At 40.0% G+C, this 71,519-nt stretch overlaps 4 protein-coding genes across 4 annotated transcripts; 2 read left to right on the top strand and 2 right to left on the bottom strand.

Annotated features, from left to right (window-relative positions):
• Positions 1-586: 586 nt before the first annotated feature.
• Positions 587-4,015, bottom strand: LOC124882487. Its single transcript, XM_047388910.1, has 4 exons — positions 3,991-4,015; positions 2,488-2,719; positions 2,212-2,345; positions 587-2,142 (listed from the first exon to the last, which is right to left on the bottom strand). The coding sequence occupies exons 1-4, from the start codon at positions 4,013-4,015 to the stop codon at positions 1,712-1,714; spliced, it is 822 nt and encodes a 273-aa protein (XP_047244866.1). The 3' UTR covers positions 587-1,711.
• A 7,553-nt stretch (positions 4,016-11,568) lies between these two features.
• On the top strand, positions 11,569-33,675 carry tmem63a (transmembrane protein 63A). The gene is made up of 23 exons (XM_047388206.1): positions 11,569-11,778; positions 15,438-15,603; positions 15,842-15,921; positions 16,065-16,143; positions 16,250-16,287; positions 16,411-16,553; positions 17,318-17,369; positions 17,474-17,582; positions 17,665-17,735; positions 17,824-17,904; positions 18,491-18,608; positions 20,427-20,560; positions 23,611-23,754; positions 24,046-24,199; positions 24,280-24,386; positions 24,490-24,576; positions 25,895-25,960; positions 26,233-26,395; positions 26,644-26,749; positions 26,846-27,013; positions 28,851-28,966; positions 29,056-29,106; positions 31,342-33,675. Exons 2-23 carry the CDS (start codon positions 15,463-15,465, stop codon positions 31,480-31,482), a joined length of 2,349 nt encoding a protein of 782 aa, XP_047244162.1. The 5' UTR covers positions 11,569-11,778; positions 15,438-15,462; the 3' UTR covers positions 31,483-33,675.
• An 8,685-nt stretch (positions 33,676-42,360) lies between these two features.
• Positions 42,361-46,545, top strand: rsph9 (radial spoke head component 9). Its single transcript, XM_047388951.1, has 5 exons — positions 42,361-42,901; positions 42,984-43,143; positions 43,757-43,886; positions 44,120-44,266; positions 46,290-46,545. The coding sequence occupies exons 1-5, from the start codon at positions 42,675-42,677 to the stop codon at positions 46,448-46,450; spliced, it is 825 nt and encodes a 274-aa protein (XP_047244907.1). The 5' UTR covers positions 42,361-42,674; the 3' UTR covers positions 46,451-46,545.
• A 41-nt stretch (positions 46,546-46,586) lies between these two features.
• Positions 46,587-56,582, bottom strand: mrps18a (mitochondrial ribosomal protein S18A). Its single transcript, XM_047388952.1, has 6 exons — positions 56,394-56,582; positions 54,851-54,882; positions 53,956-54,060; positions 53,728-53,851; positions 47,149-47,221; positions 46,587-47,038 (listed from the first exon to the last, which is right to left on the bottom strand). The coding sequence occupies exons 1-6, from the start codon at positions 56,539-56,541 to the stop codon at positions 46,894-46,896; spliced, it is 627 nt and encodes a 208-aa protein (XP_047244908.1). The 5' UTR covers positions 56,542-56,582; the 3' UTR covers positions 46,587-46,893.
• Between the last annotated feature and the right edge of the window lie 14,937 nt (positions 56,583-71,519).

Raw genomic sequence — 71,519 nt, 5'->3', positions numbered from 1 at the left:
TCTGGTGAAATTTTGTGAAGGTGTTATGAATAATAATTTATTTTCCTGTAGTAGAAATATGTCCAGTCACCATGAGCTTGTTGGAATTTTAAACTCAAAATGCTCAAATGTTGTTTATAAATAAATAAATATATATTTTATAAATCCATATTAATTATGTGGAAAATAGGGTGTAATCCAAAGTTGGTATGAAATAAAATGTAAATAAGGTTTGAGCATTTCATAACCTTTTATCACCTTTATCCATGAAAATAATTAGCAACAAAGAAAACTTTAAAAAAAAAAAAGAAAAGGGACAAAATGGTTTGTTTACAGGTACAACATGGAAACAAAAAGCATATAAAAGTCAACATGTTGGTACAAAAATGGGGGTAGTGAAGGGCACATAAATGTTAGCTGCTTAACGAAACAATTTTAGTGGTGGTGTGGGGTCTGATGGGTGATGACTCTAACTAGAGACAGATTTGAACCCCAGGCAACCTTGGCCATGTCCAATTTAAGTGACAAGGTGGCCAAGCCACAAAGTTTATAAGGAGACAAAAATGTTGGGTGAAGCCAGGGACACACCTATAAATGACAAACAAAACAAAATTAAGTATACATTAAACTTTATAAAGCATTGTTGGCCATTTCAAAGAAAATGAATGTCATAGTTAAATAATAATGTAATTTTCTAATAAAATTTAGTCACTTGAGACCACTGGCTTTATCTGGGAAACATGGAATGTGGGATGGATACAAAGACTTGCAGGAAGGCGAACAGCAGATGGACTAATTCCCGACTCAATCTCATAGGGACCAATGAAACGAGGCAAAAGTTTCCTAGACATGGATTTAAGGGGCACATCACGTGCCGACAACCAAACCTTTTGTCCAGGTCGATACTGCGGTGCAGGTCTGCGTTTGCGGTCAGCAAAACATTTGTTTTGATCTGCAGTGCGATTGAGGCTCAGGACCGTTGAGTTCCAAATGGTCTTACAGCGGCGAACATGTTGGTGGACAGATGACACAGTGATCTCTCTTTTATCAGCAGCAAACGAGGGTGGCTGATAGCCCAGTGAGGCCTCAAAAGGCGAACGTCCAGTGGCAGAGGAGATGTGAGAATTTAAAGCACACTCTAACCAAGGTAGATATGCACACCAGTCAGAAGGGTTAGTGGACATGAGACATTGTAGGGTTAATTCTAGCTGCTGATTTAATCTTTCAGTCTGACCATTAGACTGTGGGTGGTAACCTGACGTTAATGAAATCTTGGCTCCGATAGCTAAACAAAACTGTTTCCAAACCTGAAATGAACTGTGGACCCCGATCAGGCAAATGTCCTGTGGAATTCCATGGAGACAAAAGATGTGTTTAGTGAGGAGTTTGGCGGTTTGAAGGGCTGAAGGAAGTTTTCTGAGAGGGATGAGATGGCAGGCTTTAGAAAAACAGTCTACAATGAGAATAGTTGTCATACCAGAAGAGAGGGGAAGACCAGTAACAAAATCCAAAGCTATGTGAACCAGAGACGACTTGGGATGCTAAGAGGTTGGAGAAGACCTGCAGGGGGCTGGTTGCAAGACTTATTCCTAGCACAAGTAGCACAAGACTGAACAAATTCCTTCACATCTTTATGTAAAGTTGGCCACCAAAACCTCCTTTGAACCAATGCATTAGTTCTACTAACACCTGGATGAGCCGAAAACCTTGCTGTGTGCAGCCAGTTAATTAATCAAGCTCGCACTGTAGATGGGACGTAGATACGGTTAGGTGACCCATTGCCAGGATCGGGCTCCTGTTGTTGAGCCTTTAACTCCGTGTCCTCAATCTCCCATCTAAGTGCCCCGACCGACCAACTGGGTGGTATGATGGGTGCAGGTTCCCTCACCGAATCGTCTGTGGCGAATTGTCTGGAGAAGGCATCAGGCTTAGGTCCAGGCCTGAAAGAAATACATAAGTCGAAACGAGAGAAAAATAAGGACCAGCGAGACTGACGTGGGTTTAGCTTTTTGGCTGACTGTAGGTAGGCCAAATTATTGTGATCAGTCCAGACTTGGATGGCATGTTTGGTCCCCTCAAGCCAGTGGCGCCACTCCTTAAGGGCCAACTTTATCCCCGGGAGTTCTGTCACCCACGTCGTAGTTCCTCTCTGTATTGCTGAACCTGCAAGAAAAGAAAGCACAAGGATGAAGTCTTCCATCTTCAGAGTTTTGCGACAGCACTGCTCCGAACCTGATGTCCGATGTGTCGGCTTCCAGGATGAATTGTCTTGCAGAATCCGGGTGGACCAAGATGGGGGCACAAGCGAACTTCTCCTTGAGGGTACAAAAAGCCGCGTCGGCTTCAGATGACCAGGAAAAAGAGATCTTAGAAGAAGTTAGAGCTGTTAGAGGTGCAGCAATGAGACTATAGTCCTTGATGAAACATCTGTAAACGCTGCAATGATTTGCTTGAGTCTGGCACCGGCCATTCTAGTACAGCTCTTATTTTCTCTGGATCAGAACGTACCTGTCCACCCTCAAGGATGTAGCCCTGGAAAGTGACAGATGACTGGTGAAACTCACTTCTTGGCTTTTATGAACAGTTGGTTCTCCAGGAGACGTTGAAGAACTTGGCAAACGTGTTTGCGATGCTCCTGCATATTCTTTGAGTAAATCAGAATATCTAAATATACAAAGACGAAAATGTTCAAAAAATCCCTGAGAACTACGTTGACCAAAGCTTGAAAAACTGCAGGAGCCTTACACAGTCCAAAAGGCATGACCAAATACTTGAAATGACCCAACAGTGTTTCCACTCATCCCCCTGGCAGATCCTGACCAAGTGGTAAGCGTTACAAAGATCTAATTTAGAAAAAACCGTTGCACCATAAATGGGTTCAAAAGCAGAAGTGATGAGGGGAAGTGGGTACTTATTCTGAATGGTGACCTATAGTCTATACAGGGATGCAATGAACCATCCTTCTTCCCTACAAAAAAGAAACCCACCCCTAGTGGTGATGAGGAAGGACGAATAACACCTGCTGATAAGGAATCATTGATATAGTCTTCCGTAGATTTCTGCTCAGGACGTGAAATGTTGTAGAGTATGCTAGAGGGCAAAGGTGCACCGGGGAGAAGGTTAATTGCACAATCATAGGGTCTGTGAGGAGGTAATGATAGAGCCTTATTCTTGCTAAACACTCCCTTCAGGTCATGGTATGCTTGAGGTACATGAGTCAAATCGATTCCTTCGTTCTCACTGCTAGCCTGTGGGGGTAGATTTGGTGTGAACGCTGATCTTAGACAAGATGAATGGCAATTAGCAGACCAGGACTCTATATGACACCTTGACCAGTCTAGATGTGGATTATGCTGTTGTAACCAAGAGAATCCTAAAACCAGAGAACCTTGAGATACTAGAAATACAAAAAAAATTATATTTTTTCCCTTATGATTGCCAGATAACAGTAGTTCCACTGGCTTGGTTCTTTGTGTTATCTCTTGTAGTCTCTTTCTGTCTAAAGGTAAAACAGAGTGGTGATTCAAGGGACTCCGCTTCCATTCCTGCCTGGTTTACCAAAAATCCAGATCTATGAGATTCTGTTTGCAGCCGGAGTGTATAAGTGCACATACAATCAATGTACGCTGACCCACTAATAATAATAATAAGCTGAATCTGGGGGTTTTACTATTCCGAGCTTGGTCCACCAACCCCCCCCCCCCCCCCCCCCCCGTCAAAGCCAATGGACCCTGTCTTTTAACGGCCCAGGGCAGGCAGGACAGGTTGCTACGAAATGATCTGTGGAACCACAGTGAAAACACTGCCAAGAAACTCTTAGTCTTTGTCCTTCTTCAAAAGATAAGCGGGTTCCTCCTAACAGCATGGGCTCTGTAGCTGATTGTTTTGAGGAGGCCTCGATAACGGATGGAGAATTACTCCTTAACTGGGGGTGAAAATATGACCTTTCTGCTCTGGCACTTCTTCCTCTTATTCTGTTATCTATCCTGGTTGCTAATGAAATAACCTCACCTAAAGTAGGAGGCTCCTCTACCATGGTTACTTCATCCTTTAGAGGATCATCTAAGGCGTGCAAAAAGGTTTTTAGAGCCTCATTATTCCAGCCAGATGTAGCTGCCAGTGTACGGAATTCAATAGAAAACTCAGTAATGGGTCTGTGACGTTGTTTTAAGGCCCTTAAACATCAGCCAGCACTGGATTTGTCCAATACAGGTGAAAAAGCTTTTCTAAGTTCTTTAACGAAGTCATCAAAAGTACAACTAAACTCCCTGCAATCAGGGAAACAGGCTTCAGCCCACTGCAAAGCTTTGCCTGTCAGTAATCCAATTATATATTATATTTTTACATTATCATGAGGAAAAGACTGGGGGGACCGGTTAAACACCAATGAACATTGAAGCAAAAAAAAAAACCCCACAATTTCCCACCTCACCAGAGAATTTCTCCAGACTAGGGGATGTGACGTCACAAAAATGGGGTGACTGAAAGGATTCCAGAAACACAGAAGCGCCATCTGGAGGAGTGGTGGATGAAGTACCTAGCGTTTGTTGTAACATGGTTGTGATCTGTTCTATCTGTAGGTTGGTTTGACGTTGCTGTTCTGTAAGGGAACGAAAAGAGGAATCATGAACCTGGATCTGGTTAGCCTGTTGAGAGAGAGCCCTCCTGAGTTCTTCTGCTGGGTCTTGTTGGCGAGTGTTCTGTCATTATGTTCGAAATAGCTCAGACCCACATACAGAGAACACTCAGGAGGAGGAAGTAAAATAAATGTTTATTGAAGATATAGTCAGGAACGGAACGGACGAAATATCTTACTGTAAGGAGATAAGTGAAGAGAATGGATGAGTACGGGTAACGGAGGGAAAAACAAAACTAAGAGCAAATAGTTATTTTGATAATGAGATTGGCTTACTGAGTTATGATGGTCAGGTCGCCAGGGGGAATGAGATTCAGGATCCAGGTCTTAAGCAGGTATATCCGTAGAGAGTTCACTTGGTGCTGTTCTGTGGAGCTCAGGTTACAGTACACGAAGTTTGATGTGCGGTGGCTGACGTTGGAGGGTGGACAGGGTACGCTTGTGGCTTGGCTCAGGAGACGAAGAGGACAGGAAGCTGCCAGCTTGATGCAAATCCAACCGAAGGTAGATCCCAGGATAGGAATCCTCAGAACAAAGACAGGCTTGATCATCCAGAGTAACCTTCAGAAACGTAGTCCAGAAAACTCAGCGACATAAATCCAAAGCTTAGGCTTTCAAAATCTGCAGAGGAGCAAAAAACAAAGTTAAACCAGGTCAAAGTACGAAGCATAACTTGGAGTGTGGCTAGAATTTGTACCACTGTGGCAAAATACTCTCACATTGAAGTGCTGGCAGCCTCCTGCTGAAGTACTCCTCCTGGCAATCAGTGGAATAAGTCGCACCTGTCACCCAGCACACCTGAGAGCTCCAGCACCACTTGAGAATAAGCACATGTAGCAAGCACAAAAACACAAACACACACCCAGATCCTAACACATTCACCTTAGTGATTTAAGAATACCAATATCATTTGGTGTTGTGCAGATATTTTATACCTCCTTTGATTAATAGAATAGAAATGGACAAATATTGCCTTTTCTGTATAAAGTTTGAGTCAACATATTCTTCACGTGTTAGTATCAGACAGAATTCTATCATGTATTTCTTGTATTTTATTTCTATTTTGTATCATTTCTGACCTCCACTATTTTTTAAAGAAAAGTATATTATTCATGGCCCTGTTGATGACAGTACTCAGCCTTCTTATCTCTTACAAGTGATGTTTAAAAATTTTTATATAAAGACTTTTAACTGTAGGTTGAGTACTGTATGCTATTTTTTCTGTTCCTTCAACAGAGTGGCTCTACTTCCCTTAAACTTTTACCAAAAAACCCTGTAAGAGTCACTGATGGTTATAGGGGATCAGCCAATACCAGGCTGACATTTAAGAAAGTCTCAAGGATTAAAAAAACATTATTTTGGCTTTGTTTTAGCTGTTTAGTTGCTTAACGCATATGCATCAAAGGACCAGATGAGAAACTGCTGTCAGATTTAAACTTGCTTGCACTATAGTAGAAAATACTTTCAGACTGCTTAGGCTGTTTAAGTGGGCTGGAATACAGTACTAAGGATGTAAAAACTTATATTTGTAGTTTGTTATTTCCTTTCTATTGATAAAAGGCTTTATTTGATAAGAGACTTTCCATTAATAGAACTCCAAAAATGACACTTACAGGTACTGCATCTATGCAAAAGCAGAACAGTAAAAGAGAAGGATTGCTACGTGCTTCTGCTAATTACAGTACAAGGAAATATGCTTCCCATCAAAACCAATACTTTTTACTGACAGGACTGTCTGCATTCCACAAACACAAGGATGATCTGTCAAACAAATGTGTCTGCGCAATAAAATCAAGTTATTTAAGCAGCTGTGGTCTTAATTGTTACTTGTTGAACACATTCTTGCTCACCATAAACTTTTAAGATATCCTCCCTTGATAATTTAATCCAGTTATATTGTTTAGAAGCTGCCATAGAAAGCACTGAAGTGACTTTATGCTCAATTGGGTTTAGTTATCATTTCAGCTGTTTAGAGCTTTAAAACATTTCTATGGAGCCTTCAGCAAAATAAAATTTTGGTGAGCAGCACCATGTGTTTTCTGTTGTCTACTGGATGCCCATTTTTACAGTCTGCATAAACACAACTTGTTTGTTCGGTAAAGTAGTGAACGAATAAAATATTAAATATCTATATGACATTTTGCATTATCTAAAATAAAAAAATAAAAAAAGCATTTACAGAACTAGTGAAGCACCATCTCAAGACATCAGTCAGGAGGTTCATGCTTGAGCACAAACCATTCTTCTAAATGGAGAATAGCCTTAAGTATACAGCCAAATTAGCTACAAAGTAGTTCAAGGACAACGTCAATGTTTTAGAGTGGCCATCACAAAGCCCTGATCTCAGTCTCATAGAAAATATGTGGGCAGAATGAAAAGATATGTGTGCCAGCAAAGTGGCCTAACAACCTGAATCATTCGGACCAGTTCTGACAGGAGGAATGGGCCAAAATTAAAGAAGACAAGTGTGAGAGGCTTGTGAAAGATACCCATGTTCAAAATATTTGACCCAACTCATGCATATTCCATGCAATGCTAACAAGGAAATAAATGCAAAATTCAAAATTTAAAGAAAGCAACAAAACAAATTCTCATGGTATTTAGCAAACAGAAAAAAAAAACACCTTGTCATTTCCGCTGGCCTAAAACAGGAAACGGAAAATATATAGTAAAAAACAGGAGATTAATTCAATGAGTTTTATGCTTTTCATTTCCTTGATTAAAATATCTGGAATTATGCTTTCATCAACAGATTTCTGTAAATAAGTCACTCATAGAACGAGCAAGTCATAGGTCTATTAACTTGTGCAAACACATCTTATTATTGCAGTGACAGCAAGATATTGTCCGTGAATTAGATTTTTTGTGGGGGTTTATAACATGACGTAAATGGACAATGTCATGTTTATTTACTGTAAAGAATATCCACATTGGGACAATGAAGTGCCTATTAAACTTTTCACAAGTAATTGCCTAAAATATGTATGCCAGGAAAACAATGATTACTTGTCATTGCAAAGAACAAGGAAATATTGTTTTTTTTTTTGCTTTTATATACTGTATTTAGACTTGACAGTTGCTAAACACTATGTGTTAATCATCATCTGTAAAAATTTACTGAATTAAACCATCTTATCCTTTGGACTTTTTGCTCTTATTAGCAGTTTGATCAAGTAATTTCACATACTTCTAGAAATTAAGCTAAATACAGAATTTACCTATTTAGATTACCTGCCATAATTTACTGACTAATAATATTTTGTCATTTTTTGGTCATGAGAGTTTAGCATATTTTGTAATCTGGCAATTCTAAAGAAAAAAATACATGTTTTGATTCAAATGTCCATCATTTTTTAAAGATCTTTTTCAATAATTTCTGTACCCACAGTGGCAAACTTCTATATCACTGTAACAGTTTTAATTACGGTTCATCCTGCAGCAGGGCCAGCTGTATGTCTGAGCCTGGAAGAATGGTTTCACAAAGAAGTTTATGGACCCCCGCCGCTCAATCACAGGGTGTAATGGCTCTGGGCTTGACAGCAACTCCATTGATAGAGCTGATTTTTGGATTCCACTAGGCCATTCTTTGTCCAGATCCCGGTCCGTTCCCATTGAGAAGTTCCTAACATCCCTACCAAACACAGTCTCTGTGTTTTCTTCCCGTTTGAACAGGATGATGTAGCATTTTGTGAGATACTGGCAAAACAGGATGCCACAAGCAGAGATGAGGATAACGACCATTTCGGTGGCAGAATTGAACTTGCCTGAGACATTTATATAAACTGGACCAAAAATGATCCAGGCAGTAAGATAAATCAGCATAGAAAAGGTGATGAATTTGGCATCATTATAACACAGAGGCAACTTTCTGCCCAAAAGCAAGAATGAAGCAGATGTTTGCTAAAAGGCCAACTTAGGATAACATGGCTCCAAACGCTGGAAATAAATTCTCATCACATTTCAACAGAAGTAGCTTGTTTGAAAATTCAGAATCCCTCTTTAGTTTTAAAGGCATATGGACAAACCACACAGAACAGTTCAGAACTTGACCTAGCCAAGGTACGGCTTGCAGAGCTTCTCCAGGATGTCTTGTGTTAGAAGGTCAAATTCAAAGGCCATAATTATCTTAATGACTTTACCAAGATGCAGGAGACAGACAATGTAAAACTCAAACCAAACAGCATCTGTCATGCTTCGCACTGCCAGTCTTTGACTTCACCACCAAATATCACCACACCTCCAAATGTACTCAAAAGTGAGAAGAGGAAGAGGACGGAGATGGGGCCAACAGATGATCTTACGAAAGGCGTATTCCAGAAAGCTGGGAAGATGATGCTAACCAAAAGGGTGAGTAGAACTCCGAGTGCAGAAGGACAATATAATATTTACTGTCCCACAAGTATTTTCTTGGTTAAGCTTTTACTCCCCACGGCTGAGTAGTCAGTGGTGTTATCACATTCCAAACAAAGTGGAGCATCTGCAAATAGAGTGTAAATGCTTATTATAGTTTTAATTTGGAGTTAGTAGACCACCAAAGCATTTTACATTATTTTACTTTCCTTGAACTTAGCAGAAATCTAACTGTTGTATTATACAAACCTAGTTGTGTCTGAGTAAATATTTGCAGGACACATTTTGCATTCATAGCAACAAGCTGGCTGGCCATCCTTTCTAACCTTCAACTCCCCTGGATAACATCTGGAGCACCTCAAACTTACTTTTTTGTTGTTTTCTCAAACAATTGAAGTCATATTTTTTTCTTTCAGCTCAACATCAAAATTTTATAATTTACCAGAATATCATTGATAGTTTTGGGGCAGAATTAAGTCTTCCAAAAATATTAAGCAACTCTGGAAATTAATCAATAATCATATGAAATCAAATTACACTTATTGTTCTTTCTTACTGTTAATTCTGACTTAAGATTATTCTTACTGTTAACAGATGACTGTATTTGTAAATAACAAATCATTGACAAGGATTACCATCTTGCCATACTCAAAAGATTACTTATTTATATTGACATATTTATAGTATTATTTATTATCATATTTCTATAACATTAAAATTATCTGGCCTGGAACTATTATTTTGCTGTGATTTATGAAAAGAAACTTGTTATTTGTGTTTTCAGGATGATAAAATGTCTCTCAAGTAACTGAGTGAATTTTGTGTCAGGTTAGGAGCTGCGGTTTCCTGTTCCTGTGAAAGTTTAGAATTTCCAATGTTTAGTGATTTAACATAGCAAAGCAGACGGTTTCCCCATTTTCATTCAAATATTACAAGTGAAGGCGATTAACTGATGAGAAAAGTGAAGGGCATTGCTACTCCAATGATCATGCACTTACAATATCAATATTTCACATCAATAAAAGAGAAACATAATAAGAGAAAACAACTCATGAAAAGAAGGGAAATTATTATAGACTGATGATATAAACAGTTGATTTCTGTTCTGCTGTTCTCTTTCATAATGACCTATTTTGTAGTTCATATCCACAGTAGTTGGTGAGGTGTGTCTCCACATTAAAATATCATACCCCGAGTCAAAATCATATTTCTTCTTAAATGAATATTTTCTCCCATCCAAGTAGAAATTTGCTTCTTTTACAGCATCTCTGAACTGAAAGGACAATGATAAAAAGCTGTGATTATGATCTACAGTTTTTTTTTAATTGTCGGAAACTAAATTTTTTTTATTTAGTCCATCCTCATTGAAAGGATGTCTCAGTTTTATTCCTGGACCTGTTACCTCTTGGATAAGTGGAAGACCATCGATAGATTCAACATGTAAATCTAGACATTATATTGCCAGTATTTTATCAAACGTATTTATAGGAAACATTATGCTAAATTCTTTGTAGAACCTACAACAAATTAAAATTAAGCTTACTGTGAACCCTTACAAATCACCAGTGCTTAATATTATAAACACAGACTAAAAACCTTGAGAACAAACAGACTAATTGAAGTGGCTGTTGCTGCTGTTGCTGTATGTGCTGTTAATTCTTCTCTGGGACCTGTCACACGGGTTTTATTAAAAATATGGAATATTGCAAACTCCATATGACACAGATGTGAATTAAATTCAGTTTCAGTGTAACCGCAGTGAAATAATCACAAGTTGACTTCGGAGCAGAGCCCTTTGTCCTCTCCTCTCCTCTCCTCTCCTCTCCTCTCCTCTCCTCTCCTCTCCTCTCCTCTCCTCTCCTCTCCTCTCCTCTAGTCTCCTCTCCTCTCCTCTCCTCTCCTCTCCTCTCCTCTCCTCTCCTCTCCTCTCCAGACAAGTGAACATATAGGTCTGTGTCCTCAAAATTAATTTACAGTTTGAGTTACTCCTTTCCATAAGGTTTGGACTGACCTTACTTAGGTTAGGTGCATTGCTGTTGTAGAATCATTTGTTATAATTCTATTGTTGAAAATTCCAGCTTTTATGTTTATGACAGGAAGTCCTTTTCTTTCAGTCGCACAGTTGGTATTCGAAACCAGTACATTTTACTAAAAATGTAATTAAAAAAATTAATAATCCATTGTATTCACAGATTTCCATAATAATCACAGAATAATCCTGAATTGGTCTTATTTCGGAGTTTTTTTGGAAGTATTCTTTAGTCTGGACATCTCCAATTGGAATTAAAATCCAGTGTTAAACCAATAAATGTGATTATTTTGCTGTGTTTACATTGTGAAACTGTATAAGAATAGGAAGGCTTGCCCAGGCCGCCACTGGTGATGGTGCGAGTTCATTTAAGTTTTTATAAGGGACATGCACCCTTAATAAAGTCTCCTATTCTCTCTTAGCTGCGTTCATTGGTTGTTCGTTTGGATATTGATACAAAGTATCATTTGTCCGTTCAACTCTTTCACATGTAATGTAACTATTCCACCTGAAGGGCCTGGAGCGGCTCGAGACTGACGATCTCCTGAGCACGAGACTGACAGTTAGGAAGTACTTAGGTCTGCGCATGTGCGGAACAGTTGAAAGGGAAGGAGTAATGCTTACTTCGGTTTTTTTACAGTATAAGGAAATATACTTTCCGTCTAAAAAGCGACTGTGAAAGATAGGAGTGTATGCGTGACATACTTGTCACGCAGCTACTAACAGATAAGTAAATCAAGCTACATCAGAGGCTGTAAAAATCAGATCGAGGCGGGTTGTGAAGGTAAGCGCATTCTTTTTTTTACCGAAAACTTTTTGTGTAACTTCCTTAACTGTTTCTCCCAAATTGGTTTATTAATGGGCTTATTGTTTTAGGCGTTTAAGTGATTATTAGTTTGGTTAGTGTTAATAAATTACACGTTTGTTCAGTTGTACTCGGTCAGGGTGTCCAAAAAAAGAACCTAACAGATGTTTGATTGACGCGCTGTCGCTGTTTGCCTGGAGGTAGGCTGAGGCTACACAATATGTCGCTCTATGTGGTGACTTTAAAACTGATTATCAGCGGTGATCAAGAACAGCTAGCTAGCTCTGTCATACTTACAAGTCTCATCTGTTTCGTCATTACGTCGTCAATTTTAGGAGGAAAGAGCGTGTGTCTGTGGTTGATTGCCATTAACAAGTATACAAGCTGCTCTGTCTCTTATCCCTTTCTTCATCAAAAGCTCCTTCGGGCTCTAAAGCTCTAACTGCCCTAACTGATGTTGCACATTAGGCGTATCACAATAAACTGAAATGTCCTTAAACCACTAGCAAGTCAGCAAGTGTCTAATGGTTGCACTGAAAAGCTGCTAAGTCTACAGGTCCTTCTCAAAAAATTAGCATATTGTGATAAAGTTCATTATTTTCTATAATGTAATGATGAAAATTTAACATTCATATATTTTAGATTGATTGCACACTAACTGAAATATTTCAGGTCTTTTATTGTCTTAATACAGATGATTGTGGCATACAGCTCATGAAAACCCAAAATTCCTATCTCACAAAATTAGCATATTTCATCCAACCAATAAAAGAAAAGTGTTTTTAATACAAACAACGTCAACCTTCAAATAATCATGTACAGTTATGCACTCAATACTTGGTTGGGAATCCTTTGGCAGAAATGACTGCTTCAATGCGGCGTGGCATGGAGGCAATCAGCCTGTGGCACTGCTGAGGTCTTATGGAGGCCCAGGATGCTTCGATAGCAGCCTTTAGCTCATCCAGAGTGTTGGGTCTTGAGTCTCTCAACGTTCTCTTCACAATATCCCACAGATTCTCTATGGGGTTCAGGTCAGGAGAGTTGGCAGGCCAATTGAGCACAGTGATACCATGGTCAGTAAACCATTTACCAGTGGTTTTGGCACTGTGAGCAGGTGCCAGGTCGTGCTGAAAAACGAAATCTTCATCTCCATAAAGCTTTTCAGCAGATGGAAGCATGAAGTGCTCCAAAATCTCCTGATAGCTAGCTGCATTGACCCTGCCCTTGATAAAACACAGTGGACCAACACCAGCAGCTGACACGGCACCCCAGACCATCACTGACTGTGGGTACTTGACACTGGACTTCTGGCATTTTGGCATTTCCTTCTCCCCAGTCTTCCTCCAGACTCTGGCACCTTGATTTCCAAATGACATGCAGAATTTGCTTTCATCCGAAAAAAGTACTTTGGACCACTGAGCAACAGTCCAGTGCTGCTTCTCTGTAGCCCAGGTCTGGGGAATGCGGCACCTGTAGCCCATTTCCTGCACACGCCTGTGCACGGTGGCTCTGGATGTTTCTACTCCAGACTCAGTCCACTGCTTCCGCAGGTCCCCCAAGGTCTGGAATCGGCCCTTCTCCACAATCTTCCTCAGGGTCCGGTCACCTCTTCTCGTTGTGCAGCGTTTTCTGCCACACTTTTTCCTTCCCACAGACTTCCCACTGAGGTGCCTTGATACAGCACTCTGGGAACAGCCTATTCGTTCAGAAATTTCTGTCTGTGTCTTACCCTCTTGCTTGAGGGTGTCAATAGTGGCCTTCTGGACAGCAGTCAGGTCGGCAGTCTTACCCATGATTGGGGTTTTGAGTGATGAACCAGGCTGGGAGTTTTAAAGGCCTCAGGAATCTTTTGCAGGTGTTTAGAGTTAACTCGTTGATTCAGATGATTAGGTTCATAGCTCGTTTAGAGACCCTTTTAATGATATGCTAATTTTGTGAGATAGGAATTTGGGGTTTTCATGAGCTGTATGCCAAAATCATCCGTATTAAGACAATAAAAGACCTGAAATATTTCAGTTAGTGTGCAATGAATCTAAAATATATGAATGTTAAATTTTCATCACGACATTATGGAAAATAATGAACTTTATCACAATATGCTAATTTTTTGAGAAGGACCTGTATGTTAGTACTGATGAGTTTGTCATCTAACAAAATTACAGTTATCATATTATGTGTACCATATATTGATTATTTTCTTGCATATTTTGGCTTAACCAAAATAAAGAAATAAATAAACACCTGCTAAATTTAGCTGTTGTTTTCAAGTGCCTGTTTGGCAGAATATTATACTATTTTTGCAATTTTACCCTTCATTGAGTAACACTGGGGGTATTAACAAGTTGACTGTAGCTGTTTTATTAGTCTTGCTATATGCTCTTGTAGAGCCTGTAGTTTGTTGCTTAGCAGGGTTGTAGCTTACCAATTGTACTTTCAAAACAGGAGTTATGGGTGGTGCTCCTTTAGTTTCAACATCATGGCAGCATTTGTTTTCCTCCACTGCAAATATTGCCAAAGAGTTAAATTGTGTTTGCAGTAATCTAGGGAAACGGTAAGAGCCTTGTTTCAGCCAGCTGGGCGGCATTGGGGAGCAACAGCCTGAGAAAACTCCAGCACTTACTCTTTCATCTCATCAGAAGGATTTTAAACCGTAAGAATGGTAACCAGAACCAGCATTATCCCCAAGGCTAATAGAATGTTGAGAAACAGAAAACACAGCAGTGTTTTTCATCTAAGCAAAATGTAGGGGTAACTGTGGTTGAAAGTTGTAAGCTTTAAAGCTTAAAATTAATAATGTATTTTGGAATTTGAATTGAAATGTGGTTCAGATGGCCATTTAAGTGACCTGACTCTCAAAATGTTTCTTATGAAACATGGGAAAAATGGGCTAAAAAGTCAACATTTTTAATGTATGTTTGTGAAATGTTGACAGTGATTGGCCAACATGAAATACCAATAAATAAAGACATCTATGGACGTCCAGTGGTGGGATGGTAGCTTTCATTGCAAGCAAAAGATACACTAACAGATGGACTCCAAGAATAAAACATTGTTAAGCAATGCAAAACACCCAAACACAAAACTGTGTTTATAAAGCAATTGCTTTAAAAAGTTAAAAGCTGCTGTATAGCAGACAACGGTAACATCTAGGTCCATTGTCAATCATCTATTAACTGATTATTTGACAGACAGCATGGCATTTTTATTTATTATTTAGTAATTCCTCAAAATATGTGCATTATGAAACATAAATTACATACCATTGCAAGGTGTGATGTAAAAATATGCCTCAGCAGATCCTAAACATTTACATTGTGTTTAAAGAAAGATTTTATGCAGCACATTGTTAAACTGCTTTCAGCTTTTGAGTTGCTAGGGGTGGTACAACAAATCAAGGGTGGTATGTTTAGTTATTACAGTTTTAATGATTCTCTGCCTTATTAGAAACATGCAAAGTTTTTCAATAGCCAACCAAATAAAGAAAGTTCTACATTTTATGTATTCTATCATTAGTTATAAGTATGGTGCAGAAAAATATAACTGGGCTATATAAGGGCTACAATCATTCTTGATTATCTGACATTCGTCGTACATCCATCAGGTTATGATTAAAAGTATATTTCTATGATTCTCTACAGACAAGAAGCTGGCCTCTCTCCAGTGATGTCTTCTTTGTGGCCCGTGTTGGTCTCTAATCATACATCTCCTTTGAGCTGCTTCAGCTCCAACCAGAGCACTGTTCTCACAGGACTCGAGTTTGGAGGAGTGCCAGTCGTCCTGCTGCTTGACTTCTGCGTTTTCATTGTATGTTTCCATCCGTCTGCCTCTTACAGCACAAGCTTGTGAACTTGAGAACTATTATTTCTTCATGACTTTCACTAAATAACACAATTACTACAGTACACATTTTCTCTGTTTTTATAAATGAGTCAATGTCTCTTTATCTTGATAGCCTTTAATTTTTTTTTTCGTCTCAGTTGTTTTTCACAAAGATGTTATACCAACCCCGAATTAGCTCTTTTTTTTTTCCTGACACCAACAGGTTTTGCTGTTGGTCTTCTCAATTATCAGAAAGAAGTTCTGGGATTATGGTCGTTTAGCTCTGGTGGCGGACATTGAAGGGTTGGTTAATAGCTTGTCATGCATTATTACAGCTGTTAGAATTAGCATGGCAAACATACTGACAAAAATATAAAAATGTAGCATGAGAATGAATTGAATGTGGTTTTAGGATAAAGGTTTTAACAGTGATCTTTGTGTGGCAGGTTTAATGATTCAAGACATCGTCGTTATGGACGTGTGCCATCCACTACGTCCAACGTGGAGGACCCCGAGTATGAGTTGGTATGTGAAAGTATAATTATTCGTTTCATCATAAAAAACAAGTTTAGTCTCAAAATGCTGAAACCTTTGTTAGTCTTTGCAGTACCGTATTTCTGTTTCTGTTCAGGGATTCTGCTCTTGGCTGCCATACATCCTCAGAATGGAGTGAGTGTTGTTGAGCATTTCTTAACCTTTTTTGGAGGTTTTGTTGACCGTAAATGTGTTTTATCACAAACAAGGTAGAGCGTTTGTCTGATTTTCCCTGATTAGAATGTGTTTGTGTTTCAGTGAGGAAAAAATAAAAGAGAAATGTGGCATGGATGCTGTTCACTACCTGTCCTTCCAGCGACATTTGATAATCCTCCTGGTGGTCATCACTGTCACCTCCCTGGCAGTCATTCTGCCAGTAAATATGTCTGGAAGCCTTTTCAGTAGGTTTAGCACCTCAACCTGCACCCCATCTCCCAAATGCTACAGTTCATAGGTGTTCGAGTTCAGCGTTGTGTGCAAATGTGTAAATTGGAATGATGTTGATCTGTAGAGCACAACAACTAAATAGAACAAGAAAAAGGAAGTGATAAAACACAATCACATGTAGGATCTGGGTGAAAGGAATTTGTCTCCATGTTGTTTTCACCTTTTTAAGTATGAAAACGAGCTGTCCAGTCAATTTCATAAAAGCCATGTGGCCAGCATGGGTTTAGAACTACATTTAATGTAAATAAGCTGTAATATAAAAAAAAAAAAACTGAAGACAATAATGTACAAATAAATTATAAGTGAGACTTGAGCATTTACATGATTGTTTATTTTCATAATTTCTCAAAATACTGAACCACAAAAAAAAAAAACTATAAATAACTATTTAGGCAAACGGGTACAAATGGAACTAGGTTCAGACTAAAGGCCGGGTTTAGAGTAAATTGAAGGGAAGCCAACTCAAATGCATGACAGATATAAAATAACACAGCAGACCTAAAATGAGAACAGAAAATAAACCTGTGGCCAAAAACCTACAGCTGACCTTAAATCGCATCCCAGCAACATCGACAGCAAAATCTGAGATTTATCAAAAATTTGGCAATACTGAATAACTTCACGAGAAAAATAAAATGAATTGGAAAAAGGAAAAAACAATGTCTTTTTTTTTGTAATTGGGTGAAGATGTACACACACTCAACATACTTTCTTTTAGGAAATGATCCTCAGAGTTTTGGAAGGACGACTATTGCGAATCTTTCCGTTCAGTAAGTAGGATTAAAAATGTATATTCTCTATATTGTCTGTTGGTAAAACCGTATACGGTGCAGCTGCCACAATTCTTCATGCTACCCACCATTTTTGATTCTAGAAACAACTTGCTATGGCTCCACACTGTGTTTGCTGTTGTCTACCTGTGCCTGACGGTTGTGTTACTGCGACTACACACGTCCCAAATGAGAGGCATGCGCAGAGAAAGAGTGCGTCTCTGAGTTAATAGCTACACTAAACAATTGATGGGATGTTTTTAATGATGCGTCTTTGGTCTCATTCTTTTTGTAGGCCAGAAACACCTTGTTTGTTTGTTCGCTACCTAAAAGAGCAACAGAGGAACAAGTAAAAACTCACTTCACGTATGTAAAATGACTTTTTGTTTTAAAGCAACCATGTTAATAGTTATGATCTAATGAGTTCTTCATCTGCTGTTGTGTTTGTCCATAGGGAGGCATATCCTACTTGCCAAGTGTGTGCAGTGACATTGGGCTACAATGTGACCAAACTCATGTACCTTGATAAGGAACGGTAAGGTTCTGGAGGTAGCTGCTTTTAGAATCACATGAAACAAATTTAACACATTGAGATTTAACAGCTTTACTGATTTTCCTCTAGCCCATAATTTTACTGCATAGTTCAGCCTTCCTATTAAATACAGTCACGTCCTGATGAGATGACATTATTTTCAAATGCATTAGCGCTGTTTAGAGTAAATATTGGAGGCTCGCATTCTCATACAACACAGTGTATTTCCTCCCAACCTTTTCATCCACATGACACTCAGCTGACAGGTTATTATGTCCATCATGAGTGGAGTATTCACATTTACTTTTCTGTGGGTGCTAAAGAAGCAGCACGTAAACACAACTGCTGTCGGTCGGACGCGAGTGGCTATGCTTCTGTGTTTTGAGGCAGTTTAACATTCTGGTTGTTTTTAGGCTTTTTAAGTCTGAGGAAAGTGTTAACACATTAGCTGAATGTATGAGAAGTTAAACATACCCCCAGAGAGTGGATATACAGTCTGCATGGAAAGCAGTTTATGAATGGTTAGTTTAGCTTTACTTTTAAGTGAGCATCCCCCGTCTGTGTTTATATTTTTGTTTTTACCACCTAGGGTGCGAGCTGGGAAAAACCTGCACTATTACGAACGTGTCCTAGACAAATCTGGGGTGCGTAAGCTGATCACCCCTCGTTTATGTGGCCACCTGTGCTGCTGCTCCAGCTGTGAAAAGGTGAGATGGATCCTTCAATCAAGGCGTTGTTAATTTTAGGGAGGTCCAAAACCGGATTAATTTGTCCACAATAGCGATCCGACTCAGTTAAGATCAGACATTTCCTAAGACCAGGTCTCACTCTAAACATACTTCACGGGACAACGGTGGCGGCATTGTTAGTGGTCCGTACTGTAACCGGTGGGTTGCCGGTTCGAGCCCCCGCTCTGTCTGTCCCAGGCTTTCTATCATGGTGGTGCCGATTGTATGGCAGCCTCACTTCTGTCAGTCTGCCCCAGAGCAGCTGTGGCTACCATGTGGCCTACCACTGTCAGTGTGTGAATGAATGGGTGGGTGACTGTAGTGTAAAGTGCTTTGGGGTCTGTGGGAATTTGATAAAGCATTATACAAGTGCATGCCATTCAACAATATTAAATGCAATGTATGTAGTTTAAAAGTTGCACTTTATCAGTATTGTATTATCTACATTAGTATTTGATCGTTACATTTTTACCAGTAACATTGTGGACACTGCAGTCTCCATTTTTGATGACAGCAATAGATATTTTATCCCAGCACAAGTTTCTTTAACATACTGCTCCAACTGTGGGCTAAATGGCTTAGAAAAGCAACTTTAGAGGGGCTGCATGGCTCAGGGACAGAGGACAGAGGCGCAACATATACAGAGGCTGTAGTCCTTGATACAGCTCTCCTGGGGTTCGACTCCCGTTCAAGGACGTCTTCCCTTTATTTCTCTTGTTGTTATATGACGTGATAATTCGGCTGATTATATATTTCAGTGCAATTCCAGACCAAATGTACACAGTTGTTGTTCTGTTTCATAACGTTAGAGCTTTGCTAAAACTAGTGTGTCAGCAACTCTTCAACAACATCTTGGGATGTTGAGGTTTCTTGAAAATTCTGAAAAAGTGTCATTTTCCAGGTCTGGAGAAGTATGGCAAAAATAAAGTTGAGTTTTCCTACTTCCAGTTTCTAAAGGGCAAAAATCCAATAATAAATCTAATGATACATAATAAGTGTAGCTGATTTTACACTGATTTATAATTAGATGACATGCTGTATTCTTTGATTTTGTTTTTTGACCTACCAACTGAATCCACACTTTACTCACATATCACCAACGGGTTATTTCACTGCTACTTTAGACCGGTTTAAATTCAGGTTGAACTGAACTTTTTTATTTGATAAAATGATCTAAAGGCACAGATGTTCACAAACTAAACTTTAAAGAATCTGCATTTGGTGTAGGATACTCCAGTCCGTATTTAATTTATTTACTTTACTATTCAAGCAGTTTATAGTTAATATTTTTTCCATTGATCAGACGTTTCTAAAAACAATTATGGTATTTTACAGTTAAAAATGCATTGGTCCCCATTTCTTTGCACAGCCTTCAGAGTAGGTCACATAACGGTGACAGCTTGGAAACTTAAGCGGCCAATACAGTCTTTCTTTCATCGCGAATGTATTTGTAAAGGGTGAAAACCACTTTGATTGTCTCGGCACATCGACAATAGGCTGGTTGTGCAAGTCACTGGGAGTCCATCTGATGTGTACAACATCACAAATATGGAGTTTCATCAGGGACTCCGAAACCGATCATTTTAAAATGCCTTGATCAAGACAGTGATTTCATACCTGGGATTCCAAAGCTATTTGTATTAAGAAACCTGTAGAAAGATAATTGGCCACAATAAAGCAACAAAACTTTAATACTGTGATTAAAAATGAAAAGGTTTTATTAAAGGCATTCAGAAAGCAAGCAAGACACTGAAAACCAAGTTGTTTTACTTTAACTTTGTATTTGTTTTCACTCAGGTTGATGCCGTAGAATATTACAAGTTTAAAGAAAAGCTGCTGCTGGAAGAAATGAGACAGCATGCAGAAGTAGTGCCACTGGAACCTCTGGGCATCGCCTTTGTCACATTGCAGAACGAGGCTATGGCAAAGTAGTGAGTAGCAGTTCTCCATTCAATGTTTGCAATAACTAATTTGTTTATACATTGCCTTGAAAAAGTATTTTGCTATGTTACATCCACCAACTTCAATTAAGTTTATTGAGATTTTTACTAGCCAACACAGAGTATTGCATCACAGTGAAAGGGAAGGCAAATAATACATGGTTTACACATTTGTTTTTACAAATAAACATCTGAAGAAACATGGTGTGTTTTTGTACACCATCGATATCTTTGAGAACCACCTATCACTGCAATGTTTTGGATATGTCCCTACCAGTTTTGTACATCTGCAGACAGAAAATCTTTCATCTGTAAACAGCAGTTTTTCAAGTTCTTTCCACAGATCCTCCATTAGATCCGGGCTTTGACTGGGCCTTTCTAATACTTCAATATGCATTAATATGAACCATTCTATTGTAGCTCTGGGTTTAGGGACATTGTCCTATTGAAAAGTGAACTTCCATCCCAGTCTGAACTTTCTGCAGTAGTTTTTATTTCCCATGATTACCCTGTTTTTAGCTCTGATATCTTTCCATCAACTCTTACCAACTACTTTATGACTGGCATACAAAGACAGCCCACAGCATGATGTCACCGCCATCTCTCACAGTGGGCAGTGTTAGTTTTCCGCCACACATAATCTTCAGCCTCTCTCATTGGCCAGCTAGTCAGTTTAAGTGGAGAGTGATTTTTTTATTTTTTGTAGTTTTGGATTGTTGCCATACTCTTACCATTCTCAGAAGATGGATTAAACAGAGTTCTTTGAGATGTCCAAAGCTCAGGATATTGTTTTACAACGTAACCCTGTTTTAATCTTCTCCACAACGTATTCCATGTCTGCTGATGTTCTCTAACAAGCCTCGGGGGGCCTTTACAGAGCAGCTGTGTTTATACTGAGATGAAATTACACACAGGTGGATTTAAGTCTCTAGGTAACTTGTGAAAGCAATAGGTCGCACTGAAATGCATTTAGGGGCACATGGAGGATGGATGGATGGATGGATGGATGGATAAAGTGGCTTGTAAAAGTATTCATACCCCTTGAACTTTTCCACATATTGTCACATTACAACCACATACATAAATAGATTTGATTGGAATTTTATGGGAAAGACACAAAGTGGTATACAATTGTGAAGTGGAAAAAAATTATATGTGATTTATTGTTTTTTCTTTTTTACAAATAAAAAACTGAAAAGGGCATTGTGCAAAAGTATTCAGCCCCCCTGAGTCAATACTTTGTGGAACCACCAATTGCTGCAATTACAGCTGCAAGTCTTTTAGGGTATGTCTCTACCAGCTTTGCACATCTAGAGACTGAAATTGTTGCCCATTCTTCTTTGCAAAACAGCTCAAGCTCAGTCAGATTAGATGGAGAGTGTTTGTGTAGAGCAGTTTTCAGATCTTGCCACAGATTCTCAATTGGGTTTAGGTCTGGACTTTAACTGGGTCATTCTAACACATGGATATGTTTTGTTTTAACCCATTCCGTTGTAGCCCTGGCTTCATGTTTAGGGCCGTTGTCCTGCAGGAAGGTGAACCTCTGCCCCAGTCTCAAGTCTTTTGCAAACTACAACAGGTTTTCTTCCAAGATTGTCCTGTATTTGGCCCCATCCATCTTCCCACCAACTCTGACCACCTTCCCTTTCCCTGCTGAAGGGAAGCACCCCCAGAGCATGATGGTGCCACCACCATATTTGACAGTGGGGATGGTGTGTTCAGAGTTATGTACAGTGTTACGTCTCTGCCACACATAGCGTTTTGCATTTTGGCCAAAAAGTTCAATTTTGGTCTCTGACCAAAACACCTTCTTCCACATGTTTGCTGTGCCCCCAACATGGCTTCTGGCAAACTGCAATCGGGACTTCTTATGGTTTTCTTTTAACAATGGCTTTCTTCTTGCTCTTCTTACATAAAGAGCTCATTTGTGCAGTGCACGACTAATCAGAATCAGCTTTATTGCCAAGTTCGTACATACAAACAAGGAATTTGCCTCCGGTACACTTTGCTCTATTGTTCTGTTTTTGCATTACAGAATATACAAATTTACAATTTACAATGTACAATATACACATATCTAATAAAAAAAGGTGCATTTGCAACATCTGTATGCTGTTGTTTTGTACTCTATTGAATGTTCAACAGAGAAACAGCCTGGAGGAAGAAACTGTCTCTGTGGCGGCTGGTTTTAGTAAACATTGCTCTGTAACGGCGGCCTGAAGGTAAAACTCTAAACAGTTTATGTGCAGGGTGTGTGGGGTCTGCAGAGATTTTGGCAGCTCTTTTCTTGACCCTAGACCTGTATAAGTCCTGGATAGAGGGAAGGTCAGCTCTGATTATTCTCTCTGCAGTCCTGATTATTCGTTGCAGTCTGGACCTGTGGACAGATTCCTCCATCTGAGCTGTAGATCTCTGCAGTTCATCCAAAGTCATGGGTCTCCTGGGTACATCTCTGATCAGAGCTCTCCTTCTTCGGCCTGTACGTTTAGGTGGACGGCCTTGTCTTGGTAGGTTTCCAGTTGTGCCATACTCTTTCCATTTCCAGATGATGGATTGAACAGTTCTCCGTGAGATGTTCAAAGCTTGGGAAATCTTTTTATAGCCTAAGCCTGCTTTAAAACTTCTCCACAACTTTATCCCTGACCTGTCTGGTGTGTTCCATGGACTTCAAGATGCTGTTTGCTCCCCAATATTCTCTTAACCAACCTCTGAGGCCGTCACAGAGCAGCTGTATTTGTACTGAGATTAGATTACACGCAGTTGGATACTATTTAGTCATTAGCAATCATCGGGCAACTTCTGAAGGCCATTGGTTGTACTCAGAGTAAAGGGGGCTGAATACTTTTGCACACCACACATTTCAGTTTTTTATTTGTAAAAAATGTTTTAAATCATGTATAATTTTCTTTCCACCTCACAATTTTATACCTCTTTGTGTTGGTCTTTCACATAAAATTCCAATAAAATATATTGTGCCACCAGCAGTGTCAAAGCCTAGTTAAAGTACTGTTTATCACTAACTGCTGTGTAATTCGCTGCAGCATTCTAAAAGACTTCAATGCAGTTGAGTGTGGAGGTCCAGCGTGCTGCTGTGGGAGGGAGCCTCAGCCTTCGTCTGTCAGCAGAGATCTGCATGTGAACCAATGGCGGGTCAGCTTTGCTCCACATCCCAAAAGCGTGTACTGGTAAGATCAGAAACAGCAACCTCCATATGCTGTGTGATCCCTGTATGTCTTAACAGGGCATTAAAAAGTCAGTCTTTCAGTCATATTAACTAAAACCATTTTAACATTTTTTTTTTCTTTTTTACAAATGTGCCTATTACTTAAAAAAACAGAGAGGGTGTAATTGATACATATATTTACAACTTGTTTAGAATTTTGAACATTAATTTCAAATATGATCATTTTATCGCCCTAAAAAACCTTACATCTTCCATACAAAATGGTCTTGTGTTTTCTTTCCATGACCATCAGGGAGAACCTTTCAGTGCGTGGTTTCTGCTGGATCATCCGCTGGGTGGGAATAAACCTCCTTCTGTTCTTCCTGCTCACCTTCCTGACGACTCCCACCATCATCATTAACGTCATAGACAAGTTCAACGTCACTAGGCCAATCCACTCTCTTAATGTGAGTTCTGAACGTCACATAAAACATTAAACTATCATGGTTTTGTGAATCTTTAGGATGCCTTTATTTTTCCCACTTAGAGTCCCATCATTAGCCAGTTCTTCCCAACTCTTCTGCTTTGGTCTTTTTCTGCATTGCTGCCTACTATAGTGTACTACTCTACTCTGGGAGAGGCACACTGGAGCAGGTATTACAAACACATTTCTCACAGGTAGTGAGTGCATTGAACAGTTTCTGCTGACAGGGCTCATTATATATTTTGTTTTATTTCACTACCATCTGGGTCCCAGGTCCAGTGAGCAGCTGAGCATGATGCGCAAGTTGTACTCCTTCTTGCTCTTTATGGTACTTATCCTTCCCTCGCTAGGATTCACAAGGTATTTCTGATCAAGCAATGGCCTATTAGTGAAGTGCTAGGCTTAAATTGGCACAATCATTTTATTGTTATTACTTTTTCTTTTAAAAGTAAACAGAAACCTGTCAAAAAAAAGAAATTGTGTCATATTTTGTCGTCTTAATATGAAACTATAGTGAATTTAAAAATTGGTACTGTTTGTTGCCTTGCAAAAGTCTCCAGTCCACTTGGACCTTTCCATACTTTGGTGCACTGCAGCCACAAACTTAAGTGTATTTTTTGGGGGTTTTATGTGATGGACCAACATGAATTAGTGCAATATTGTGAAGTGAAATAAAAAGGATACATGGTTTTTAATTTGGTTACAAATAAAAATCATAAAAGGGTGGTGTGAAGCACTGAAAAAAATTGTATTTAGTAAGTCTTTTTTGCGGTAGACCTGTGACTGAACAAGAGCCCCACAAACACAAATACTACTGTTAAAAAATACCTTACATTTTACCAGATAATCAACACAACACTATTTATTGTATCATAATAAATCACTATTTATATCACAATAATGTGTTTCCTGGTAGGTATAAATTATACTCCAGTCCTAGTGGGGCTAATCCTACAGGAAAACCTGTTCGTTACTGCAAAGATGAGGCCAAAGGTTTATCATCATGTGTTGCTATGGCCCAGTCAAAGTTCAAACCTAAATCCAGTTGAGAATCTGTGGCAAGACTTCAACTTTTTTGCACAGGCTCTCTCTCTTTGTACACAAAGCTAATAGAGAGATACCCTAAAATATCTGCAGCTTTATCTGCAGTGAATTATGGTTCCACAAATTATTGAATGAGGAGAGCTGAATGCAAATGCATATTTTAGCTTTTGATTTGTAAAAAGCTTTCAAAATCATAATATTCCTTTTAACTTTGATATTATTCGCTACTTTGTTTTGGTCTGTTGCATAAAGTCACAATGAAATACAATTCAAGTTTGTTGTTGTAGCATAATAAAATGTAAAAAAAAAAAGAAAAATCCTTTAAGCAGCATGAATAATTTTGCAAGTTACCCTAGATGAAACTGCAACACTACGATGGAGAAGGAGTTGCTTTAAAGCACACATCCTCCATCAATCTAATGAGCTTCTAACACTTTTGTAGAAATCCTAGTTAACGCTTCATATTACTTCATTAAGGATTGTAAATATTTTTTGTGCACAGCTCCCTTGTGTTGTTTCTTTTTACACAGCTATATTTTCAACTGAATGTCAGATAAGACTTCCTTCCAGGTGAACAGTATAGCTGGCATTGCTAGTTTTAAGTAACTTAGTTTTGTTTGTTTCATCCTTGTAGCCTTGCCTGGTTTTTCCGCTGGCTGTTTGATAAAACATTTCTAAATGACGGGAAAACAAGATTTGAGTGAGTATTTTTCTGATTGGTTGTTTTACGTCTAATTAAATGGTAGAAAAACATGTACAAATGTAATCGAATTACATTTTCTAATTAGGACTGAGAAACATGGAGGTATTTGTAGGTTGTTTGAATTTGGCTGGCAGGTTTTGGCTAACTCAAGCAATCTTTGTCTGGATTCAGGTTTTTATGCCACTGTAGACCTGTTCATGCATGCACAAGTTAGCATTCATCATATCTTCCTGGGTACTGATGGTGTGTCTTTTATATTATTCCTCCAGGTGTGTGTTTTTACCGGATCAAGGGGCATTTTTCGTGAACTATGTGATCGCGGCCGCCCTAGTGGGCTCTGGGATGGAGTTATTGCGGTTGCCAGGGTTACTGCTTTACGCCATACGTTTGGTGCTTGCTCGCTCTGCTGCAGAAAGAAAATATGTCCAACAGGTCTGTAATGCCATTTCAGGCTTTGCCTCTGCCTGGTTATTTATATTGAATTATTGCCCTAAATCCTATCCTGTCACTATCTTAAATCGTAGCCGGATTTATACAACAGCGTCTTAATAAAGTGAAGCAAAAACACTTCTTTGGACTATTATTTGACATTTTAGGCTAGTTCTAGTCACCTGCTGTGTGTTAGGAATATATTTACTGTTTCAATCAAAATTAAACTTGAAATGTTTCTCTGTTCACAGCACCAAGCGTATGAGTTTGAATATGGAGCCATGTACGGCTGGACTCTGTGTGTGTTCAGTGTCATTATGGCTTACAGCATCATTTGCCCCATCATTGTGCCATTTGGTAAGGAGCTAAATAGTCAATGTTTAATCGTGTGGTTAGTCTGATTGCTGCCAGGTAACATTGTGTAATTTGTGACTTTGTGTTTGATTCAATTAGGTCTCCTGTATATGTTGCTCAAGCACCTGGTGGACCGACACAACTTGTTCTTTGCATACCTACCTACTCGCCTTGACCGCAAAGTCCACCTTGGAGCTGTTGATCAGGCTTTAGCAGCACCGATCATCTGCCTAATATGGCTTTACTTCTTCTCTGTCCTGAGAGCAGGTTAGAAATAAAACTTTTAACATTTAATCTAACCTCAAAGTTCAGTGTATTTTGTTGGGATTTTATGTGATAGACCAACACAAATGTGCACATAATTGTGAAGATGAAGGAAGAGGATACATGATTTGCAGTTCGAAATCTGAAAAGTGTGGCATACATTTGTAGAACCAAATTCTGCTGTAAATACAGCTGCAGGTCTTTTGTGACTAGAGACTGAAAACCGTAGAGACCAGAGACTGAAGCCTTGCCTATTCTTGCTCTCAAATTGCTCAGGTTCAGTCAGATTAGATGGAGAGCACCTTTAAACTTTTTTTTTCAGGTTTTACCACAGATTCATAGTAGGTTTTTGGTCTAGACTTAGACTGGGCCCATCTAACAGATAAATATGCTTTAATCAAAATGTGGTTGTATGGTTATATACATTGTTTAGCTGGAAGGTCAACTTCAATCCCAGTCTCAAGTCTTGTGCAGCTTTTAAACGTTTTTCTTCTAGTATTTGTCCTGCATTTAGTTCTATCCACATTCCCATCTCCTCTCATCATCATGCCTACCACAGCATGATACTCCCACCACAGTGTTTCACATTAGGGATTGTCTGCTCAGGCTTATACGCAAGTGTTAGTTTTCCTGCAACACATTTTGCATGAGTTACAACCTTTAAAGCTTTTTCAGAACAGCTGTATTTGTGCTGAGACCAAATTAACCAAGGATAGACTCCATTTACTATTTTTGATGTATTTCAGATTTTTATTTGATTTTATTTCATATTTTATGGGAGTATTTTGCAAGGCGCTGTACACTTTCTGACAGATTTTAAACTTGGACATGTTGATAGCTTTAATTTTGTGTGAACAGGGGGTTTTGTGATTTAGTGTTCTTTAAACAGGGGTCTGTTTTTACACTGAGGTCAAGTCGATAGTTCTGCTGAAGTGCCAATATTTTAAGGTGAACTCCTAAAAAGAAAAGAAGCTCAGATAACGTGTCTCTCAGCACTCAAAGTTCACATTAAGGCTGCCTCTATGTGAAGTATAATCAATGTCGAAGATGTGTAAACAATGTGTCAACTACTTGTTCCTTCGCAGGTAAAACAATGTGTTCCAGTTCTGCATGTCTCGTGCATGCAAAGGTGTGGAAAATAGGTTTAGTGTGAGTTGGAAATTGGAGTTTAAGCTTTTTACTCTGTGGGACAACAGTTAAAAAACAGGTAAAAAAAAACTCATAGTGGTGGTGTGAGTGGCCTGTAATAAAAATCTCAAGTTTATATTTCATCTTCTTCATAAAAATCATTCCTTTCACGTGCCTTGGAGAGGAGACGAAAACATACTGCTTATTTTAAAGATCAGGATGTCCCTGTTTCTATAGCGAAAGAACAATGTTCAGACATCTGTCATAGGTTTCCATACATACCTCTCTGTTGTGCAACATATTATCTAACTTTAATAAAAATGTGTCTTTTTGACAAGCCTTTTTTCTGCCGCCAAGGAAAATTACACTCAATAATTTACTGAGATATTCTGACTGATCTTCTGTTGCTGAGAACAACTAATGAATGTTTTACTGGTGAAGGTACATGTGGTTGCAGGCAAATATTTTGCAGGCTATAAAGCTGCAAGTGTCAAGAACAAAGGGTCGTCTTGTGCATACAGCTGTAAGCAACAGATCCGTCTGGAAAACCTGTTCTGTAGCCAAGAGTACGCCATGATATAAATGTCATGGTATTTATGTAAAACATGGGAATATCTAAAACATATTAAAAATTGCATGTATGCATAAAAATATACATACAATCCTATGTCTGTTTATATACATGCATTTAAAATTGTGTGTTGTTTTTCAGGTTTCAAGACTGCTACATCTCTGTTCACCTTAGTTGTCCTGTGTTTCACCGTTTTCATCTGCTTGGGTTTTGCCTGCTTTGGATACTTTAAATACCTTAGTCCACATAACTATGCGGTGAGTCTCTGGGCCACCCGTGTGAGCGTACTGTTGCTGTGCCATCATCCTTCATGTCAAGCAATCATTTCGTTTGTTGTACCTTTCAGGTCAAAGAGGAGGACGAGGATAAAGTAGATGGAGTCGACGAACATACTAAGGTGGTGTACCTATGACTGTTCTTTAAAGGATTTCCACAGTGTCAGTGAAGTTCATACAGGCCCTTCTCAAAATATTAGCATATTGTGATAAAGTTCATTATTTTCCATAATGTAATGATGAAAATTTAACATTCATATATTTTAGATTCATTGCACACTAACTGAAATATTTCAGGTCTTTTATTGTCTTAATACGGATGATTTTGGCATACAGCTCATGAAAACCCAAAATTCATATCTCACAAAATTAGCATATTTCATCCGACCAATAAAAGAAAAGTGTTTTTAATACAAAAAACATCAACCTTCAAATAATCATGTACAGTTATGCACTCAATACTTGGTCGGGAATCCTTTGGCAGAAATGACTGGCATGGAGGCAATCAGTCTGTGGCACTGCTGAGGTCTTATGGAGGCCCAGGATGCTTCGATAGCGGCCTTTAGCTCATCCAGAGTGTTGGGTCTTGAGTCTCTCAACGTTCTCTTCACAATATCCCACAGATTCTCTATGGGGTTCAGGTCAGGAGAGTTGGCAGGCCAATTGAGCACAGTGATACCATGGTCAGTAAACCATTTACCAGTGGTTTTGGCACTGTGAGCAGGTGCCAGGTAGTGCTGAAAAATGAAATCTTCATCTCCATAAAGCTTTTCAGCAGATGGAAGCATGAAGTGCTCCAAAATCTCCTGATAGCTAGCTGCATTGACCCTGCCCTTGATAAAACACAGTGGACCAACACCAGCAGCTGACACGGCACCCCAGACCATCACTGACTGTGGGTACTTGACACTGGACTTCTGGCATTTTGGCATTTCCTTCTCCCCAGTCTTCCTCCAGACTCTGGTACCTTGATTTCTGAATGACATGCAGAATTTGCTTTCATCCAAAAAAAGTACTTTGGACCACTGAGCAACAGTCCAGTGCTGCTTCTCTGTAGCCCAGGTCTGGGGAATGCGGCACCTGTAGCCCATTTCCTGCACACGCCTGTGCACGGTGGCTCTGGATGTTTCTACTCCAGACTCAGTCCACTGCTTCCGCAGGTCCCCCAAGGTCTGGAATCGGCCCTTCTCCACAATCTTCCTCAGGGTCTGGTCACCTCTTCTCGTTGTGCAGCGTTTTCTGCCACACTTTTTCCTTCCCACAGACTTCCCACTGAGGTGCCTTGATACAGCACTCTGGGAACAGCCTATTCATTCAGAAATTTCTTTCTGTGTCTTACCCTCTTGCTTGAGGGTGTCAATAGTGGCCTTCTGGACAGCAGTCAGGTCGGCAGTCTTACCCATGATTGGGGTTTTGAGTGATGAACCAGGCTGGGAGTTTTAAAGGCCTCAGGAATCTTTTGCAGGTGTTTAGAGTTAACTCGTTGATTCAGATGATTAGGTTCATAGCTCGTTTAGAGACCCTTTTAATGATATGCTAATTTTGTGAGATAGGAATTTTGGGTTTTCATGAGCTGTATGCCAAAATCATCCGTATTAAGACAATAAAAGACCTGAAATATTTCAGTTAGTGTGCAATGAATCTAAAATATATGAATGTTAAATTTTCATCATTACTTTATGGAAAATAATGAACTTTATCACAATATGCTAATATTTTGAGAAGGACCTGTACATGTTGTGAACATATTTCACGCTGACCTGAGGTTAACCTCGGTGTTTGTTTTTGTTGAGCCTATTGGTCATGTTTCTGGTGTTCGTTATTAACTAGGAAATCATTACCATTATTTCTGAATATTTCAGTTTGAACTATTTGAAGGACTCAAAGTCCTTTTTAAATCATGATGCATCATGGTGCAGATTAGTTCAAATGTGTAAAAACCTTGAAATAAATCCCTATTATGTTGCTGGAGCATAACCTCACTCTGTTCACACGGATAAAACCAAGCTTCCGTGCAAACACACTCACTCACGCACACACAGCAGTCACCAAGCTCTTATTTTTAGGGGTAAATGTCTGTTTTTGCCTAAAGAAGCTAAAGTTTGCTCTAAACGTTTGTCAGTTTAAATCGTTCATTCACACTCAACTTGATGATGACATGGAGAACTGTTCAAATTCATTATGTAAAAAGTTGCATTGTTAAGCAGAAAGTCAAAAAAAAATGTGAATACCACATCAGTTTGAACCTGTTTGTATGATAACAGATATATTCATTAACTTACACATTTTTAGATGATTATAGAGGGTGGTATATATTTTTTCAACTTATAACTCTCCTCTTCACTGCGAATTTGCAGGTTTACCTTCCCCGAGTGCTAGATACCCAATCACCAGCCAGTACCACAAAGGAACCTAAACATCAACAGTCTTATGGCTCCTTAGAAGACAGCCCACCTGACATCTTCAGCCCAGTGGAGAGCACCACGAAAGATGCATAACTTCATGGGTTCTTCGGAGTCACACCTTGGAAACAAAGATGGCTGTAGTTCCCCAAAGTCATTCTACAGACTGTCCCCAAGAGTCCCATGAGGAGTTGCATTGTACCACCCAGAATCCCACATCCTTACCGTCTGCTTTCATAAATCGTATGTATAGTGTTAGTTTTGAAGTGCTTGTTTATAAGGAAGATAAAGTTCTTATAAATATTCGTTGATATTTCACTTATCATTTTGCGACCGATCAGCATAGGTAGAAGTCATCCTGTTTGAGAAAGTACCAAGTAATAATATTTTTGACAGAAACGGCCATTCAGAACAAGCCAAAAAGCACAAAAAAAAAAACTGTGCTTGCTACTTGCACATTTTCAAGCTACTACATACTACCAAAGAGCTGGATGAGCACAGGTAAATATTTTCACCCTTCCAGGGAAGGATTTTATATTGCACCTTTTATATCTTTTATATTTACTAAAATGTTAATGTTTTTGCTTGATTAATGAGACAATGAAGTGAAGACTTTTAAATTTACAACTCTGGCATTGGGTTTTTACCTGCAAGTTAACTTTTTGTTGAGGCCATGCGTCACTGTAAAAAAACATACTTTACATTTGAAAGAATGACTGAATGAGAGCAATTTGTTGTTCCATTGAATGGGATATGTTTTTTTAAATGTGTTTTTTGAAGGAGCTCTTCAGATGTGCGTTTGCAAATGGTGAAGGACTTCAGTGTTAACATTTAATGTCATTTTAAACTTAAAGGAATAACTTGATGTGTATGTGCTTGTCTTCACACTCGGGGGCGCTGTTGAGCTGCAGTAAAAATGTGTATCCTCTGAAAGATTTGTAAAGCTTTAACAAAAAGGTTAATCCCACAATGTTGCATTGAGCTTTTCTAACATATTCTGACACTGGTATGAGCCAGTTTACTGAGTGAATACACTGCCAGCTCCACCTCCTCACCTGATCCTTAACAATTGTTTCCTTTTCTGTCCCATTTCCTTCTTCCTTCCCTCTATTTCTTCTGGCCTTTCCCATTTCTTACCACAGTACCTGCCTCTGCAGGGAAACACCAGCATTGTTAAATAAAAGGCTGTCTAGGAGGGGACCACAGTGATTAGCACCGTTGTTTGAAACGGGTAATGAAGTGCTACAGTTTCACGCTGAGGTTGGTCGCCGTGGTGAAAGGAACGGCTTGGATGAGGCTCGCTGTAATCTATTGGAGCCTTGCAGTAGCTCTAGGAGAACAAACACCAGTTCACAAGCAGTAAGAGTTGAAGAGGTCTTTAGTTGCTTAAAAAAAACCCGACTTTGCTTGTTTCACTCACTTTGCAATGTTAATGTCCTCACATTCCTTTACAGCCCTTTCAGGCTACAGAAAGGTAACACACAATTCTGGTGATTAAACTGAGCCTTACTCCTTATCCAACCACACTTAAACTGTGGTTGGATGAAGTTTAAAAGATTACATTTTTATCATCAATTTTGTAAAATCTGAAAGCACACATTGCACTCTTATACCCGTGACGTAAACTTTCACTTGTTTACTCTGTCAGGTGCAGTGATGGTATTTAAAATGGGCAATTACGGTTCACTGGCCAGAGTGTCATTTAATCTAAGGGCAACGCAAGAACTCCACAGTAAAAGGATGTCAACTGTGCGCTGTGCAGTCTGTTGTTACTACTTATGGATTTTAATTCTGGGCGAAATTAAAGGGTTATTTTACTCTTTTTTTTTTACACTATCAAATTTTGTTCAAAATCTAAAATACTTAAACTGGTAAATCCTTAAAAGAATTATTCTGCATGGAAAAGAGATCCCTTAAAAGACAGAAACAGTTTGTGAATTCACAAAGATAATTAATGCTTTTTATCTGTTTTTACATCAAGACCACCTTGAATTTAGATCACTATGAAAAACCACAAGATATATAGACAACTTAAACCTGAAATTAATGATTTTATACTGATTATATATTTAAAAGAAACACTTTTGTGTTGCTTTTTACTTTATTTGTAAAAAAATAAATAAACTAGATATTAGGTGAATCCTGATCAGGTTGAGGTGACCCAGGATGCCATTCATGCAAGCCTCTGCTCAGGCATGAAGTTGACATTTGTATACGTTTAAGCAATAAGGACCGTTTTTACTGTTATGTGTTCTCTATTAAAGTACTAAATGTGATTATGCAACTCCATATGGCTCCGTATTTTTTTAAACCATATTAATCATACAAAATCTGTCAAGGCTACAATACAAAAAGATCTGGATAAGCCTGCCTCAACAAAGCCACACGACAAAGCTGTGCAGAGTCAGGATGTGTGGTCACCAATGACTCGCAGATATTCTTATATGGCTCCAAGGATGGGGAGTTCGATGTTGGACACTTGATATACTATCTGTGCTCTGTGTATATAACCGCCCAGCCGCTGCTGGAGAAACTTCCTCTGTGGAGCAGAAGTAATAAAGATGTTACGACTGCGGGCCCTGGGAAGCAGTGGCATCCAGCAACTCCAGCTACACCAAGCTGCTTTCCAAATCCACACATCAAACTAAACTCTGACCCAGAGTTAGACACGCCACAATTCACTGGCTCAACCTTGGCCCACATGGTTCCTGGCTCGTTCTCCTGGGTGTGTGAAAGTTTTGATCCAGTTGCATGCAAACTGGGTGTGTTTGAATAGATATGTGTTATGTAGTTTTACACAAAACAGCCATTGCATTTGTTTTATTTCACTCACCTCTCCTCCTTTTGGTAGGATATTTGGCAGTTAAATACATTTTTTATAGATTTTTATTTTTCCATTCTTTTTGAAGAGCTCTATGATTTGTCAGAAATGATAGGAAATTTCTTTAACCTACTTTGTGGAAAAGCTTTGTTCTTTATTCCTTAATTGCTATAAACCCAGTTTTCTAAGATGTGGATACCACGACATGCAACAGTTTGCAAATAATTTAAAACCTCAAGAAAGCACATTCTCGTTTTAAAGTTTTATGTACAGCCCTTTCCAAACGTTTACATGCCTCAACGTTTTCACATCATTTCTCACACTGGTTTTTAAAATGTTTAAAATGTGTCTAATACATGTGCTGTGTTTTAGTTTGCAAGTCAATACATTGTTGAACCATCCTGTTTTATTGTTGGGTTATGGCTTCTCCAGCTTTGCACATCTAGAGAATGAAGATAACTTTAGTCTTTGCAAAACAGCACAAGCTTGGTCGGCTGAAATAGAGATTATCTGTGAACATCAATCATTTCAATTCTTGCTACAGATTCTCAGTTGGATTTAGGTCGGAATTTTGGCTGGTCCAGACAAACTCAGGAAATTATTTGATTGAAACCATTCCCGTGTAGCTTTGTCTGTATGTTTAGGGTCCTTGTCCTGCTGAAAGGTGTACTTCCAACACAGCCTCAAATCTTTTGCAGCCTCTAACAAATTTTGTTTCTTTATTTGCCTGTATTCAGCTTCATCCAACGCACTATTTCCGCTGACCAGCTTCCCCACAACATGATGGCCCAGGTTTTACTGTCAGTATGGTGTATCCAGGGCGATGTTCGGTGGTATTTTTCGTTTTTGGCCTTTTTTAGATATCATTTTTCTTCCATGTCATAAGCCCACCATACACACACAAAATACTTTGTTGTTTATGGTTGTAACATGAGAAACGTCAAAAGGTTCTATACTTAATAAAAAATAGGTCAAGGTGCAGAGGCAGTTTGTGAAAACCTATAAATGCATATCATGATTTGTTTGATTTAAGATTCTAATAATCTAAAGTTATTTTGTGTAAAACCTCATCCCATCAGTGACATTGTGATGGAGACAATTTGGAAATTGTACAATAAATTGTCAGATTCAGAATATCATTTTCCAACATCAGTCAAGAGAGGCTCAGCCTTTCAGAAACAAATGCATCTTTACCTGTCATTTCCCTGGACCAAATTTGATGACTCAGATAACTCGGAATACAAGAGTTTAAATTTAAAGCAGACATGATTGTGTTGTGGTCATCTCGGTAGGGGCTCTGCAGCTCCTCTGAAAAATGTTGTCAGTGAACAAAGTTTGTCTTCCCTTCCACACATATATTGAAAACTCCATCATACAAAGATAAGGAAAAAAGAATGCACACAAGATCCACAAATGCCACCAGCCTGTCTAGGCCTGAGTTCAATTAAAATGGACCCAGTTGAAGTTGAGTTGCAGAGTTTGACGTGGCTGTGTTGTGGAAATCTCTGCAGGGGCTCTGGAGCACTTCTGAAAACTGCTGTCACTGAACGCAATTAAGACACCACCATAGAGAGAAAGACAAAACACAAGACCTAAGAATTCCATCAGCCTGTCTGGGCCTGAGTTTGATTAAACTAGTCTGAGCTGAAGAAGACATTTTTAGACAGCCCTGAGGCATAATGAGTAAGATTTTGAATAGGAGCTAAGGACTTGGCAGAGCTCCTATCAGCAAATGGTTTAAAATGGTATGGAGGTGCAGAAGAACTGCAGGAGCCACAAACCCCCAAGTCTTTAAACCGGTGTTAGACCATTTTATACAGCGTTCTGGCTTCTTTTTATGAGTCTACTTACTAAACTGGGCAGCCTGCTGTTCAGAACATTTGCCCACTAAAAAACGAAGTATTATAATAGTTCAGTTATATTGATTTTATGTGATAGACCAATACAATAGTACATAATTCTGAAGTAGAAGGGAATTAATAAAAAGTATAGATTAATTTGAGTATAAACCCAGCTGTTCTGCGAAGACCTCAGAGGTTTGTTAGCCCTTTAAGACCGACGGGGTCAGCGGCGTTCCAATTGCAACCAAATAAAATAGAACAACATTTTTTTGATAATGAAACCGGAGAGTTAAACTTAAATATTCTACTCACAATGTGTCTCAGACATTAGATGGACAAAGATCCTAAAGACCAAGGAACACAGCCGGCAGGTCAAGGATAAAAGTATAAAGAAGCTTTGAACAGAGTTGGTCTATTATCTGAAAATGGAAAGAGTAGGAAACAACTGCAAAACCTGATTGATCAAGGCAGCCAACTAAACTGACAGACCAGGCAAGGAGAGCAAGAATCTGAGGTAGCCAAGAGCTTACTCTGGAGGAGCTGCAGGGCTTCAGAGCTAGGGTGGGAGAATATGTTGACAGGACAAGTTTTAGATATGCACTGTACAAATCTAGCCTTAATGGAAGGGTGGCTTGAGAAAAGAAATAGGAAACCCTGTTTTTGGCCAAGATTTTATGTTTGGCAGGAAAGTATAAAGCATATTATCCTGAACTAGGAAACATGGAGATGCCAGCATTGTGGTGTGGCTTTTCTTCTCAGCAGGGACAGGAAAACTGTAAAGAGTTTATGGGAAGATGGACAGAACTACATACAGGACAATAAATACACAATAAACCAAATAAATATCAGATTTATTTCTATCATGTCCATGTTGAAATTATTTGTGGTCACAAATTATTGAGAAATAATGTTTTTTTAATTCTTATTTAAGGTTGCAATAATAAAAGTGAGGTAAAGAAAGTTTGAAATAACTTATTATAATGTTCATTTGGTTTTAAATGGTGGATTGCTCTCGTCAGGTGAGAAAACAATTCAGAAACCTAGCTGTTTGAGTATTATGAGTACAAAATCCATCCGGCTCTAGCTGAAGCTCTTTATCCAGCGCTAATTCAAAATCACTGTGTGGAGGTGTGACAATCACTGAACTCTGTGCCCTAACTGCATTTGTTATTGTTCTGATCTGGGCCATTGTATACCAAATATGCTATTATTTAGTCACCTTCTTCCCTTATTCTCAGTATTCACTTAATTCTACACTCCCAGGCCAGCCAAGTTGAGAAAGAACCACTGTTTGTGTGTGAGTGTGTATCAAGCAAGGATTAAACCCATTTAGAGTTGAGGTTTTAGGGTCAGATTTCCTTCTTGTCACCACTAAGATCGATGGATGTGACCTCTGACCAATCTGCTCCAATCTGTTTATAAACATGGTGGCCACCAATCACGGCATCGTGTGGGCTTGTGCCAACCAATGAGCAATCCTTCGGCAGTATCATGCTCTGTGGCACTCCCATCTTTTGTCCGTCAGGATTAGTGCCATGGCAACGCAGGCCGCCTTGGAGCTGACTTTCCCAGAGCAGCGGGACGAGCACAGAAACAGACGGCCTGTCTAACGTCCTTCCTAGGCCAATGAGGGAACAAGACTGAGGTGATGTGTGTGTGTGTGTGAATGAGTCCAAAACGTCCACAGGGAGTGCCAACCCTAATGAGGTGCCATCCTGAGCCACAAGCTCAAAGTTTGTTTGTCTGTGTGGGTGAGTAGGTGGGTGTGTGAGGGCCCGTTTTTCTGTGTCCTGCTCTGTATGGGGCAAAGTCACACCACTCTCCCTTCCATTTTTCTCAGTGGACTACATTAGCCAGAAGGGCAGAGGGCCAGGCAACTGAAATCACCGCTGCTGACGAAGCATGTGACTTCAGACCATGGCCTCTTTGTTTGGACAATTACAGCCAACACAGAGCCCTGGAAATGGCTCGTGACATGGGAGAAGAAAAGGATGAGAATGAATGGTCTTCAGAAATAAATGAAACCTGAAAATGTGTATTGTGACAGCCGCTGCATTGTTTTGGTGGTTGGAAAGCAAAAACCCACTGAGGTTTTAATCCAATTTTGATGCCATTGGTTATGTATTTGCATGTTGGCATTTATCTTCTGTAAAAAGGGGGGATGCTGGAATTCAATACAGCTCTGATTTAGTTTGATGTGAAAAAACAGGGAACAGACACTGATATCAAATTGCAAACTTCACATTTTCCTCTAAATCTGTAGAGCAGATTAAATGATGTACCTTCCTAATAGTAATAAACATGTTGTTTGTTAATAATGGCCAATATAGTAATAATGTTGACAGGGAATTTCTTACAGCTAGTGATATTTTGATGCAGGCCCCTTGTGGCTGTTGATAGCGGTGTAATTTTTAGTGTTTGCACAGAAATGTGCACCAGATCATAATTTGTTTTGCTACTGTAGAACATCACACCTTTTCCATTGGATTGCATAGCCCCTCTAAGCACTTGCTCATTGCAGTGAGCACACAGTAAAATATATGGTTTGGTCTGAAATGGGCTAGGCGTTGTTTTTATTTTTAATGTAAAAACACTTAAAAATGTATCAGTGTGTTGGTGACTGCCTTGGGCTTGGAGTCTGGACAAGCAGAGTAGGAAAGCCAGGCTTGGACTGCCAACCTTACTATTGGCAGACAACACACAACTATTCTTACTGACTACCAAACCATGACTATGGGCCCAGCAAATAATATATCAATCAGTCTACAAAGCGGACATGTCTTACTAGAGGACATGGGTTACATGTCCGCTTTGTAACCCAAAAACAGCTTAATAGAGCTCTGTGAAAGTGGACTAGGCTGTGGGATGGTCCTAATCCATTGTGCCACTGTGAAGGTGACCTTAGACATTGCTATGTATAAATGTAAAAAATTAATTCATTTTGTTAATTTTTGGGGGTTTTTTGGTCTCAGACCATAACATTTTCCTTCACTTTGCAGATTGAGCCATAAAGGTTTTGTCTGTTGCTTGTCAAGGTAATTTCCAGAACAAAATAAATTACTTTTACTTAAATCCTGAGCTCAGAGACCAATTCAAATATTTCTATTCCAAATTGTGTGCTTTGATATAAAATTCAGACAGGTAGATTTCTTTTAGTTCTGTTTTGTGAACATAGCATGAAAAATGGGGATTTGTTACTTCACAATAAGAAGTACTACAAAAGTACAAGGGTAAGATTCAAATCAAAGATTCAAATCAAAGGTACTATGAAAAAAATGCTATTGGGATATGTTATGTTTTTATGTCTGTAACTGGAGTTTCTGACTCAGAAATCCATGCATGTGCATAGATTTAAAAAAGATGTATGCTCCAATGTCAGTCATTGAATAACTAGATTATCAGGGAGAAGATCCTTCAAATATAAGTAGACAGTCCCAAAAAGTATTTGTGGGATAGTAACCAGTTGTATCTTTGGGGTGTAACTAAAGCCATCTTCATGCTGCTTCTCCTCAAAGAGATGGTTGGACTGGAGCCATGATAAACTCAACAACCATAGTTCATTCTCTGTTTCCTTAACATGATGAGCTCCATAAATGGTTTAAAGATACAAGCAAAAATAATAATTAAGGGTTTTGCAACACTATTAAGTTTCAGTAAGAAGAAATCAACCAGTAATAAAAAAAAAGAAATATCAAACTAGGGTGAAGCATTCTGAGACAAAACACAAGTGAGTCAAGGCAGGTGGGAGGTTGTTGTTGGCTGCCAAGTCTGCAAGTATGATCAACAAAACTGTCTGACTAACTAGGTACGACTACAAATTATGACGTTGCAGGAAGGTCAAAATAATTAATGACATACTGGAAATGTTCTAAAAGGTAGGAGAACACGTTTTTCAATCTTAAGAAAAAAGCATCAGAGGATGATGAAGTGACCACTCGAAATTTCCAGAGATTGGTCAACCCCCATCCCACCCTTGACTAATTCTTGCCCCCTTAAGTTAAAAAAGAAATAAATTTAGCTATAACAAGAGCAACATAGAATTACTTGCTGCATCATCTAAGTAGCAAAGCTCCCTGCAAATATTTAGTAAATCATCAAAATCGCCATGGAACATTTTTTGGCCTTTCCATGCAGCTCCATGGGCAACAACACTCAACACTAAACCCACATGCTCCCACTGTCTGCTCTCTTTGGTTTTTGGCTTAATTCATAAAAACATATAGCACACATACAGTATCTGTGGCTAGAAAAGAGCACAGCAGCCCCGGACAGACAACGACAAACACACCCAAAGCAAAGACATTGTCACCCATGTGTCCTTTAGTCATATCCCAAGAATTGTAACATATGTTTATTGAGAGGAGGAAGAGGAAGGTCTGAGGCCATTCCAGGACTTACAATCTGGACTATTTTTAACACACAAACTCCACACTTTTCCTGGTTATAAAAATAATGTGTAAAGGAACTTTCCAAACAACACCATATTAATGTACAATGACATAAAGAAAATCTATGAATGTTTTACTTAGCTGTTTTATTCTTTCGGAGACAAGCAGTAGTAAGTACAGTTCAGGGGTTTCTATATGTTTTGGTTCTCATCAATGAAAACCATTGGAATTGCCTCAAGTCATGCATTTCCTCTTGCTCCATTAAAACAGCTTGAACCATTCAGGAAATAGACACAGTATCTACAACAGTGAATTTCATCAGGAGATTTTCATACGCTGCTTCGGGTCTTTTGGGTTGCAGAATGGGGCCTCTGTAGATCATGCTCGTTCCAGCCCTGCAGATGCAAGATCAGATTGGGATTTGCAAGGATTGCACTGTAAGATCTTTTTCATGTTCCCTGAGCAGTTCTAGGGAGGTTTTTAAAGTGTGTTCCAGTCCATTGTCCTGAAGTCGGAGGCTTTCGCAGCCAGGGTTAGGTTGTGCAAGGTCATGAAGAATATTTATGGGGGTGGAAAGTGTCAAAAGATATTCCCATATTAATGTAATAAATTTTTACAGTTCATTATTATTTTTCACAAAACCTGTCTCTATTATAATTTAGAAAACAATTTATGTTCGTTTCCAGCCGCATGAACAACAAATTTTTTGGATTTATTAGCAGTTGTCAAATCGGCTGCATTATCACCACAAATGGATGTTGCTCAGTACAATACTACTGAAATACAGAAAGAATAGTACTGCGACAAAAGAATGCATGGTCTCCATGTTTTCGAGTTGAATACTGAGGTCCAAAGGCTGGGTCCCAAAAGAGGACACGAGAGAATTAAGAGCCCCAATCCTAAATTGTGCACAATTTAGGGGAAGGGCAGTAGTGGTTAAACAGACTTAATCAGTTTTAAATTGAAAACATTGTGTCTTTAACTATCTTCATGAATTGTTTTACCTTAAGCACAGTGCTCTTCTTTTTACACCCCTTGAACTAGTTGTGATTTTATGCATTAGATTAGCTCGAAGTATCACATAACTGTGACATTGAAGTGAAGCATCCAACGGAGTTCTGTTCAATAGATCATCTGAAAACTGAAAGAGTGTGACAGTTGTGGCTGTCTGCCTAAACTGACCCAGGTAACTCATGGAGGACCATGGCAACTTCAGGGGCTGCAGAGATCCACAGCTCAGATGTAACAGTCTGCTGGCTGGACAGCTGTGAGTTGCCAACTCCACAAATCTACAATGAGGAGTCTTCAAACATGTCTGCACACTGACTTTGTCAGGTGAGACAATAACTGAACTGTTTGGCCTACATGTAAAAATTCATGTATGCCAGTAAACTAACACGGCTCAGCACCCTGAACACACCATCCCCAGAGTGAAACATGGTGGTAGCAGCAGGGATGCTGTTCTTTAGCAGAAATAGTAAAAATGTTATATTTGATGTCAAGATGTATGGAGCTAAATGCAAGGCAATCCTGGAAGAAAACAAGCCAGAGGGTGCAAAGGACTTAAAACTGGAGTGGAGGTTCACCTTCATCGGGTCACTGATACTGAAGTCCATTCTAACAATGATTAGCTCTTGTTAGATTGTTTGTGTATGGCCTTGTCAATGATCGAGATCTTTAGCCCTAAGCAGATGCATGTTAGAGTATTCAATTTCATCTTTACTCCCTCGCCCAAAGAGTAAAGGTTTCTGCTGTAAAGTTCTAGTGAGTTATGTATCATGGGAAACGATTCATGCTGAGTCATGTATTCAACTTCAGCGAAGTCACCGGATCTTTCCACCTGGACTAACGTCAGTGCGCTCAGTCGCCGCAAAGTCTGGGGCTGACGCTCCAGTGGGGAAATGACGTCAGAAGCTCCTATGCTGGTTGTAAAACCATTTTCAACCTTACTTTTTTCTTTTTTCGTTGTAATAATGTTATCTAATGCATTTGGCGGAGTACAATTAAAGGGTTTCGGTGAAAATAAAACGAACTATAAATAAATCGATCAATCAACAAAAAGGAGTACAGCAAGTCACCATGGCAACGATGTTTTGTTGTCAATGACAACCGAAGTAGTATTTGAACCTTCAGCTTTAATTGTAGCTTGTGTGCTAGTTAGCTTGGTTCATTTGCATTAAGCAACTCCCAGACAAAATAAATCTTACACTTCACGTCGTTGTGTGTAGTCGTGAAACAATGGACTCGAATTCGCTGTACTATTCTCTGGACCTCGTTGCCAGCAGTGGACGTGTTTTAACAGTCGAGCAGAGAACCGCTCTTCATACGTCTCTGCTGATCCTGAAGAAAAACTACAAGTTCCAGCGGGTCATGTTCTGGGGCAAAATACTGGGAATAAAGCGGGACTACTTCATTGCTCAAGGGAGAGGTGAAGATGAGATAAAAGATCAAAAGTATCTGTATAGGTAAGACAACCACATTTGTTCCCTTGTTATTTTGCTTTTTTCCCCCCTGTTGTTATTATGACTGTTGGTCTGCCTCATTCAGCCTCAACTGCATAGACTGGCTTCTTCTTCCTTTTACCACCGAGTCTATGATTGAAGAAGTGTCCAAAGCTGCTAAGGGTCATTTCATAGGAGACCCCTCTTTTGTGTATGAACAAAAAATCCAGGGAGATAGAGAGGAGACTGCAGAGGAGAATAAGATGGTAAGTTTGATGATGGATGTGAACAAAAATGGCTGTTTTTGATATGGGCAATATGGCTCATAGCCCAGGGTGTCAGGGGATTCTGGAAGGGGGTGGCATGAGAATTTGTGGGGTGGGGGTTGGGGTGTGGCTGGCTGTTTATGCTAAAGTTAGTAATTAATGAGAATTGTATTGTTGCTAAACTTAGTTTATACAGAAATACATTTCTTGGTCAAAATAGAAAATATTGAAACTTGATCTAAACAGGATAGATATTCTATGAAAATTTTGTGAAACCCTTATACTGTTTCTGAGACATAAATCTTACACTTCACGTCGTTGTGTGTAGTCGTGAAACAATGGACTTGGGGGTCAAAAATGCTTATATATATATATATATATATATATATATGTACAAACACGAGTCAAAGACTTTTTATGGTTGTGGTCTAAGCATTTCCCCATTGAAAGTAAATGTTTTGACACCCTGGTATGATGTACACAAGACCAAAGTTACTCATGGCATGAGGGTTCTTATATTCTTAAATGGCATGTCAGGTCATCAAGATCCTCTTTAAAAAAAATGCAGTCACTAAGTCCTGTCTTAGTAACGTTCCCCCTTCTTTGTTTACAGACCACGGTGAACGAGGAGAAGCGGCTGGCAGTGACTGTTAAGCACATCGATGAAGACGTGTCTGTGGTACCCCGAGGTGCCTTTATCAGGAGTCCACTTGGCCTTGTCCAGATTAACCGCAGTTTCAATGGTACATTTGCTGTAAATATTGTGGTGCAGATTCAGTCCTGTTGTACATGTAAATGACTAAAACATCCTCTGCTAAAGAATCTCTGGGTCATTTTGGTTGAAGTGGTGAGGTACAATACATGTTTCAAGGATGCATCATCTTTGTTTACAATCTTTAGGCTAGTTTGTGCATTTAGCTACATCCTTGTTATGCTTCAGTTTAATTTCAAAGTCAATTTTGAGTTTTCTTCTCAGGTCTTTCTGAATCAGAGGCAAGGAAGCTTGAAAATTTTCTGCACTTCCGTGAACAGAAGAATGGAAACAACAAATCCATCGAAGAGATGGGTGAATGGAGCCCAGCCATCGACTTCCTGGATGTCCTTAGTGACGAAGTTCCTGCAGGTAAAGTTACAGTGCTCTCACCACCTATTTCTGTTTATTTACAAAGAAATACACCAGATTTGTTGCAAGTACTTTTCCCTTTGAAAAGCGTACCTAAACCAAATCTGAAAAGTTAATCTTGTAATCTGAGAACTTTAACCTGTCACACTACAATAAACAGTGTGTTGTGAAAGCATTCATCCCTCTTGAACATTTTTGTATTTTATAACATTACTAACACAAACTGAAATGTATCTTATTGGGATTTTATTTGAAAGGCCAATACAAATTCTGCACATATTTTTGAAGTGAAAGGAAATTGATACACAGTAAATTTTGAATTCTTATGTCTGTTTTCAACAATAACTGCCCATGGTTCCTGTATTAACAGATTGTCCCACCTGAGCAATGGATTTCTTTTGCTCCTCCAATGTTACTACAGGCCATTTGGCAGTTTCTCTGTTGAATGCTCTCCTTGCCTGGACTGTCAGCCTAGGTAGACGGCCATGTCTCGGTATATTTGCAGTCGTGCCATGCCGTTTCTTGGGATAGTTTTTAGAACCTAGCCCTGCTTTAAACTTCTCCACAACTTCCTTCCTGATCTGTCCGTCGTGTTCCCTGGTCTATATAAGAAAAGCAGTTGGTTGCTTTTGGTTTGGTTTTGATTTGGTCAATGAAGAGAGAGTTTTACGTGTAAAAAAATGTGAACAGGCTTAATTTTCCAATTAATAATTGTGTGCTTCTTTGTGTTGGCTTATCAGATAACTTCAGTAAAATACACTGAAGTTGGTAGGATTACATTTGCAAGGCACTGCAACAACAAAAAAATGTCATTTAGGATATCAGTGTAGCTCTGTAGATTTTGTGTAAATTAAATTATGAGTACCAGTAAGATTGTTGCAAAAGAAGATGGAACTGATAAGCTAAACTCCACAAGAATCTCTTTTGCAAATTTATGTTTAGTAGCCCTATTACAAGATTTCTGTTTTGATTTAAATTGTTTGGACTAAATTCACGCTGTAAAAGTGAGGGAGGAATAAACCAGAAATATTCTGCTGAGCCTGCAAAATATAGCTGGAAAAAAGGCAGTTTTCTCCCTGCTGTGTCTTCTGCAGAGTTTAATGCTGACAGCACATTCAGACCCTGAAAATGTTACATGTAATGGGAAAAAAACGCCAAAAACAAGAGGCAAACATTAAACCACAAATACTCTACAAGCAGTCATGCGAATCTAGATATGCACAGTCATGTCAACTTAATAGCGAGGTTTGTAGCTGGATTCTGGCCAGGCCAGAGCGAAAATACACAGTGAGGTTCTGGGATTACATCGATGTGCATGTCTGTGGACTTAAAGAAATGTTTAACACCCACAAGCAAACTCATAGCAGATGTCTGCTGCAAGAGAGCTTCCACATGTGCATTTGTGGATGTGAGCGGTGTCGTCCCAACAGCAGACAGCACGCAGCTGCTCCAGCTGAAGTTGCTGCAGCCTTTACTGAAACAGATTGAGTGTTCTCACTGAAAATGATAAAGAGGGCATATTTGGAAATGATCTAAATACAGGTGCTTTCCCTGACAATGGCTCCCTCGTCTTTCACAGCTTCATTTACTACGTTTTGTTTTCCTGCAACAGTTACGCCTTGTTATGCTTCTTGCATAACAAGGCACCTACGGCAGATTTACTTCATGTTGCATCATATACTGAGACGGGTCCAAACCCAACAGCGTTGGAAAAAGCTGGCTTATTTGTCAGAATTGCCTCCCTTTTGTGTAATCAAATGTTTTCATAGTAGCCAATCCAATTCTCGTTCAACTCCCATGTCCCTTGTGTTGACGGTCCCACCCAAACATGCTGAGAAACAGGCTAGACATCAAAAAGCACAAAGGGATGATTTATTAGTGTATCCTTGGCGGTTTCTTGCATGTGAACGAGATGGTGTTCCCAAAGATTACTGCAGGCTTTACTTCAATGCAGAGAGCAGGATGTAGCAACTTCCTGTGATTTTCCACCAACTGTTTACAGGTTTGCTGTGTTTGTGTTTAGGATCGTGGAGTCTTCAGTTTGAGTGCGCCAGCAGAGTGTGCGTGCTGCGCAGCCTCCTGTGGCTTGGACTCACTTTCTACCATGTGCCAATGACGTCACAGCATGGATACGTCTACATCGGCAATGGGCTGAAAAACCTCGACCTTCCTTTCATGCTGTAAAAGAAACGTGGTGTTTCATTGTGCTGCATTTTATTTCTGAATTGCGAGTTTCTAATTTCTTTGCCTTAAAAGTAACTAAAATCAGTTAACAGTGAGCCTGTTTCACAAAAACTATTGTTACACAGTAAACACGTGGTGAGAGGGAGGGTAAACATTGTCATTTTATTTAAACAACTGTTTTGTGTTGAGTTTACACAGTCAACATACCACCTACTTTGAAGCTGGAACTGCGACCTCAGACGGTGACAAAGTTGTTGGAGAATGTTTTGAAAGTCAGAAAAGATGGTGCTGGGTGGGGCTGACTCATTAAAGGTCTGATGAAGTTAAGATTTAGACAGTCTTCTCCCACGCCTTTATGACACAAATCCAGGGTAACATCACATAAAAAACTGAAGACCCATCCTCCTCCAGGTGTTGCACAGATCTGTCCTTTTCACTGTCTCTCAGTGCTTTAAGTACAGAGGCTTCACACCATAGCGAACATTGTTCCTCAGTGACGGGTGACCGACATCCATGCGCTTCTTGCACCACTTCAGTCCCCTCTTATAGATAGGTTTCACCGAGTCAATGGACCAGCGAGTCAAGTACCTGGAAACCAAAAACACAGATGTGAAAGAATATTTTGTAGTATTAAACCCACTAAGAATGCAGGCAGATAATGGAGTAAAACACAAGCTGCCACAGATGCAAAGCAGCACCTGTTCAGTTGGGGTTTGGGCCTCTTTGGGACATGACCCTCTGGAAGTTTGGGTTTGTGGTCAGGAAGCAGACCTGGAATACAGAAAAAGATGTATTACTTCCAGTGTTTAGGGACAAAATGAAATTCTTACAAGTTAAGATAACTTGTGTAAATGAGCCCTTGGAACCAACAATGAACAACAGATTCAGTCAAAATAAGTCATTATTTTAGAATTATACAGTTACAGTGTTTGAGCTGGAGTAAAGCAGTTGGTAGAATAAACTGCAGTATTATGTTTTAATGAATAAAGCTCAGTTGGATGTCAAGCCTCGGATCTGGGAATAATGTCAGAGCTGAGTTGAGTGCATTCAATAAAAAAATTAAAAAGAAAAAAAAGTTTGATTTGCTAACTGTTGAACTTAGTTACCAGGCTACCTACTATTAGCAGTACAAGCTGATAATATGTTTCTCTTTATTTAACGGGTTCAATAATGTTCAAAAATGGATGTTGTACTTTAATATATGTCTTCTACTAGTTTAATGAGATAAGAAACTGAAGTACAAAAAACAGTTTCTGTCCTTGAACTTTCTCAGGTTTATGTGTGCAGCAGTTGTATTGAATCTGAACTCAGCTTGTCCGAGGACCTCAGAGACAGTGGAGTGTTTTACTTAAATTCTCTGACTGAGAACTTCAAAATTTAGACATCTGAGTACAAAATGAATGCACCAGAAATACTTTTCAAAGGAAACTGGCGCAAAAAATCGAATTCTGCTATCATATCATTCAGGAGCGGTTAATTTACCACACTTTCAGTCTGTATTCGACTTTCTTCTACATCAACGTCATGTGTAAAAGTATAAAAAGTGTCCAACGTAGCCAGCAGTGTTGTTAGCCAGAGGGATAGACTGGCATGTAAACAGAAAGTAGTATACTCATGTGGATATCACACACTATGTGAGGATACACTGAGGCAGCTTTGAGCTGCCTCTGCTTGCGTTATGTTGAATACTCAAAAGAGGCAACAGCAACGTACCTAGCTGAAACCTGACTAAATTTACCAGATCTGAGGGTACCTTCAAACAGGTAAACTTATGTTCTCATCTTTACTCGAAAGGTGTGTTTTCACTCTAGGAACCAGAGTAGTTTTTTCAGATCACTAGATGCTTCGATTGTTTCCACTTCAGGAACCAAATCAGACTACCAGGGTAGAAATATATTCCTGGAAATAGCCCTGGTAAGAAGGCATCTACACTGGACCAAGGGGCAGAGGTTCTCTTTCAACATTCGTTTTGGTATCTCACTATGGGACACGCCTCCAGCGCCTGTCCCCCAGAAGCTCTATTACATTACGCCAGTCTTGACTGGCAGGCGGAAGTGACGTCAGCTCCCATGGGAGGGACTTCCTCCCAGTATAAAAGCCGACGTCACGTAGGTGATCTTCAGTCTAACACCTCTTCTCACTCCCAGAAGCACCTCTCAGACGGTCATTACAGTAACTATTGAGCTATCTTAACTGTTCACAGAGAGAGCTAACAACTCGGTCTCCGAACGCTTCTCAATAACTGTGCTTGACTGTTCTGAGTTTTTTTCAACGCTGGTCTGTCGCCAAACAGCAGCGCTGCAACTGGTCACCAAACTAGCTGCAACCTTAACGGAGCTTACGAAGTTGTGTAACTTGCACTCGTTCTCACCATGAACAGAGTCAAGCCACCATCTAGAACCTGCACATGTGGCAATCTCATAGCTGGGGCAGATACCTACTCTGTCTGCGCTTCGTGTCTGAGGCTGCAACATGCCCAGGACGCGTTGGCGTCACCGGCGAGCTGCGAGCACTGTGCACGGCTCTCCCTTAAGTCTCGTCGGTGCAGGCTAGCACGCCAAGCTAGCCTGTCAGAGGTTGATCCTATGATAAGGGTAGCCAATCCCCCGCCACCGGAGCTTCCTGGTACTGATGAGAGAGAGCCCACTTTGGCTGGAGCCAGTTGGGGTGATCAGCTCGACGCTGTCGCGCCACTGACTGACCCAGAGGAAGACGAGGCCGCACTTCCAGGTTTCAGCACTCTTGCTAATGCCGAGTCCGAATCTGAAGTGGAGTCCATCAGTCTCGGGTCTGATGACGACAAGCTAGACTGCGGGCCTTATGCCATCCAGTCGGTTGCAAAGCCCTCGGTGACGGATGACACCAGTCGCTGCGGTTCCCCAAACCCGACTGCAACGGACCCGCATGATGTCCGCAGAAGGGCAGCAAAGAAGCTGGGCATCGAGTGGCCGGAAACCCTCACCGAAACTACCACATCTCGATATGAGGGGAAGCGGCTTCCGAGAGCCAAATCTTCCAGCAGACAGCTGTTGCCGGTCTTTCCCGAGTGCCTCGAGGAAGCAACCCGGTCCTGGAGCAACCCCGCCCTGGGAGGGTCGGCGCCAGACTGGACAGGCATGGAGGCCGGTGGTTTTTTATATCTGCCTCCCGTAGAACCTCTGCTGGCATCTCACCAGCACCCATCGCAGAAGTCAGCCATGACAGCGACAGGACCCACCCTTCCCTTCAAAGCTGATTCCTTTCAGTCCGCTCTGAATGAGAAAAGCTACAAGGCTGCATCTGTTAAAGCCTTAAACGCTTCATCTCTTCTCCTCGTTTACCAAGCGGAATTACAAGAGCAGATGACTGGCACACCGATGGCCGATTTGTGGGACGAGTTGTGCCTGGTGACAGACCTATGCCTGCGTCTCCACAGAAGCGCTGTCCAAGCCTCCGGGAGAGCCATGGCCCTGATGGTCACTCAGGAGAGAGCTAGATGGCTGAACCTGTCTAGCCTGTCTCAAAGAGAGAAGAACCAGCTCCTCGACACCCCCGTGGACCCGAAGAGCTTATTCGGCCCCACTGTGGCAGCCATGCAAAAACGCTGTGAGGAAAAAAAGAGGGACGGTGAAGCGCTAAAGCTGTGTCTAGCCAGGAAAGCGCAGCCTCCTCCCCCTCTAGCACCCTGTGTGCCGTTCGCTCAAGCGGCGGCTCGACCGGCCTACCGCATCCCCAAACGCCAGCCTCAGCCGCAGTCAGCGGACCGTGGGAAACAAACCAAGCTCAAAGGTGCTTGGGGAAGGAAGGCATTCGCTCCCCCAACGACACCGGGACACCAAGCGACCCCTTCCGCTACTGTGAGCGCAAAGAAAAAGAGGCGCACTACCTAGGGAGCCATCTTCGGGGTGGGAGAGCAGGATCTGCCAGACACCTGCACCCCCCCCTACCAGGACACATCCTGTCCCAGTTCGAGTTCAGAACGCCACGTTCAAGGCAACTCAAACGGCCTGCAGAGCCGACGTTGGAGCTCATCGTTCAGAGCCGACCGAAGCGGAGGAGGATCAAAGCCACCGAGAGCTCAGTGGAGCCGCAGCTGTGGCCAGAAAGCACACACCAGTGCACAAACACATGCCAGTGTCTAAAAACACGACCTTCCCCCTTCACAACATGTTCAACAAAGTTGTTTTCAGAGGCACACAGGTGAAATTCAGGTTATGCCTCAGAATGCTCGGTCTGATGGCGTCTGCGCTGGCGGTCATCACACTCGGCCGTCTACACATGCGCCCGTTTCAAAGGTGGGTAGCGTCACTCAGCTTGAGCCCCACACGCCATGCTCACCGCAGCGTCCTGATTTCTCTCATATGTGCACGCGCGCTGAGCCCGTGGAAGCGTCCCGGTTTTCTCAACACCGGCGTTACCATGGGAACCATCCTGACGAGGAAGGTAATTACCACAGATGCCTCGCTGACAGGCTGGGGAGCCACTCACGAGGGGATGATGGTAAACGGCATTTGGAGTCCACAAACACAGCCAGCTCACATAAATTGTCTGGAACTCCTGGCCTTGATGCTGGCACTGAGACACTTTCTGCCCTTTATCAAAGGGCACCATGTTTTGGTCAGAACGGACAACACAACAGTGGTTGCTTACATCAACAGACAGGGGGGTCTGCGCTCACGTCATTTACACGAGCTGGCATACAGACTGATAATCTGGACCAGCTCACACTTACTGTCGCTAAGAGCGACTCACGTGCCAGGGGTAATGAACAGAGGCGCGGATCTGCTGTCAAGGGGCAATCCCCGCTACAAAGAGTGGAAACTCCACAGTGAGGTGATGTCCCAGATATGGAAGAGGTACGGTCGAGCGGAGGTCGTCCTCTTCGCATCAAGGGGAAATGCTCAGTGTCCGATGTTTTTCTCACGGACAGAGCAACAAGCTCCGCTTGGACTGGATGCTCTAGTGCACAAATGGCCGCCGGTCCTACTGTACGCCTTTCCCCCGCTGGAACTGATCATTCCTACTCTCGCCAAGGTGCGAGAGGGAAAACACTCACTCATTCTGATAGCTCCAGGCCAGGGAAACATTCGCTAGCGAGATTTTTCAGATGCTACACGGTGAGCCATGGCGGCTTCCCCTCCGCTGAGATCTCCTGACGCAGGCACGCGGAGAAATATTTCATCCGCATCCAGAGCGCATGGCCCTATGGGCCTGGCCTGTGAGGGGTTAAATCTGGCTGCCAGTAGGCTTCCCCAGAACGTTATTGACACAATTCAAAATGCAAGGGCCGTTTCCACGCGTAACGTTTATGAGGGTAAATGGCAGGAATTCGTGGGTTGGTGCGCAAAACCTATGGTGAGCGTAATGCAAAGCCCTGTGTCGGATGTTTTAACTTTTCTGCAGGCACTGTTGGATAAATGCTTGGCTTTTTCCACTGTGAAGGTGTACCTGGCTGCTATTTCAGCCTGTCACGTTGGCTTTGGTGACAAAACAGTGGGGCAGCACCCCGTGGTGTGTCAATTCATGAAAGGTGCACGACGGCTCCGTCCAGTGTCGAGGAGCCTCATTCCTTCATGGGATTTACCTATGGTACTCGATGCGTTGTCACGTGCACCGTTCGAACCGTTGCAGCAGGTTGAGCTCAAAGTGCTTTCCTTTAAAACGGCCTTATTGATTGCTCTGGTCTCTGCTAAGCGTGTGAGTGACATTCAAGCGCTCTCAGTTAAGCCGTCCTGCATGCAGTTTCTGGGTTACTGAAACCTAATCCTGCCTTTATACCTAAGGTTGCTACGGCTCTGCCATGCCGTGCCCTTGAATTAATGGCTTTCTACCCACCACCATTCTCCTCTCAGGAGCATGAACGACTGCATACGCTCTGCCTAGTACGAGCTCTGCGGTTATATGTGGAAAAAACAGCAGATTTTCGTAAATCAGAGCAGCTGTTTGTGTCGTGGGCTTCATCACATAAGGGAAACCTCTCACAAAGCAACGTCTTTCGCATTGGGTAGTGGGGGCTATTATTATGGCTTATGAGAGCAGAGGCCTTGCACCCCCTGCAGGTCTGCGGGCTCATTCCACTCGTGGTGTGGCATCATCCTGGGCACTGTTCCAGGGTATACCTGTGGAGGAAATATGTGAGGCTGCCAACTGGGCGACCCCTCACACCTTCACTAGGTTCTATAAACTGGATGTCACCAGGCCCACACTGGCTCACACGGTTCTGGGCGTGGGTTCCACATTGCCATGAATGCAAGATGCATCTGTTGGTCTTAGAGTGAGCTTATCTGGCAATACGGGAGCAGAAATATCCCATAGTGAGATACCGAAACGAATGTTGAAAGAGAACTTTAGGTTAAGGATTTAACCCCGGTTCTCTGAAACATGAGTGAGGTATCTCACCAGATCACCCTCCTTGCAGGGAGCGAGGAAGAGGTGTGCTTATTAAACTGAAGATCACCTACGTGACGTCGACTTTTATACTGGGAGGAAATCCCTCCCATGGGAGCGGACGTCACTTCCGCCTGCCAGTCAAGACTGGCGTAATGTAATAGAGCTTCTGGGGGACAGGCGCTGGAGGCGTGTCCCATAGTGAGATACCTCACTCATGTTTCAGAGAACCGGGGTTAAATCCTTAACCTAAAGTTTCTTTTGTTGGGAGGGGGCTTAACATTTTTACAAGCTGAATATTCCCAGCATTAGGTTTTCATTCATTTTCCAGTTTTATAGAACTGGAGGGATTGGTATCTTTCCTTGCAAACATTTAAACTGTCACCTATATGGAATATCAGTGTTTTACAATGGTTACATTCAAATACATTGGTAAAATCAGCTAACCTCAAAGACCAAAATGTTATCTCTGAGAAAAATTACTGCAAACCATCCTTTCACCATGATCACTGGTATCCGTTTTGCGGTTTTACATAGAGTTAACTACAGTTACTGTAAAAGTAGACTTGTGTATTACGTATCATATTCATCTTCCCACTTTGGTCTTGATTCTCCGAACATTTGTTCTGTTTTAGTGTCAATCAGACCCAACTTGGCAAAGTTCCACACTTATTTTAAGTTCAACCTTTTTTAACGTTTTGTTATGCAACTTAAAAACTAAGAAGCAGATGCCTTTTTGCTATTAGTGATACATTAAGAACTGCCAGCACATACAACTCTAGTTGCAATAATCTGCATAGAAACCACAAAGAGTTCTGATCATTTGCAACATATTTCCAGCAAAACGCAACCTAAAGATCCAGAAATTCCTCTGTCATTGCAAGCCTCGCTTTATCCAGCTAAACACTCACCTGCTCTGTGCGCCATCTGCACACAGATGGCAATCTTGCGATGCTCCTCCAGACAAAGACCAGTTATCCGCCTGGGCAGCATCCCTCCATCTGACCTGATGAACTGACTGAGCAATAAGACGTCCTGGGGAAACAGAAATCAACAGAGACAATAAGGCACAGCAAACAAGTGATCCACTTATAATATGCTTGATGATTCAGGAAGAATAGATCTTCCGTAGCATTTACAGTGTAGTTGTATTTGTGCTGCAGGTTCCATCTGTAGATAGGGCACTTTGCTGTGGGATTTGGAGGCTGTGGTCCTGCAGGTATATCTAGGATGTGTCCCTCAATCTAGCAACAGGAAAAGAGGTAAAACGTGAGCCTGTTATAGCAGATATGTATTAATGTGGATGCAAAACAATTAGAGTTGCACCAATTAGGGTTTTTTCTGGTCTGCATCTATTTCCGGTTTTTTTAGACATTTTGATTCTAACTTTGGCCCAACTCAATTGTTTTTTTTATTAAGTCTATACCACACATAAAAGAGAAAATTGTGCTGCAGGTTCTTTGATAGAGACAGTAGGTACCTTTGTCATTTTCTTTTTATTAAACTCACAAAGGGGCCACAAAGTACAACATTTTGATTTAAGATTTTCCATTCAATTCAGTTTATTTATATAACACCAATTCACAATGCGTGTCATCTCAAAGCACTTTACAAAGTCAATTCATGCAAATCAGTCAGTTAAAAAGTTTTCTATCTAAGGAAACTCAGCAGATTGCATCAAGTCAGCATTTGCTCCTCCTGGATGAGCACGTAGCGACAGTGGACAGTCGCTTGCTTTGACTTAACAGCAATCCCTCATACTGAGCAAGCAGGTAGCGACGGTGGAAAGGGAAAAATAGTGGAAGTTCTTAGTTTTGATTAATTTAATAAATAAATACAAACATACAGATGTTTCTGAAAGTTTTTGATTGGCGATCATAAATCGGAATTGATCAAGAGAAAACTGTCCATATCTGGCATCTCTAAAAAGGTACATATAACAATACATCTTGGATATATCACAAATACAACTTTCAAAACAAATACAGAAAGTAAAATCAAATTGTTTGAGGTTACAGGTCGAATTATACTTACCGTTATTGTTTTGCCATCTTTCTTCTCCACCACTGTAAAGCAGACATAACAACAATATCAGGCTTTAACCATGAATGACCTAAACAATATTCCTAAGTCATATTCTAAATTACATACTAACCTTTATAGGATCGCTCAAAAAAAATCTGCATTTGTGTCAAAAGTTTGGTTGTCTAAAGATCAAGCTTAAAGTCTATTTTATCTTTACCTTATGTTTGTATGCATCATTTAAAAGTACAGATCAAACAATCTGAGCAATAGTTAAAAACATCCAATATTGTTTTCACTTATTTCAGACACTGTTATATAGATTAATATGATTAGACAAAATATTTCAAGCCTTTGTTTCATGTGATTTTGATGATGAGGACTAACAGATCATAAAAACCCAACATTCCATGTCTCAGAAAACTTGGATGTTCTGAATAATTACGATAGAAAGTTAAGTGGAAGGAAAAAGTGTGGTAGGAAAATGTGGACCAGCAACAGGGATAACTACAGCCTTTAAAGGAGTGTCAATGCAAAATCCTTTCAAGAATTTGAGGGAGCTGCACAAGGAGCTGACTGAGGCTGGAGTCGGTGCACAGATGAATCCTACACATTGATACAGATGTTACATTCTTCATGTCATGTACTCCTGAATCAGAGACAATGTCAGAAGCATCTAACCTGGGCTGAGGAGAAAAAGAACCTGACAGAGGCTCAGTGGTCCAAAGTCCTCTTTACAGATGAAAATAAAGTTAGCATTTTATTTGGAAATCAACGTTTGAGAGTATGTAGGAAGAGTAGGAAGGAACTGAACACACGTTACTTGAAGTCCAGTGTGAAGTTTCCACAGTCAGTGATGATTTGTGGTGCAATGTCATCTGCTGGTGTTGGTCTACTGTGTTTTCTGCAGTCCACAATCATCACAGCCATCTACTAGGACGTTTTAAAGCATGCATGCTTTCTTTTGCTGAGGAGCTTTATGGAGATGCTGATTTCATTTTTCAGCAGTAAACCAAAAGCTGGTTCAATGACTGTGCTTGACTGGCCAGCAAACTGGCCTGGCATGAACCCAATGGGGAATGTCAAGAGGAAGATGAGATACACTAGACTGAACTCTGTAGATGACCTGAAGGCTGCTATCAAAGCAATCTGGACTTCATCTACTTCTCAGCAGAACCACAGGCTGATTGCCTCCATGCCTCACTGAACTTTGGGTTTTCATTACCTGTAACCAACAAATGTGCAAGAAATAAAGGCTTGTATTATTTTTGCTCTATGAGTGACGAATCAATATGATTTTGCCTTTTTGAACATTTTTACAATCTACTAGGTTTGAGCTGTACTTAACAGGTTCGGTTTATGGTGAATGCAACAGAACTTTATCAACTGTGTAATATTACTTGTAAAGAGGATTCTTAAAGTAACATTTGCACGGAGGCGAATCTGTCTATCGTCTTGTCTCTTTCTACAGACTATAGAATGGACATCCTGTACAGGCAACCTTTGGCTAACACGGCCGGGTGGATAAACAGCGCTATTTCTGACCAAGCCTCACCTTGACGAACCCCTCTGGTCTGGATGGCTACCGCAGATATCTGGGGAACATTAACCCTCCGGAGTGGACTAACGCTGGTCCCAGTGAAACCCTGTTTTAACCCCGCAAATGAGTTCCATACAGACTTTAGCAAACTGCGGGCCGCCATGTTTAATTCTTGACCTTCCCCTCCGTTTCTTCACACGGCAGAGTCTCGCGATATTAAAACAGCGACACCCTCGGTTAAAACTCCTTATAGCAACCCTAAAGGTAAAGAGATTTCACTTGTTTCTAGCATCGTTCCAGCCGAACTGAACTGGTACTTTTACTCAAATCTTTAGATTGGTATGATGTTTTCTTGTTGCACCTGTGATTAATACTTTATTAGCCTTTATTAAAAAATAATGAATTAGGTTTTTTTCCTACATTCATATTATTATTGCACTCTTTTTGTCATTATTAGGGAGAGTTCAAATCCCGCTTTTGACGTGGTAAAACCTATTTTTTCCCCATTTTATTTGCTCCTTTTTTACTTTCATTAAAAAAGCTTCCTTATACATCCACCTACTAAAACAAACAAACGCCCTTACTCAACTTTCTTTTATTTATTTTTTTCTATTGTTTTTATTTTATTTGGTAGGGACAATTAATTAACAATTTGTAAATATTTTAAACGGCTGCTATTGACTGAATTGGCATTAATCCATACTTTTAGGTTTCAAGCCTTTTTGGTATATTCTAAAAAAAAAAAAAATGAGCATCCTCCCAAAACTAAGCTATAAAACTACTATAAAACTTTATATGATATTTTGTGAAACAATATTTTGTTTAATAATATCCCATCCCACTACTGTGTTAGCATTATCCCAGTTTTTAAGAAGGTTCTTGTTACCTGTACTTTTTTGTTTTTACAACAAATAGTAAAATGAGCTGCACATCATTCATTTAAATGAGAAAAAAAATGCTATAGAAGCATGTATAAATAGTATCACTTATTTAAATAAATAAAAAAACGGCAGATGTTCTCCAATTAAATTTTCCAGTTTTTACCTAAAGTATATCACAAGGTACAACCTAGATATATACTCACCGGCCACTTTATTAGGTACACCTGTCCAACTGCTCGTTAAATGCAAATTTCTAATCAGCCAATCACATGGCAGCAACTCAATGCATTTAGGCATGTAGACATGGTCAAGACAATCTGCTGCAGTTCAAACCGAGCATCAGAATGGGTAAGAAAGGTTATTTAAGTGACCTTGAACGTGGCATGGTTGTTGGTGCCAGACGGGCTGGTCTGAGTATTTCAGAAACTGCTGATCGCACTACCATCTCTAGGGTTTACAGAGAATGGTCCGAAAAAGAGAAAATATCCAGTGAGCGGTAGTTCTGTGGGCGCAAATGCCTTGTTGATGTCAGAGGTCAGAAGAGAATGGCCAGACTGGTTTGAGCTAATAGAAGGACAACAGTAACTCAAATAACCACTCGTTACAACCAAGGCATGCAGAAGAGCATCTCTGAACGCACAACACGATGAACCTTGAGGTGGATGGGCTACAGCAGCAGAAGACCACACTGGGTGCCACTCCTGTCAGCTAAGAACAGGAAACTGAGGCTACAATTAACACAGGCTCACCAAAATTTGACAATAGAAGATTGGAAAATTGTTGCCTGGTCTGATGAATCTCTGCTGTGACATTCAGATGGTAGGGTCAGAATTTGGCATCGACAACATGAAAGCATGGATCCATCCTACCTTGTATCAATGGTTCAGGCTGGTGGTGGTGGTGTAATGGTGTGGGGGATATTTTCTTGGCACACTTTGGGCCCCTTAGTACCAATTGAGCATCGTGTCGACGCCACAGCCTACCTGAGTATTGTTGCTGACCATGTCCATCCCTTTATGACCACAGTGTACCCATCTTTTGATGGTTACTTCCAGCAGGATAACATTCCATGTCATAAAGCACGAATCATCTCAGACTGGTTTCTTGAACATGACAATGAGTTCATTGTATTCAAATGACCTCCACAGTCACCAGATCTCAATCCAATAGAGCACCTTTGGGATGTGATGAAACGGGAGATTTACATCATGGATGCAGCTGACAAATCTGCAGCATCTGTGTGAAGCTATTATGTCAATATGGACCAAACTCTCTGAGGAATGTTTCCAGTACCTTGTTGAATCTATGCCACGAAGGATTAAGGCAGTTCTGAGGGCAAAAGGGGGTCCAACCAGGTACTAGCAAGGTGTACCTAATAAAGTGACTGGTGAGTGTAGACTCAGATAATCTGAATAGTTTACATCCACTGTAAACGTTTGACACCTTTTACCAACCTTTGTTGATTATCTTGATTACTAATTCATAACCCTATGAGAAATCAGATTTTTTATATATTTTATTAATCTATTAATTAATTAGACCATTAAGACATGACATCAGATCATTTTCTAAAGCCTGAGGAGAAAGTATAACTGTAATTTGATTAAAGCAAAAACATGGCAGTTTTATTTTATGAGACAAGTAGTCTGTGTTGAGTGGCTTTTATTTCTTAAAATGTGTAGTTCTTTTCAGGAATTTACCTGATAATGTGAACTTCTGCACTAAGACTGGTTGATTTTTTTTTTCTTTTTGCAATATTTCAGTATGTTTTGCAAGGAATTAATTTCATACAGTCCTACATCTGTCATATTTGTATGAGTATTTTTCAGAACTAAGTGCTTTGTATTTTATTTGTCTTTGCAATTAAACAATTAAACATATTTCAGTGAAACAAATTTTGAAAGTTTGCTTTTGATATAACACAGTACTTATCTTGATGTGAAGACACTGACATATGCATATTCAACTTCTGAAAAGGTTAAAAACGATGAGAAATCAAGATATGAAAACCCTCTGTTTTATACAATGAAAATAAAAACTTTTATGTGTATGTTTTCTAAGTTTTTGGCACTGGTGGCCTTTTTTCACAGCAATCAGAAAAATGGCAGAAAGAGAAGAGAGTAAGAAATGCATTAAGGATCCTAGAGTTGGGATCAATCCCTGGATCCCGAGCTGTATACAGAGGTATACAGAGGCTGTTCTGTTAAAGATTGAGCAAACAAAATGGTGAGAAAAACATGTATTGTAGTGGCTAGCACCGCAACATCCTGCTGGTTTTCCAACTAGCACCCAGAATGCATTCAGCACAGGTGTGAGGTCATTTTTGGTACTGAGCTGTAGCTTCCAGCACAAATTGAACACTGCACTGTTGTGTGTGTGCAACTGGCTTAATGTATAACAACGCTTCAGAAAATTTACTTCTGAAACTTTCAAAATGTTTTATAGGCAGAGTAGCCATATTGAGCCTTCACTTGGGGTTGGCTGGGGATGTCTGACTGTTCTAGTCAGAATTCCTACTACAGCAGGCGGTTTTTTGATTTTTCCAGTTTGAAACTCAGAAACTCAAACATCCCAGTACAAATAGAACATTCCATTAGGTAATTTAATCAATTTATAGTTTTTTGGCAAAATTTGGCACAAAGAGAAAGCATTAAAGAGCTAAACGAAATCCATCATGGCGAGAACAAGGGAAAGTAGCATCTAGGTGACAGATACAAATATCTTCACTGCAACATATTTCAGCCAAAACAATTTTTTGCAGTTTCACTCTACTTAGCAGTGTGTTCCTTGGATACTTTCATCCTTGTGTTGTTTTTCCTCAAAAGCGGAGAGATAGGCTCAGTGTCCATTCTTCTTTTCATACCCCTGCTCATCAGATGAAAGCATAAGAGGGGACCTACAGGACCATTGTCAGAACATGCCAGGCCTTTAATGCAGAAACTTCAAGATACAGGTAAACTCTCCAAACACAGATAAAGTGGCAGATAAGGTTTCTGATGTTTGATAGTATTATCATGAGAACACTATGCCATTATCCAGTTGCAATGTTTTTGTTTGCTATGTTTCCGAATTTATCTTGTGTCTTTATCTTTATGCATAAAGGAACGCTTTAAGGAATCCAAAGCTGGCCTGCAGCTGCACATCTGCGTGCAAGTAAAGGTCTTTCTTGAAATAAACGACAGTGCTGTCAGAACATGGTTGAAGCTCTTTTGAAACTAAAGGCACCCTGTGGAGGTTTGACCACTGGATGTGCAAAGCAGCAATAATTTAATATGTCTGGTTCAGCTGGTGTTATTACAAACACAGGCATTAATGCCAGCAAGCACGCAGCGTTCTGGGAGCAATGCACCCTGTGGAAACTTTTCATAGTATACATAGTTGATGGGAGTCATATGTGGCAAACAAACAGAGTAAGAATGAAACAGATAGTATGGATGTAAACAACCCACAACTTTAGATTTTCTAAAATTTTACTTGCATATTTTACAAATTTTAAAAACTTCAGCCTCGAACCTCAGCTAACTAAGTATTATCATACATCTTTGATAGTATCTAAAACTGGGTGCAGCTGTGAATGCAGCTTGGACACATTTGGTGTTGTTAAACATAAGATCGCAGAGACCACTGAAGGCAGAATGATCTACAAATGGCCACACTGTTTGGGCAAAATAAATACAAATTGATAGTAGGCCAAAATGATAGATCTCCAAATAAATTAGCAATAATCCAACCTTAAACAATAGAAGAGCGTCAATGAAAGTCATTTGCTTGTGTGTTTTACAAGTTGAAAGTTTTTACTCTACTGATGGATCTTCTCTATTGCAACTGGGTTTCGAATATCTTGACCAGTACCAGTTCAATTAACCAGAGCCCCCGTTATCCAAAAAGTGCATGGAAATGTTATTTGCTTAAAGCCATCATTTTAATTTTCAATTGCAGGAAACAAAAGAACCATTTCTGAGCCTGTTTCTGATTATTTTTTGGGAATAACACTGTAATACAATTTATTACTTTCAAAAGTTACATTACACAACTGTGTATCTATGTATCTAATGTCAAATTAGCTAACTCTGCAGTTGTTATTACACAAATAGATACTCTTGCTTTTTAAAATTGCTCGGGATGTTTATTTAAATTTCCAAACAGGTGTAAAATGAGTCTGGTAAAGGCTACGCTTATATTCAAGAGGTAAGGAAAAAAGACGGCCTTTCTAAAGGTTAGGAGAGCGTACTATCAGTTTTCATCAGGGAGCTATATTATCTTTCTTGTAGGCCATCAAGATTTACAGATAAACTCCTGCAACTACTGATGTTTGTGGTTGTAATTTACATTTAACAATGAACGTAAGGTCTAGCTAACGAGCTCTTATTATGCCAAGGCTGGGATATAATTTGTCAAAGTTCCAGGTTGCAGAAATCAACTGGAACACATTCTGTAAATATAAACCTGACTTGGAGGTTGGAGGTTTCTCACCAGCAGCAGTCTCAAAATCCAATACAGCCATCATGCGCACAGTAGCTGCACGAAAAAAATGCACTTCTGATTGTACACTGTTTATGAGTAAAACTCTTTCCACAGTGTTTAAATTCATGAAATGCATAGAAATACATTGTGACTATATTGTGTTTCTAAAGGTTAGTCTGGTCACTAAATACAACAATAAGAAAATCCCACTAGTTCTCCAAAAAGCAACTGTTAACTTGGGTGTGACTTATTTAGAGATCCAAGTTCCACTTTTTCAAGTGAATCATTAGCAGGGTTAGTTTTTAAAGTTTATTTGAGCCTGAGATTAGTTAGTCAGCACCCTCAGAGGGCAGATCCTTACCACTTTAATGAAAAATTTATTATTTATATAGTCATGAAATATATCTTTTCACAAACAATTTAGATAAGTATCTTGATAGAGGTCTTATTGTAAATAAAATATACAATCTTTCTACATTTACTTGTTTTTGAACAAGTTAAATTCTGTGAGATTTCCTTTTTTAATGACTTGAGCTCTTGGGACAGAGAATAATTCACCGTTTCTCACTCAAGGCTCTAAAAGCTTTTGTGGAATTTTGCTTATTTGACTCTTAAGCCCCTGTTCACACTGGACAAACATGTCACTAACACCCACAAAAGGTCTTATCTTTTGTCATCAGTGGGAAATGGTGCAATCAGCATTCATTCCCAGGTCAAATGACTCTTCCGTTGTCACAGCTGTTTGTCTATTCAGCTTTGATTTTCAGTAGATGTACAAACAAGTTTTAATCCCTTTTAGGCACAGTGCTGTTGGCTTGTAAAGGCTTGTGGCTATTATCTCTAACTTAATGCGTTAACTCCTTCTGTTTTCCTTCAAACATCCACAAGACATTATTATTCATTCAGTTTTGTATTTGAATCAAAGATCAAAGGGAAAGATAAAAGAGTAACTAGTGTGAGTGTTTGGGCACTATCAACCTCTTGCTTTTTTTAAAATACTTTTTCAGTTAAGATGGTGACATAACACAAAAAACCCTTCATATTATATTGAAAGAAAGGATTAATGGTTTTCAATATAAGTAAAAAAATCTCAAAAGTTCGGCGTGGATTCGTGTTCTGCCCCCCTTATTTTGATAACTCCAACCAATTTTCTTAAGTTGTTTGCCACAAACCATGGAGCTGACTGGGCTTAAAATATGTTGTAAAGCAGAATGGGTAGTAATTTCATTCCCTAGATATTCAAAGTAATAAGATACATACCTTAATTGACTTTGGTAGGGCTGAAAACAAATCCATGCCACACATTTCAGATTTCTTTTTATCACGTATTTTAAAAACCATTAATCGTTTTCTCCCCTGATTGACAATTCTGCACAACTTTGTGTTGGTCTGCCATATTACAGATATTTTGAGGTTGCGATGTGACAATATGTACAAAAGTTCAAGGCATACAAGTTTCTCTTGAGGTACCATAAGTAGAGAAAAATATACTGGCAAAACGTTCACTTGGCCTGTGTTTGAGTTAATACTCTTGATCAAGTATATGTTTTGAGGTTAATGGGTTCCAAAATTGCTTCCTTTTCCTTTCCTTTTTGCAGGCGCAGTTTTGCTTGGCTGCCAAGTTGCGAAGTGAAACACTCTGCTGTGTTTCATGAAGAGCATAACTAGCGTTTAGCTAGTTTCTGTTTGTTGATTTTTGAGGAAAAACGTCAAATTAAGGCAACCACAAGAAAAACAAAGCTTTTATTTTTTAAAAGACGAAAAAAACTTGTTGAGCCGTTTTAAAGGCAGATATTGCTCTAACAGAATCACATGTTTGTGATGTGTCTGTCCTTGTGTGCTGCATGGTGAGGAGAACTAATGTTGCAAACATGTTCACCAAGGTTCCTTGGTTCCAGATGAAAAATGTGAAAAAATGTTTAAGTGCCATATTGGCTGTGAAGCTCAGAATGTTTCACCCAGCGATGCAAATGGACATCTGTGTTCATTTCATCCATGGAGCATAGAGTGGGTAAATATAGATTATGCTCTCACTGCCACCACAAAGGCTGCTTTGTAGGACTGATCAGATCCCCGATCAGTGCGGGACACTTTAAGTAGTCGCATTCCTCGAGAGAAGCCCCCACAAAAAATGTCATTTAAAATGTCTGGCCACCTCCTTACTGGCTTTGATATTCAAATGAAACATGGCCCTGTACAAACAGGCACCTCAGCCGAGGAAGAGGGGGTAGAGTAAATCAGATTGGATTTCTCTTAGAAGAAAAGAGCATGTCTGACATTCTCACAGCAAGCACTGAGGGACCCTGAAGCAATGTTGGTTTGATGTCATGGTGCGGAGTTATAGCTGTGTGGAAAAGGTTAGTGTTTTCACCCCTGCTCTCCTGGATAAATGGCTACAACCCAGCATGGAGCGAGCAGACGAGATGAGAGTGCAGTGAAGATGAGTGGGCAAGGTCACATTGGCTAAAACAAAAAAATCCACCCTGTAGCATTCCCTTTTTATTGTCACACTGGTCCTTCTGTTGTCCTTTTAGTTTTTGGTGAGTCAGAACACCAGTACTGTGTGAGTAAAAGAACAATCAATAAAAGTAAAAGGGAGAAGAAGTGGAGGTGGTGGAGGAGTATAAATACCTCGGTGTTCACCTGGACAACAGACGAGTGAAGATGCAACTGTGAAGTCATCTACAAGAAGGGACAGGGCAGTCTGTACTTCTTGAGGAAGCTTAGGTCCTTTGGTGTTTGCAGCAAGATGCTGCATATCTTCTATAGGTCTGTTGTGGAAAGTGTGATCTCTTCTACCATCATCTGCTGGGGAAGCAACATCAGAACCAGGGACTTAAAAAAGCTCAACAAGCTGATAAAAAAGGCTGGCTCTGTTCTGGGGACTCCTCTGGAACCTCTGGAGATCATTGTGCAAAGAAGGGTTCTTCATAAAATGAAGAACATTATGGAGAACCCTGAGCATCCTCTTCATGAGACTGTCCTACAACAAGAGTGTCTTCAGTCAGAGGCTTCTTCAGATCTGCTGTAAGATGGTACAGGAGATCCTTCTTGCCAACAGCCATCAGCATCTACAACGGCTCTTTGAAGAAACCTACATAATGAGCTACAACAACATTTAATTTCCCTTTGGGATTAAAAAAGTATTTTTGAATTGAATTTTGAATTGAATTGAATTTCCTTTGCAGTCAGACCACATATAACAAAATGAGGTGGATTAAGACATCTAGCAATTACTGAGTTTCATTTAAGGCTTCTACAACTGGTGACCCTTTTTCAGGGTTTTGTTTAAAATCTGTCAATTATATAAAACAGAGCCCAAGGAAATATTTATTACGCGAGAAAAGATTTGCCCGAGATACTGAAGAATCAAAATCTTAGAGCTGCCATGGTTAAAATGTCTCTTCATTGTCGCATGAAGCACTGGAACAACTCATATCAAGTGGCAGACCGGGATGGTAGTCCCACTCTTTAGCCCCTTTTACATTATCCTTTTTTGCTTTGACACATATATATTACCACTTACAATAAACTTAACGCTCCTGAATGGGGAACTGATGTGGACCCAAGCATTTTCCCAGATCCACCATGGGTGGTAATCATAAACTCATAACCACTGTGAGCTTTATGGAGTAATACGGTATTAAGAAACAAGTGTGACAAAGCAAGATGTCACAAAGCAAAGAAAGCAGCTTCAGTAGCAAGAGTCTGTGCGGAGAACAATGACATTGTGTAATAACATGCTGAGGATAGCACACAACAACCTTGCTTGTTTATAAGCACTGAATTCATTTGAACAACCCCAAACATGTCTTATGCAGATGATTGCTGCAAGCTGAGGCCATGCCTATTTAGTTGTACAAGTCAAACTGCATGATCTAAAAGCACCCAAGGCCCACGGTCTCAGCAGACAGAGTTGTATGATGTCAAAAGACAAAGGTATCCATAATGCAGTGTTTGTGGTTATGGTTATTGCTAAATTGGATCTTCAAGAGGCTATTAAGGAAGGTGGACTGGACCATGTGTTCCAACTATTGAGGGATAACATTTTTTAGCCATCCTGGGAAAGCTTACTCTAGCATGTAGGAAAGAACTCTGTGATCTGTCAAACCTCAGATTCATGCTTGTTCCCAGAACTCTGACAGGGCTGCCCTTTGTTACTGCTCCAGTTTGTATTATTCATGACCAGGATCTCAAGGCATGGTCATGAAGATGAGAGGGTCTTGCTCAGGATCCTTAGGGCCTCATCTTTGCTCTTTGTATTTGATTTTATTATGTTGGCATTTTCAAGCCATAACCTCAAGTGTGCACTCACGTAGTGCAGTCTGCATGATATGCATTGGTCTGGTCTATCATGGTAAAGAAAGAACATATCCAAAAGCAAAGTTCTTGATTTACCTTTTCGTCTCACTTTCTGTCTTTCACATAAGGCTGTGAGGCATGGATCACAAATGAAGAATGAACAAGAGCCTCTTCCCCTCCACATCGAAAAGAGTCAGTTGAGGTGGTTTAGAGATCTAAAACCCATGGCTCTGGTAACACCTTGGGGTCCCCCAGAATGAGGTGTAGAGTGCCTTTGGGGAGAATAATGCATGGGTTTACCTCCAGACCTGCAAACAGATCTTAGAGAAACTCAATAAAGGAAATTACACATGCTAACTATAAGCTATAACTAATTGATACTAGCTAATCCTTTCAGTTAGCTTGTGTCTGTTAGCAATTATATCCTATTTGTGCTTTATTCCAGAAGAATTTGCAGATTTAATTTCAAGTTTTGACAAAATGGTTTCGCTTTGTCTTAATAAAAAAAATGGAACTAGATAACTATAGGACATTAAAGATGCATTTCTTCAGCAAAGCAAAACTAGTTTGTTTAGGTCTGTTAATTTTAAATAATTAAAAAAAATATATATTTACTTTACTGCCACAGTAAAATAAGTCTAGGATTAAAATTCAAATACAAAGATCATTTGTTGCAGACGAAGAAAGAAAACGTTGAAATGCTAAATAGAATTTGAGTATAAATAATTTCCAGTAACTGATATAAAGTTTTTAAAAAACTTTATTCAGTGTAATTAAGCCTGTCATCATCATTTTAAATTGATCTGATTTTACTTAAACAGTAATAAATATAAACCTCATCGTTATAAGTTGGATCTCATTAAAAAGTCCAAACAAACCCTACAATTTTGCATGTGCATGTTCTCTGTTCCCAAAAAGTTTTTACACAAACCTTCATTCTCATGCAGGTGGAATCTGGATGTGCTGCATCCAAATTGATGTGCACAGTCTGGTATGCAATTAAGGCATAGCTGTCACTAAGAGGCTTTGCTGGGTGATTAACTCGTAAGGCCTTGTTGCATCCAAGGAAGTCAACTGAACACAATTATCCTGTTTTCGAGGGGAATGAGTTTGGTCAAAGGCCCCAGATGCTGTAAAATGAGACAAGAAGAAAGAAGTTTGCCAAAGCAGACAAGTGGAAACAGGAATCCAGGGACCACAGAGTAGGGATCAAGGTCTGGATGGACACTTTTGTCTAATGTTAGGTAAAGCCTTTTTTCTAAGGGAGAAGGATCTTTCTCTGTCCGAGTTTCAACAAGATCACCCCACCCTCACCCTCCTTCCGCCATATGTAACTCCCAGTCTTCTCACACACAACCTTCCTCTTACCTATTCTGGTGTACGTGTTAAAAAGTACTGCTTTTTGAAAAGGCTCTTATCCCCGGTTTTCCTCCTTTTGGCTCGCTGAGAATGCTGGTTTCAATCCTTCCTGCTCTCACCAAGTCTGTCCAAAAGGACACACACACTCTCACACACTCTCTCACACACACACACACACACACACACACACACACACACACACACACACACACACACACACACACTCTTGTTTTGCTATATGTAGTGAGGACCATGTGTTGACTCCCATTGACTTCCATTGATTTTCAGTCATTTTCAACCCTTTCTATGCCCTAACCCTGACAATAACCCTAAACCTAACTATTACCAGTGCATGCCTAACCCTAACCTTAACCTAAACTCAATTCATACCTTAGTCCTAAACCTAACAATTAGCAAAATAGGTCGTGAGGACCAGCAAAATGTCCTCACTTTGGTACAAACGGTCCTCAATTTGATGGTGAAATCGGGAAAATGGTTCTCACTGTGATGCCAAGACAGGAACACACACACACACACACACACACATCTGTATTTTACTATCTTTATGAGGACTTTTCGGTTACTTCCATTGACTTCCATTCATTTTCCTTGATTTTTAATGCCTAACCCTGACCCTAACACTAACCCTAAACAGTTAACACCTCACCCTAACCCTAACAATAACTCAATTCATACCCTAGTCCTAAACCTAACCCCTGTCCCAAGAACGGAATTTGAAAAAGTGAGGACCAGAAAAATGTCCTCACTTAGTCAAAATGTCCTCACCTTGTGATAAAAATACGAAAAATGGTTCTCACTCAGCAACTAGTACAAGAACACACACCCAAGATCACATGCTACCTTTTTCCGCTTTCCTCTTGTTTGCAGTCTAATCATATAGCATTTTGACTTACTACACATATTAAATCAGTTCAGAATGATACCTTTCTTATATTCAAAAGCACTTTGCATTGTTTGTTTTGAATTCAGAACTAGTGCAACAAGTCACGAATCCAGTCTGCTGGGTGAATTGCGTTTGTTCGACCTTCAGTTTTAAAGGGTCCCCCCTAATGTTCACCAATGTGGAGGTTAGAGTAAAGGCGGCACAGTATGAGACAAAAGATGAGAGAATCAACTGGATTTCCATCATGATCCGTGTCAAGTGCAAAGAATGAAAAAAGCAAAGCTCTGACCTTAAATGCCTGTCGTCCATCTGTATAAAATTTTAGAATCTGTCACATCTGTAGGAACAAGAAAGTTGGAGGCCCAAAAACAGACAGACACACAACATAAACTGGTGATTCATACAAGCTTTGAATGATCTTTTTAATTGAATGCAGGGCTCCTTCGTGCTGTGCTGATTAGTCCCTGCGCTGCCCAGATCAGTTTCCCACCATGGCTCTTAACTTCCTCCTTGTGCGTGTTGCCATGACACCTGCAATGGGACTCTGACATAGACCAGATGGTTTCCAGTTGTCTGCAATTGTTTTTATTAAAAAAGACTGTCCACAGGTGGTCATCTGATTTATGAGCTCACTACTGCCATTACAGGAGCTAATGCTTTCTTCTGCGTTTCACAGGAATTACAAAATTTTGCTCCTGTTCAGTGTTAATGCTTCTCTTTTACAGACTCACCCAGTGTTTTATAACATGCATGGATATTTGCTACTTTTGAACTGTTCAGGCCTGTTCTGAATCATGCCATCTGGAAACAGTACCCAACTTTATGATGTTTCTATGGTTCTACAAGGAAGGCTGCACATGTTATGGAAAGAGTGTAAAAAAATTGCAAACCTACTAGGACATGCCCTATTATCTATACTGTCATGTTAGGCAAGAAGAGCATTATTTGGAGAAAGAGTCAAGATGGCTATGGTAACTCTGGAAGAGCTGCAGAGATCCAAAGCTCAACTAACATTGTATAGTACCCTGAACAGACAATCACCATGGTGAAACATGGTTGTGTAATGGGCAAGTTAGTCAGATTTGATGAGATTATGTATGTAGCCAATTACAGGGCATTCATGAAAAAAAGCACAGTCCTAGCCAGAATCATGGTTTTGATCAAAGCATATTTATAAATGGTCCAGTCAAAGCCCAAACCTGAATCTCTAAAACACATAAATATTGATGTTCACAGATGCTGTCCATCCAATTTAACTGAGCAGGAGCCATTACTCAAGGAAGACTGGAAACATCTGTCTCAAACATGGTGAGACACCCCACAGACCCCGAAGGTGAAATTGGAAAAAAAAAAAATTTCCATTCTGTTTAAACAATATCTGATATATTTTCTGTTTTCTGTATTAGCTAGGGAGCTTGGTCTTATTCCCAACCCAATATGTACCATTGCTTCAGGCTACCTCTGTATGAGGTCCCAACACAATAGGTATCGTTCTGGATCATCTTTCAATGGGAAGAATTAACATTGTGAAAGAATGTATTTTAAACAAGCAGTAGGCTCTCAAACCAGAAAAAAGCTAAGTGTCAAAAATTGCTGGATCTGACAGCAAAACTATCCCCTTGCAAAAACGCTGCTTTGCAGTAGAAATAAATCTTTTCAGAATGCTGATTTAAAATTAATCATGTATATAGGACTTGAGATTATGTTCAAAGCGTTCCTGCCAGATTGATGTCCTGTGTTCTGACTCAGTGATCGAATCACAAACTCAAGATTTTATCAGTAGTTTTAATAAAAACTGCTTTATAGTTCTTATATTCAAATAATAGGTGGTCAGAACAATGGTCTGGAGTTAGCCGGGTCTTACTCTAGTGTAGAGCTATTTTTTTTCTTCTTTTTTTCTTCTTTTGAATGTGAAATTTGGAGTTAGTTCAAAGTCTGAAAAGTCACCTTGTTAAGCTGACCTGTTCTGTTCTGATCAACCTTGATGTCAAAACCCAATATTGCTACAGTGATCACAATAGATTATTTACACACATTACATTTAGCTTCTGTTACTGAAACTGCTCTTACAGCGTTTGAATGTGTAAAATACCAAATAAAATACATTGCTGTTGGCTTGTATTGCTAACAACACTTAATTTGGTCACTGAGCGCAACAAGCAGCAAGAACTGGTTATTGCCTTCCAGTTGGAAAACAGGGAAATTGACTGTGACATAATTTCCCGTTTTTTGCCAGAGCAGAGACAACGCCCAAGCTACATGGAACCACACTTAAGCATCAAATTTAATCTGGAAGTGTCCAGTGTTGTGTAAAGGGTCCACTTGTTTAACTTACTGTTTTAATAACTGTACGTTAGCACCATTGACCACTGTATTTTATTTTTAACTAAGTAGTTTATTTCTTTGGCTGTAAATAATAGAATTGTGTTTGTCTCCAAATGAAATTTATAGTTTAACAACCAAACTTCGTTACCTTGGCCATATAAGAGAGGAAAATTTGGCATCAAAAACCAGAGTAAAGATGAAGAATATTATGATCATAGGGCTGCACATGGTGCACCTGTTAGCACTGTTGCCTTGTTGTATGAAGGTCCTGTGTTTGAATTTAACCCGTGGCCTTTCTCCATGAAGTTTGCAAGTTCTCCCTGCACGTGTGTGGGTTCTCTCCAGGAACTTCAGCTTCCTCCCACATCCAAAAATCAAGCTAATTGGAGTGGGCATGCATGGATGTTAGATCTCTGTGTTGCCCTATGTTGGATTGAAGACCTATCCATTGCATACTCTGCTTTGACCGCTGGAGGCCAGAACCACCTCTCCTCGACCCTGCATTGATTAAGAGCATAGAAATGTTTGATTGGATGATCTGCACAGTGGCACATCTGTTCAGATCGTTGCCCTGCAGGAGGAAGGTTGCGAGTTTAAATCTTAACCGATGCCTTCCTGTGTGTAGCTTGTATGTTTCTCTGTGCACTAACTTTCTAAGGTTGCACTAAAGTTTTCTTTGGGTAATTCAGCTTCCTTTTATTATAAAGCATGCAGATTTGATTGAATGGTCATTGTAAAATTCACTCTGGGTATAAGTTTGTGGATGATACACTTGGCCCTGTCTTTGAGTGTTTATCTGTCTCTCTCCTAGACAGAGCTGAGCTATGATTATAACTGTATGTGCTCTCTTTCATACTCTAGACTTGAAAATTGGTTCAGAGCTTATCTGCTTAGCCATTTTTCTCT

Source organism: Girardinichthys multiradiatus, chromosome 15 (assembly GCF_021462225.1).
Source record: "Girardinichthys multiradiatus isolate DD_20200921_A chromosome 15, DD_fGirMul_XY1, whole genome shotgun sequence".
NCBI lineage: Eukaryota > Metazoa > Chordata > Actinopteri > Cyprinodontiformes > Goodeidae > Girardinichthys > Girardinichthys multiradiatus.
Note: the sequence above shows the minus strand (reverse complement) of the source record. Positions and strands in the feature narration are given on the sequence as shown.

Bases quoted from the DNA above. Each gene is read 5' to 3' on its own strand.
- LOC124882487 (XM_047388910.1), bottom strand. From the start codon at position 4,015: ATGGTAGAGGAGCCTCCTACTTTAG. The intron at 2,720-3,990 runs GTGAGGTTATTT...GGACTGTGTAAG, and splicing joins AGAGGAGCCTCCTACTTTAG to GCTCCTGCAGTTTTTCAAGC. The intron at 2,143-2,211 runs GTTCGGAGCAGT...CTTTTCTTGCAG, and splicing joins GCCGACACATCGGACATCAG to GTTCAGCAATACAGAGAGGA.
- tmem63a (XM_047388206.1), top strand. From the start codon at position 15,463: ATGTCTTCTTTGTGGCCCGTGTTGGTCTCTAATCATACATCTCCTTTG. The intron at 16,554-17,317 runs GTAGGTTTAGCA...ACTTTCTTTTAG, and splicing joins TATGTCTGGAAGCCTTTTCA to GAAATGATCCTCAGAGTTTT. The intron at 26,396-26,643 runs GTCTGTAATGCC...CTCTGTTCACAG, and splicing joins AAAGAAAATATGTCCAACAG to CACCAAGCGTATGAGTTTGA.
- rsph9 (XM_047388951.1), top strand. From the start codon at position 42,675: ATGGACTCGAATTCGCTGTACTATTCTCTGGACCTCGTTGCCAGCAGT. The intron at 43,144-43,756 runs GTAAGTTTGATG...CTTTGTTTACAG, and splicing joins CTGCAGAGGAGAATAAGATG to ACCACGGTGAACGAGGAGAA. The intron at 44,267-46,289 runs GTAAAGTTACAG...GTTTGTGTTTAG, and splicing joins TAGTGACGAAGTTCCTGCAG to GATCGTGGAGTCTTCAGTTT.
- mrps18a (XM_047388952.1), bottom strand. From the start codon at position 56,541: ATGGCGGCCCGCAGTTTGCTAAAGTCTGTATGGAACTCATTTGCGGGG. The intron at 53,852-53,955 runs GTAAATGCTACG...CTGTTTCCCCAG, and splicing joins AGCACAAATACAACTACACT to GACGTCTTATTGCTCAGTCA. The intron at 47,222-53,727 runs GTGAGTGTTTAG...TCTGTATTCCAG, and splicing joins GCAGATGGCGCACAGAGCAG to GTCTGCTTCCTGACCACAAA.